General features: G+C 29.8%; 4 protein-coding genes, 1 long non-coding RNA gene and 1 other non-coding gene across 10 annotated transcripts; 3 read left to right on the top strand and 3 right to left on the bottom strand.

Moving 5' to 3' along the window:
• Positions 1–13,307: 13,307 nt before the first annotated feature.
• On the top strand, positions 13,308–16,108 carry LOC130980074 (gamma-interferon-responsive lysosomal thiol protein). The gene is made up of 5 exons (XM_057903736.1): positions 13,308–13,595; positions 13,679–13,744; positions 14,107–14,247; positions 15,194–15,286; positions 15,696–16,108. The coding sequence occupies exons 1-5, from the start codon at positions 13,344–13,346 to the stop codon at positions 15,858–15,860; spliced, it is 717 nt and encodes a 238-aa protein (XP_057759719.1). The 5' UTR covers positions 13,308–13,343; the 3' UTR covers positions 15,861–16,108.
• A 447-nt stretch (positions 16,109–16,555) lies between these two features.
• TRNAS-CGA (transfer RNA serine (anticodon CGA)) lies at positions 16,556–16,637 on the top strand. The gene has a single exon. It is a non-coding gene; the product is annotated as a tRNA-Ser (tRNA).
• A 4,490-nt stretch (positions 16,638–21,127) lies between these two features.
• LOC130939331 (nuclear intron maturase 1, mitochondrial) lies at positions 21,128–27,620 on the bottom strand. 5 transcript variants are annotated; one of them, XM_057867450.1, is made up of 5 exons: positions 27,230–27,620; positions 25,993–26,933; positions 24,904–25,006; positions 24,773–24,809; positions 21,128–24,602 (listed from the first exon to the last, which is right to left on the bottom strand). In XM_057867450.1, exon 5 carries the CDS (start codon positions 24,567–24,569, stop codon positions 22,512–22,514), a length of 2,058 nt encoding a protein of 685 aa, XP_057723433.1. In that variant the 5' UTR covers positions 24,570–24,602; positions 24,773–24,809; positions 24,904–25,006; positions 25,993–26,933; positions 27,230–27,620; the 3' UTR covers positions 21,128–22,511. The 5 variants fall into 5 exon arrangements, with proteins under 5 accessions (XP_057723433.1, XP_057723440.1, XP_057723426.1 ...); XM_057867457.1 differs by lacking the exon at positions 25,993–26,933; XM_057867443.1 differs by lacking the exons at positions 24,904–25,006; positions 25,993–26,933.
• Positions 27,621–39,763: 12,143 nt separating this feature from the next.
• LOC130981014 (protein LIGHT-DEPENDENT SHORT HYPOCOTYLS 6-like) lies at positions 39,764–42,075 on the bottom strand. Its single transcript, XM_057904677.1, has one exon. It carries the CDS (start codon positions 41,648–41,650, stop codon positions 40,898–40,900), a length of 753 nt encoding a protein of 250 aa, XP_057760660.1. The 5' UTR covers positions 41,651–42,075; the 3' UTR covers positions 39,764–40,897.
• Positions 42,076–52,092: 10,017 nt separating this feature from the next.
• On the top strand, positions 52,093–52,767 carry LOC130960438 (DExH-box ATP-dependent RNA helicase DExH11-like). Its single transcript, XM_057885837.1, has 2 exons — positions 52,093–52,263; positions 52,487–52,767. Exons 1-2 carry the CDS (start codon positions 52,114–52,116, stop codon positions 52,679–52,681), a joined length of 345 nt encoding a protein of 114 aa, XP_057741820.1. The 5' UTR covers positions 52,093–52,113; the 3' UTR covers positions 52,682–52,767.
• An 11,779-nt stretch (positions 52,768–64,546) lies between these two features.
• Positions 64,547–66,489, bottom strand: LOC130939437 (uncharacterized). Its single transcript, XR_009070200.1, has 4 exons — positions 66,141–66,489; positions 65,965–66,030; positions 65,551–65,590; positions 64,547–64,955 (listed from the first exon to the last, which is right to left on the bottom strand). It is a non-coding gene; the product is annotated as an uncharacterized LOC130939437 (long non-coding RNA).
• Between the last annotated feature and the right edge of the window lie 5,600 nt (positions 66,490–72,089).

Genomic DNA, 72,089 nt, shown 5'->3' with positions numbered 1-72,089 from the left:
ATCCAAAGACTCTGAGTTTCTCGTAATCTGTATGTTCCCCTGACCACACCTTATAAGGTGATGTGTTTCCATCTAGAGAAGAGTGTGGGGATCGATTCACTATGTAGCAAGCTGTAGTAACCAATTCTGCCCACCATTCTCTACCTAACCCAGAATTAGAGTGCATACACCTTACCTTCTCAAGTAGCGTATGATTCAGTCGTTCGGTGACTCCATTCTGTTGTGGTATTTCTCTAACTATCTAGTGTCTTGCAATGCTTTCTCGGTCACAAAACTCCTTGAAAGCCCCATCCGTGTACTCTGTGCCATTATTAGATCGTAGAGTTTTCAGCTTCCTACCTGTTCAGTTTTCAACCATTGCTCTCCACTGCTTAAAAGTATCGAATACCTCATTCTTATGTTTGAAGAAGTAAATCCAAACATACCTGGAATAATCATCAACAAAAGTAACAAAATACCTGGAACCACCCTTGGAAGTAACTTTCGCCGGGCCCCAAACATCAGTATGCACGTAGTCTAACAACCCTTTGCTTTTATACTTGCTTGTAGAAAATTTCACCCTATGTGCCTTTCCATACACACAATACTCACGAAATTCTATTTTTGGTTTCTTCATATTCTTCAGCAAACCTTGTCCACAAAGCAATGATAGACCTTTCTCTGACATATGTCCAAGCCGCATGTGCCATATTCTTGTGCAATTTGTTTGATCTCTACTTCCACCGATTCCAACTGCTAACTCACCTGTGACCGTTGTCCCTAAAAGAGAATAAAGATTACCGTGACAAACTCCCTTCATCACTACCAAAGAACTACGAACAACTTTTAGTACCCCATTTTTCGCAACTATTTTGCAGCCATTTTTCTCCAACAAACCTATGGAGATAAGATTTTTCTGCAAGTCTGGAATATGCCTCACATCCTTTAATGTTCTTATTCCTCCATCATGCATCTTGATTGTTATAGTCCCCAACCCCACAATTTTACAAGCATGATCATTGCCCATTAAAACTGTGCCATCATTTATGCTTTCATAGGTAGTAAATCACTTTCTATTTGGACACATATGGTGAGAGGCTCCTGAATCAAGAATCCACTTACCGGAGATTTCATAAGATTGTTCTGTTACAGAGTAACAATCCTCCTCATCATTTGAGACGTAGCTTGCTTCTTGTTTTTCTTTTGGGTTGTCGTTGTTTTGTTTCTTGAAAGTTATCTTCTTATTTGGATAATTTGCTTTGAAATGTCAAGCCTCACCATATTTAAAGTATGTTCTCTCCGCGTGAGGTCTAGATTTTGGCCTAGACTTTCCACGATTATTACCTTTTTCTCTTTCATTAGTCCTTCCTCTAGCCGTGAACAATTCTTGTGCTTGATCATTATACTCTCTTCCATTTGAAGATGACATTACACTTGTAGCAACCTTACGTATATCATTCGCTAAAAGTGACGCCCTCGTCTCATCCATTGTCAGAGTGTCACCCACCAGCATCAATGTCTGCACTTGATTTTCATAGGACTTCGGTAATGAAAATAGCAATATGAGTGTCTGGCCTTCATCATCAACCTTCACATCTATATCCTTTAAGTTTAATATGATCCTATCAAACTTATTGATATATTCTCGGATTGAGGTGCCTTCCTCCATCTTGCATGTATACAATTTGGATTTTAAGTAGATCCTGTTAGTGTCATGAAGTTACTCTCTAACTTTGTCCAGACGCCTGCTGCAGTTGTTTCTTCATTCACCAAGAAAGTAGCATCCCTCTCAAGGCATAAGATTATTGCAGCCCGTGCCTCAAGATCTAATTCTTCCCAATTCTCATCTTTCATTCCTTCTGGCTTTTTCTCTTTTTCTACTAGTGCCTTGTGTAACTTTTGTGATATAAGTAAATTTTTCATCTGCATCCTTCAATAGGAAAAATCATTTTTTCCATTGAACTTCTCGATTTCATATTTGCCTACTTTGACATTACTACTAGTAGAAGCCATTATATTCAAAATTGAATAATATAACGTTGGCTCTTGATACCAATTGTTGAGACAGCAGCAGAATTTTGACTTCTAATAAATAGAAAGTAATATAAAATTGAACATTGCTCATAATAATACACTCGCTATATAATTATTAAAGAGAAAAAAATAAAAAATTACTATGGATGTGAATTCCTTTTGTTTTAATTGAATTGAATACATTTTGATTTCACTCATTTATATAGTTTTCTAACTTCTATAAATAACAAGAGAGCATACTATAAAATAGTTTCCTATAAAAGTTCCTTAACTATCCACCATTTTCTCTCTTCCATCTTTTGTCTGCCTCTCTTTGTTTTCTCTCTGCCTTTCTTTTATTCTCACGGTATCTAATATTAATAACACCAGATTTTTAACCAAATTAATTACAATTAGAAAGTCACTTAGATAAAGACGTTTAAAACGTCTTTTTTAAAAATGTTTTTAAGTAATTAAAATTCAATATATATAATTGATTAAACTATGTTATTTTTATCAAAATTAGATCAGATAAATTGATATGGCTAAAAAATTGGTAAATTATACCTTGAACTGGTCTAAATTATTATTTTTTATAAAAAATAATTATAATATTTCTATTATAAAAAATGACTAAAATATTCTTTTATATATATATATATATATATATATATATATATATATATATATATATATATATATATATATATATATATATATATATAAGGGGAAGAAGGAGGGAAAGGGGAAGAAGGACTAAAAGAAAACGTCAGTATGGATGCAAAATGATAAATGCAAGAGCAAGAAAGTAAATATGAAGTTAGATGCGGCGGTAGTCCGCACGCATATGCAGGTTAGTTATGAAGTTAAATGTGGCGGTAGTCCGCACACATATGCAGTTGCAGAAATGTAAATATGGAAACACGAAAATGAAGAACTGAATATGAAAGTTTTATTAAATGATTGAAAAAGAAAGAAGAGGGAAGAAGAGCTGGAGAGCTTACAAGGGAACTCTCAGAGCTTCTCTCACTAACTTCTCTTTATGTGTTTGTAAATTAAAAGGGTGCCTTACAATGAGAATGAGGCCTCCTTTTATAGTTGAGAAATTTACTGTTTCTACAGTACAGGTTATGTTAACCGGAACTATTGGTACAGTACAAGTTGGTACAACTTTGGATTTTTACAAATTTTGAGCTTAAGATCTACTCTTATCCTAGATTGATTCCAAAGCAATCGTCTTCATTTTGGTTGTAATCACTTGATGATTCTCCTGACGAAGTAGGATCTTCTTTGTGTTTTTTGTCTCCTTCAATCATGTGCATGATTTGTTGAAGGTGTCTTGCTAAGGTCTCTTTTGATTGGGCTCCTGCAAGGGCTGCTGCAATTTGTGCTTTCTGGTTGAGGAATACTGATTCTTCATGGTCGAATGGTTTGGTGAACTTGGGGTGCTCTTTGAACCAATTTCGAACTTTATCTGGATGGGCCATGGCGGCATCGAACTGACACCACCATTTTACATAGGCATTCCTTTGAAGCATAGGTGGTGCCTTTGGATGTTCTTGTTTGCCATACCTGTACTGCCATGAGAATATCCAGGTCAGGGAGAATACAGAGAAAAATTGAAGGTCTGCAGGAATGCTTGTTTCCTGTTGGTCAAATTTCTTGGTGAAAATTTTGAACCCTTCATCGGCAGGTGGGGGCAAGATCTCTGGTAGAGGTCCAAAGTAGTCCCACCATTGGGAGAACCAATTTGGAAACATATAATTGGTATTTTTCTTGAAATAAATGAGCCAAGAATGTCTGTTCTGATTATTTTGTAACCAAAATACTCTTGTCTAGGCATCCATATAATCCCAATAAGAATATCCTATCGGGTCAAAAAGATGAGAAAATTTTTTAGTATTGTTTGGATTTTTACCAAATTGATTAGGGGTGAGTACTTTTAGGATTTGAATGGTTGAATGAGTTATGTTGGTGGCATCTTTAGGGTCTTTGTAGTGTTTTATTGAGACTGAATCTGAATCCACTAGTATGAATTCATAAAACTGTCTGGTTTTGTTCAAGGCTGTTGGTCTAAAATGGAATCCTCGCGGAAAGACTTTAGGGATAACTTTAAAAGGTGATTTTTCCCAAAACTCAGGTTCCATTAGGAGGACAGATGAGAACTTGTTTTTTGAAATGTATGTGGATGGTTGTTTTGATTGAGTGTTGATGGGCTGGGTTTGGATTGGTTACGGTGGTGTTGCTTGGGCAATTATTTTTCCTTTTGGATCATTGCAAATGGTTTTTTGAGTTGCCATTTGTGAGATAAGTTTGGTAAGATCTATTTCATCTTCATCTGAGCTGTCACATATGTCAGCCCAGAATTTTTTATGGAGCTTTGAAAGGCCTGCATCTTGTAAGGCCAACAAGGTTTGGATAGGGAAGGCATAATCTGCCTTTGTTTGTTTGGCTGTTTGACTACTTGGGGGTTGAGTAGATGACTCAACTACATTTTTTGTGATCTGAGTAGATGATTCAGTCGGCTCTTGGGTTATGGGGGAAGGTTGTTGGGTAGATGACCCAGTTGGGCTACTTAACCCAGATCTCTTAGTTGGCCCAGGTAGGGCTAGTCGAATACCTCTGCCTCTTACCGAGGCTAATGTTGCCTTTTTAGGTATCTTTCTCTTGATTATCTCCCTGCAAATATTCACATGTGAGAAAGTCAGGGAGAGAGTTTGAGTTACCCTTGATATGCTCAATGTCGAAATCAAAGACACTTAAAATTGCTTGCCATCTGGCAAAAATTTGTTTTGATACAAGATTTTTGACATCATTTTATAACACATCTTTAGCCGATTAGCAATCAACTCGGACTAAAAATTTTTGATTGAGTAAGTCAGATTGAAATTTTGTGATGCATAAAACAATGGCTAAAATTTCTTTTTTGATTGTGGAATATTTTTGTTGAGTACTATTCCAGTGTTTGGATGTAAATGCAATGATACATTCTTTATGATGCAATTTTTGTTTTAGAATACCACCATATCCTAAATCTGATGCATCAGTTTCTATTATTTTGAATGCATGAAGAATAGGTAGGTATAGACAAGGAAGATTGCGGACTTTGGTTTTAAGAAATCTGATAATATCAGAATGTTTGTCCATCCAAGGTGGAGGATTCTTCCTAAGCCTATCATGGAGGGGCTTAATGAGATTGTTAAGATTTAGGATGAAATCTGAGACATAATTGAGACATCCTAGGAACCTCTGGAGTTGAGGTTTATCAAGGATATAATCTGGAAACTTTTCTGCAAATAAAATTGATCTTTCAATAGGAGTTATTGTTTCTTGGAAAATTATGTGACCAAGAAAGTAGATTTTTGTCTGAAATAGAACAATTTTTGGTTTAGAAACAGCAAGTCCATTTTTCTGGATGATGTACATAAAAGTTTTAACATGTTTGAAATGTTCATCCAGAGTCTGGGAAAAATTAAGACAACATCAATATAAACGATTGCAAAGCTTGAGTATGGGTTGAAAATATCGTTCATGATTTTCTGAAATTCAGAAGGGGCCTTTTTCAGACCAAAAGGCATTACATTCCATTCATACTGCCCAAATGGAACTGTAAATGCTGTCTTATATCGGTCTGATTCAGTGATTTGAATCTGCAAAAAACCGGACTTCATATCAAATTTTGAAAAAATGTTTGCTGAATTTAACTTATTAAGCAAATCCTTTTTGTTTGGGATGGGGTATCAAATCCACTGTAAAGCTTGATTCAAAGGTTTGTAATTGATGACAAGTCTGGGAGTTCCTCTTTCTATCTCAGCTTGTTTATTAACATAAAAAGCAGAGCAAGACCAAGGACTCTTGCTAGGACGGATTAACCCTTTATCCAAAAGATCTTTAATTTCTTTTTGATAATGCTGCAAAAGCTGCTCATTCATTTGAATGGGGCGGGATTTTGTAGGAATTTTCGATTCTTTGAAATCATTTTCATAGGGAAGATCAACAATGTGTTCTTTCTTATCTCATAAGGCATGAGGCAAATCAGCACAAATAGACTTTTCAATTTGATTTGAAAGATTTTTTATTTTTTCTTGAATTTTTGGTTGAGTAAATTGTGATTCAAGGGTTTTGAAAGAGATTTCTTCTTTTAAAAAATAAATTTGTTTGGTTTTGGATTCAATTAGGTTTAGAGACCTTTGTTTTGGCGAGTCTAAGAACTCAAAGAAAGTTACCTGTCCTCCCACAAAAGAGGTAAGTCCAGGAAAATCTGCTAGATACGGAAACAAAAGATTTATGAAAGGTGTCCCCAAAACTACATTATTTTTTATATTTTTTGCTATAATGAAATCGGTGGGAATTCTGAGGTTTCCCTTTTCAATAAAGACATTGGTTATTTTTAAATTGATACTTAGCCTTTCGCCCATTATTGAGCTAAGACGTTCAGTGGTTTTTTCGAAATATTTTGTGGGGATCAGACCTTCCTTAATACAGTTTGAATCTGCACCTGAGTCAAAGAGTGCTATGGTGTCGAAAACAAAATCTTTAACGACAATTCGGACATTAACGCGATGCTTCATGAAAGAGAACACATTTATTATTCTCAAAATTTCTTTTACCTCATTGTCGTTAGAGGTCTTATTTTCTTGTTCCTTAGAGCACTCAGTCTGGTTTAAAAGAGAACCAAGTTCTTCATCATCAGATTCTTCCTCTTATATTAATTGCGAGAGAATGAGATGATGATTGTCTTGATTTCTTTTGATTTCCTGGATTTCTCTTTTAAGATTGTTAACCTCAGCTTGGAGGTTCTGAATGGTTATGGGACCAATAACTTATTTTTCTAATTTTTTGAAAATAGGTTTGACATCATATTTGTTGCTAAGGACCAAATTTTTGGGTTTGTTCCCCTTTTGCAAAGATCTTTTCAATTTCAAAAGGAAGTCTTTCTTTTGTTCTGGATTCTCAATAGCCTCAATAGCATCAAATAGAAGATATTGATCTTTGGATAAAATGTTAATTTGTTTGACATCTGGATCTGAGGACGACTCAATATCATCAACTTGGATGTTGTTGATATTATCATCCGAGGATTTTGGTCCAGAGTTATCATCTGAACTATCGATCATAAGATTATTAATCTGTTCCTCAATCTGAGGATCAAGGTTCAGATTATTAATCTTTCCTTTTAACCGACAATATTTGCTAACATGTCCTGGTTTTTTACATGTATAACAAATAATGGGGTTTTTTTGGGGATACTTTTGGAAATTCTTTTGGAAACCTGTTTCATTTTTAGGTTTTTGAAAACCTTTTTTGAATCTTCTGAAATTTTTTTCAGGATTAGGTTTAAAAACTTTTCGATTGGATGGTCTTCTAGATTTCCTTGGATGACAAGCAGGAAGACCAAATTATTCACAGAAAGTTCCCAGATCGATACGATTTTGGGTTTTCTCACGAGCAAGTTGCCTTTGGATTTTATCATCTTGACAAATCTTTAGGGCAACTTTTTGGACGAAAGAAATGAGTTGGCCATAACTTAACTCATCATAGGGTATTATCCCGTCTGGGGTTAAGCTACGAATTTTGTCCCTTACTTTATCTCCGAGGGATTTGGGGAGTCCAGCAAGAAATTTTTCTTTCCAAAAAGGTTGTTGACTGTCTTCTCTAGTATAAACCCTAGTAAGAAAGGTATCCTTATACCATAGAAAATCAGACAAAGTTTTGCATCTAAGATTGGAAAGTAGTTTAGCAGATCGGTCTTTCCAAAGAGATGGATCACCAATGAAGTGGCTTGCTATGGTAAATATTAAGGTATTGACAGCATCGGGGATAGGTTCTCCGTCGTCACCAATGATGGGTTCGTTCTGTTCATTGACTTTTATGGCAGAAAAGATCGAGTGTTTTTGGTTATCAGAGAGGTAGTTATCCCACCATCCCTTCAGTTGGCCACTAAACCCGGAAACAATAACATTGGCTATAGCTTCTTCAGAGGTTTCATGGGCTGCTTGATAGGCTGTGCCTACCATTGTCATATGCTGGAGCATACTCATAATATTATATTCTGTTTTGCCATCTATATTCCATTCATAGACATTATTGCCATTGAAACTGACAAAACCTAGTTCTCTTTCTTCGAGAGCTAGATCTGGAGCGGATACTCGATTATAACCATACACAGAGGGTTTGGTTAAACCCTTCCACTTGGTTAGGGAGTTGGTCATAATAGGGCTGACCTTAAGGGATGATTTGCCAGAATCATCACTTTGCTCGGAGCAAGATTCATTGGACTCATGGCCGAGGGCATTAATTGCTTTAGACGAGCGTGTTTGAATATGGGAAGTAGACTCACCAGAGTTTGTAGGAATTTCTGGGACAGTGGTAAAATGATTTAAAAGTTGGTCAATCTTTTGAATAACTTCTGAATCACCAGATTGTTGTTTTAAAATGGAGGTTTTAAGACTTTGCTTTGCCTTGCTACTTATTTTAAAAGGTTTAAAAAGGGGTTTCTCAATACTTTTAGAAGTAGATGCTTCAGAAACATTTTTCAAAGAGAAAGTAGTTCTTGAAGATGAAAGGTTGTCACCCAAGCATTGTAAAAATCTGTTGGTATAATTTGATTGCTCAATGAGATTTTTAATATCTTTAGGGCGACAGCTTCATCCACATTCTTTGTTTTAAAGGAAGAGGCCATAACAGGATTATGTCCTTCCGTATTTGAAATAATAAAAGCTCCTTTTGGAGGAAACTCAGATCTGACTAAGTTCCCATCTTTGACTTTCCAAGTTGAAATAACATTTGCTGAAAATGAAGTTTGTTTGGTTTTAAAAGGATAATCAATGTTGTTTTTAATGGAATAAGCATGAAACCATTCAAAAAAAGGAATATGCATTCTAACTTTATTTAAAAAATTGTAGTACTTTTCTTTGAATGATGAGATTTGAGTAGCTGTATAAGTACGTAAATACCATTCTCTTTGGAGGTCATACTCTTCAGAGTTAAAGTTTTTACGTAAGACTTCTCTGTTTATAACAAATTCTGTGTTATTCATTTATCATTCAAGGAAGAGTATGTTGGAGATTGATGAGAAGATTCAACTTCAACTTTCACATCATCATCATCTTTTTGGTAAACTGCTTGAGAAATGTTTGAATTATTTTGTAAACCAGAAATATGTATTTTAGAATTGATTGGTCTTGAAATTTTTGAAAACTGAGATTGAGAAGTCACTGAAAAAGATCTTCTTGTTGAAGCAAAATCATTAGATGTTCCTGCTTCAGATCTAGAGGAAAAAGAGTTCCGTCTGTCAAAGAAAATCTCTACTTTTTCTGATTCATCCTGTTTTACTTCTCGTAAAAGAGGTGCTTGTCTAGGTTGCGTTAGAATGGCTCGGTCAATTAACCATGACTGGGGGAGGTCAATTTCATCCCACCTTATGAGCCTTGGGATCATGACGTTGGCCTTTGTCATGTCTGTGACAAATAAAGTGGTTTCACGATCTTGGAACTTAAGAAGGACTCTAGAGTTACAAGTGTTCATGACCTTGTATTGAATCCTATAGATTAAAGCGGCTGGAATGGAACCTTCTTTCATGTTGAGACCATGAATTCGGATGTTTAGGAAAAGAGAGTCAAGAATGTTAAGGTCTAACAAACTGACCGTTTTGTTCGAAAAATAATTGAAGTAAACCGGACCGTGTCCTAGACTTGTTTCAACTGTTCCGATTAAGGAGTGTTGGAAGTCATTGTGTCTAATATCTCTAAGACACATGAGGATGGAGGCATTCAAACCTTCTCGGATGAGAGGTTTGACGGCAACTTGGACACATCCTATGTGAAGATATCTGTAGTGACGGGCATGTTCTCTAACAGATTGTCTGGTCAGAAGATGGAATTTCTCACTGGAATCTGGTCCTAGAGGAATATTGTTTTCAGCGGTTTTGATGATATAGTCTGATTTTCTTTTGTTATAATCAATGACATATAACTCATCTTGTGGGATTTTAGGTATTTCCCAATTGTCAATAGCTTGATTGATATCTTCGAAGCAAACTTCTTTTTCAAAGATGTTGTGTTTGGGAGAAAGTTCCTTAGGACGAGCAACTTTTTCGGTAAGGGGATTGGAAGAAGAATGTATAGGAGAGGAGGATGAAGATGGTGAAGAAAAGGAAAGGCGTCTAGAGAGCGAGCGGAAGAGTTTAGACATAATAACATACATAAAATCTGATATCATAGCCCTCATTTGGTTCAGAGAGAACATATATATTATCACTAAACTATCACTCAAATTTTTGAATCTGAGTTTTTAACTTTTTTTATTATTATTATCCTTTAAATCCATAGCCACCAGGAGTTCTTACGTTTGGATCTTATTACTTTCAAGGACATCGACAAATTAGCCTTATTGCCCAAACTCCAAGGTTTTACTGCTACAGTCCTTTTGAGTAATAAGATTAAACAGCTTGTACTTCCAGATTTAAAGTATTGTTTCTTATGTACAAAAATTAAGAACATGAACAATAAATAAGAACAGTACATTTCCAGATCCAGGAGTAAATTTAAATATATATATATATATATATAACTCTAAAGTATAACATTTTTTTGTATCGTTATAGGGTTAGAATTTAGAATTTTTAAAATAAAAAAATATATATAATAAAAATATTTTAGTTATTTTCTATAATAAGATTAGTGTAGTCATTTTTATAAAAAAAGAATATTAATTTAAATCGGTTTAAAATTTAATTTACTGTTTTTTTATCAAATCAATTTGTATGATCTAATTTTAATAAAAATAATATAATTTAATCAATTATATGTATTAAATTTTAGTTAATAATAAATATTTTTAAAAAAATATTTCAAGTATCTTTATCGAAATGTCTCCCTTAGAATTAATTTGTAAATACATATCTAACTTGTTACTAATAGGACATAACATGTGATCCGGTGTCACTGTATTTAAATTCCGGTGTCATTTTAAACAACTGTCGATACTATTTTTATTTTTGACAAGAATTAAATTCAATAAGTGTGAACCTATACTTATTCAACTAAATAAGATTGTAATACAGTACAGACATGTTCATTCAACTCTAATGTAAAAAGCAATGCTTCTAAAAGAGGAAGTAAGAACAACAAAAAAAGGATAGAAATAAAGAAGAAGAATAATAAGAAGAAAAAATACAGTATTAAAGAAGATATTTCTGTATTTTTTGTAGCAAATTTTTTTTATGTCAAAATTAAGAAATTTTAGTGTTATTTTTCTGCACAGTTCAAAATTTTTTATTTCACATTCTCATAATTCTTGTTTTACCCTTTTAATAAAAACTTATGTCACAGTTAAGAAATTTTGGTGTCAAAATTGAGAAACTTCTATGTCACGATTAAAAAGTTGCAATGCTATTTTCTGATATATTCTGCATAACTCAAAACTCTTCTTCTTCTTTATTATCATCATCTTCTTTTTCTTCTTCATCTTCTTCTTTCTTGTTTTACCTTCTCATAATTCTTTTAATTTTACCATTTTAACAAAAATAAAAATAAAAAATCAAACAAAGAAGTAGAAAAAACACATAATGCTGCAAAATTACTAGAAAGAGAAAAAAAAGAAAAAATATAGCAACAATAACACCAATAAAAGAACGACAATGAAAAAAAAACATATCAAGTAGAAGAGTGAACGTGCAATACAAATATTTATATTAATAGGAATAGTTAGAACGTGTATTTACGCTCTCACTGATAAAACTTATTTTCATTGGGTTTGAACCAAATTAATTGAATTTGTTTGTCAAAAATATTAGATGTATAAAAAAACTGATAATATAAATTAATAAATATTCCCAAATTACGTATGGAAGTAAATAAAATATTTAATTTGTTTATTTGAAAAAATCCGTTTTCATAATTGAATTACATCTATTTAATTATAATAATATCAAATTATAAAGTTAATATTAGTTCAAATATAAAATAATAATTTGTCTACACTTTCGATAGTCAACCTACTAATATTAGATTTTAGTAATTTTACTATATATCTTTCTTATATATTGTTTTATGAAAAAAAAACCAAAAAAAATAAAGGTTCGATTACAAATATCTAACTTTTGTGGCGAGTGATAGTGTGTTTATTAGCACATCTAAGAATCAAGTGGCATTATTTAACAAGGTACAATGAGAGATAATAAACCAATATTTAATGTAAACATAAGCAACTTCAGCCTTTATTGGTTTGGAATATAGCCTATGGCTTCAAGTCTTCAACTTCATATGATTTGATCAGTATTGCCGTCGGGGGTCCCACAGTGTTGAATCCCACTTCATTGTTGCTAACAGACACATATATATGAACAGAAAAAATTGTGTCACAATAATATCATACATCATATTGTAATTATAATTATTTTAAGTCCATGCTGTGTTGATACTTTATTAAGAGAAAAAGGATCACATGTATTCTTTTAAGCAAATGTCTCTTCCAAAAGTAAAAGCAAAAAATCTACATCCGTTCTTGCTTAACAATTTATAAGTCCCTAACGTTTCAAAATCGTCTCAATTTTGTCCCGCCGTCAATTTTATTAACATATTCTTAACGGCAGGACAACATTGAGTCAGTCTTGAAATGTTAGAGACTTAAATAAGACGATTAAAACGTTAGAAACAACTTTAAGACTTACCCCAAATATTAAAAATAAAAACAATACTTTACTCTAATTAATAACAAACATCTTTAAAAAATATATATTTTAAACATCTTTATAAAAATGTCTCCTTACAATTAATGTGTAAATACATATCAACTTGTTACTAATAGGACATAACATGTGATACAACCGGAACAAAAAATCCCCGTCTCTTTCTTAGTAATTTTATTTACGTGTTATGATATACGTAGCAAAAATAAAGCACGTAACTCACATTTTAGGTCTTTAAAAGATTCCAAATTTCAGATTTTTTCAATATTAAAAAAAAAACATTCGAGATAAAACTACAAGAATAATGAATATGATTAAAAGTTAGACTAGTTAGTATATCACAATTAAGTTCTTTTTTAGTAATCAAATCTATGAATTCCTACTCAAATTAGTCTCTCAAATTTTAATTTATTTAATTTGATCCTAAAATTTCTATTTAGTCAATAAAATAAAATAAAGCACCCCCGTGGAACTAAGTTTGCACCAAGACAGATTGTGAATGTTCATTCATGAACCATGAAGATGCCAAATATCTGCTACGAACCACACTTTCGTGTTCGCCCCACGTTCCCTCCACGTGGCACCCCCTCGTGCCAATTGTATGAAAAAAACAAAAATGTTAAAATATTAACTCCCACTTCTGATTCTTGGAGATTCACCTATGGCTTCTCCCACGAGCACCTTCTTCTCCTTCTTCTTCTTCGCCGTGTTCTTATTCTCTCCTTCTTTATCAGATGATAATAAGGTCTCTTTGGAACTCTACTACGAGAGCTTGTGCCCTTACAGCGCCAATTTCATCGTTAACTACCTCCCTCGGATCTTCCAAGACGATGAACTTGCCTCCATCGTTGACCTAAAGCTCGTTCCTTGGGGTAATGCCAAACTCAGGTCTAACGGTACCTTTACATGCCAGGTATATACTTCAACTCACTCTTGCCTCTCAACATTTTCAATTTAGGTTTTTATTTTTCAATTCACGTGCTTTTTCTTGTGCAGCATGGAAAATACGAGTGCTTGCTCAACACCGTGGAAGCATGTGCCATTGATGCCTGGCCTCAGTTGGTAAGAACTTACGAGATTAGGAATTCACCACTTGCCACTTAATACTCATTATTAATTAACTAATTAATTAATTGGATGTTAATGTGTAGTTACAAATTTCCTTGGTTATTGTCTGCATAATGAGTTCACAGTTCAAGGGCACAATTAATGCAATTACATGCATAGATGTAAATGTTCTTAGAGATTGGTAATGATTACTCAGTCAATTACATGGATTTTTTATTTGTTTCAATTTTATTCCATGTGATTTTGGTTCCTTCTTGATTTGATCTTACTGTTGGTTTTATATTTTCAGTATGACAGTAAATTTGCATGTATTGTACATTAGTTTAAGTATTTGTACATTCCTTACCTTGTTGCAGAGCAAGCATTTTCCTTACATCTATTGTGTTGAGGATCTAGTTTACCAAGGTGAGTACAAGGAGTGGGAATCTTGTTTTGAGAAGCTTCATCTGGATTCAAAACCTATTGATCAGTGTTATCATGGTGATCGTGGGAAAGAGGTTAGTGCTAATTTTCTCTGGTTTCTTTCTTATAATCTTGAAAGATCCTTCTGTTACAGAGAATGACCTGTGTTAATGTTACCTACTAATCAAAAGACTCTCTTAAATGACAAAATACCCTCAAATTATTTAAAATACAACAAAAATAACAAAACATACCACTTAATAAGTCGAAAACTACTTTTGTACTTGGTAAACTGTTTGTGCATTTGATCTGAAAATTTGTGGGAATATTTGAAAAATCGGACCAAACTATTGCAAAAGAAATCCACTTAATGTAAAATCACAAAATTTTAAGGATAAAAATGTCTCATTTTTCTAATCATGTTTCAAAAATGGCATCAAAATTTGATCTTTAAAGCCTTTTTGAGGATATAGATTTAACGGGAATGGATATTGTTATTTCAATTTTGATAATACTACCTTTTTTCTTCTATAAATTTATGCAAATATACAATGCATAGCATTATCAAAAATGGAAGTGACATTAGCATTTTCTATATTTAATGGTTGGATACTTTTGTTGCGTTTAAAAAAAATTTGAAGATATTTTTGTAGTTGATGAAATTGGAGGTACTTTTGTCCGCAATTTTATAATTTGAGAGTATTTTTTGTAGTTTACTCTAATTTTTTTAATGAAATTTTGAAGTTCTACTGACGATGCTACATGAAGTAAGCTTATGAGAAGAGAATTAGAAAGATTAACAGAAAGAAACGTTGCTCTTGCTTTTGATTCTTCATAGAACTCTGGAGCAATGTAATACTTGGCAATCTTCGCATTACCTTATCTTCATAGATGATTTACTGCTTCTTTCTTGCAACGAATGTTAATATTATCTTCTTACATTAATGAAGAGATGATCAATGTGCCTTACCTTGATTCTATAGATAAATTGTTTGGCTTTGGTTTTTCTCACAATTTTAGCATTTACCTATCTGTATGCAGCTCGAGCTACAGTATGCAGCTGAAACCAATAAGCTGCAGCCACCTCATGAGTATGTCCCATGGGTAGTTGTGGATGGCGAACCACTCTATGAGGTTAGTTTATAATTTTAAAACTCCCTTCTTCACTATTTGAAAAAGGAGTTGACAAATTAGTCCTCCTATTCAAAATTTGTACATGTATAATGTGTCTAGTAAGGAGGGTATGGTGAGGGACAAATCCGTCCAGTTAGTGATAAATTCCTTATTGTCCCTTATGCCTTAAACAATCTCATTATAGACATAATATATGATAGAGTTCAATTACATTGTTTGGTACATGTAACTGACCCTACCTAGTGGAATAAGGCTTTGTTGTTGTTGTTGTAGTTGTTTGAACAGAGAAGAGATTTGGGGTTCACTCTAACAATAAAATTTGTGCTTTACAGGGTTCACTCTAACAATAAAATTTGTGCTTTACATTATACTTGAAATTTCAAGATTGATCGAATTTATTTTGCTGCAGGACTATGAAAACTTCTTAAGCTATATATGCAAAGCTTATAAAGGCAAGAATGCACCCGGAACCTGCACACAAGCATATCTTAACACAATTCGAAAGGTGGAACCAAAGAATAAGCATGGTGCTTGCTATAAGGAAAGAGTGATTCCAACATTAGCATATATGTAATTTATATGTGACAATGAATAAATGTATCATATATGTAATGTAATAATATCGAAAGTGGTTTGTTCATGTACTCATGTAACTTCTCAGCAAAACAATGCCGCAAAAGTAGCTATTCCCATCTGAAACTTGAATGTGTTTGCATTTTCTTTTTTTTGGGTTGATAGACGCTTAAAGGTTGAAAGAACAAGGAAAAGGAAACGAAGAAATACACAGCTTAGACATGGCAGGATCATGTCAGCAGTTAGCCACCATGTTTGCATTTTTCAAATATCAGTGTTGCTGATCCATTTAGTTAAAAGTAATTTCAATTTGGTGAAGTATGCAGAACTAATTGGGTTGCATTTGCATACACAAAAAGAAATCACTTGTTTCAATAATTAGTTGTTGAAAATTGATCACACTTGTTTGAATTAGATATTATAGTTTGTTTTAGAACTTATTTGTTCTAGTCAAAATGATTGGTTTTGGTAACATTCAAACGTAACCTGAGTGTTAATATCTCTGGCTATATCCCTGACCCTGAGTAAGATCATGAGGGTCTCCACTTTGAATAACATTCCGAAAAATTTTAGAACCAGCCTCTAACTCCAAAAGTCCCAAACCATGTCTAATGCTATAATTTTTTTTTTATTTTTTGGACGTGAATGCTATAATATTTTTAATATAAAAATTTAGTGTATTATTCTTAATAAGTTGTCGATATGTCCGAGTGGTTAAGGAGACAGACTCGAAATCTGTTGGGCTATGCCTGCGCAGGTTTGAATCCTGCTGTCGACGTTTTTCTTATTTTTTATCATATTCTTTTTTTTTTTGTTAGCCTTTTTCCCATTATTCTTTTGCCACTATCTTTTTCCTATATTTTGGCATACATAGCACGTCATTTCGAACCAATGTTTACAGGCCCAATAATCAGAATCAAATAAGCTCCTCTACATCAATAAACAAAAATTTTGAACTCCACATGACTATCTACTAAAATCAGGGCACGTTCCAAGCTAAATGAGTTCTTAGTTCTTACTTCTCAAGTCTTAGAGACCTAAAACTATCACCAAGATAGGTTGGTCTAATGTTAGCTCGTAAATTTATCTAAGGAAGTATTAGGAATTTGAATCTCATCTTGTACATATAATAATTTATTGGTCAACATTAAATCCTTAAATGAACTTCAATTCATAAGAAATCTTTGACCTACTAAGTTGTAGGATATTGTAAAAAATAAATAAATAGAAAAAATTATATATTTTGTACTTTTTAAAAACAAGATAAAAAATATTCTTACAATATTATCTCTATTTTCCTATTTCAAGGATAGAGAATTCAAATGCCATTTTATAAAAACCTTTACTTTTTTACCAAATACCAACTAAAAACATTCTCACAAATAATATGTATCTTTGTAAACGTTCTTTCCACACTCACTTAAGTAGTCGCAGATTCGAGTATCTTTATATTTGGTATGGGTGTGTATGGGTTGGGTAAAACTGGGTTTGATGTGACCTAGATCCGACCCAAAATATATACCGGGCCTATTTATTAGACCCGAACCCGACCCTAGACCCGATGAAACCTATACACTTTCGGACCACGATTATACCGAGTAAAAAACGGGACGTTAACATTACATTACCTTGATACCTTCTTATAAGCTATCATGTGAAAATATCCAAATTTTCAAGACTCCAACCATTATTTGACATGATAAAATTTACTTATAAAAATATAACAAGAACAAACTCTTCTCTAAAATTAAAGCATAATCATAATCAATACTAATATTGTCTAATAACACCAAATATTTAAATCAATACAAATAACACAATATTATGCATTAATTAGTCTAAAATCTTATGCATTTTAAACATAAAATATTAACTTATAGTCTTATAATAACTAATAACACAAAATATTAAGGTTTATAATACTTAAATTCCACATAAGAATAGCCATCATCCATCACTAATAACACAAAATATTAATTGTGTATGATGACCGGGTCACTGGGCCGATTTCAGGTGATTCGAGCTATGACCCGGACTCGATCCGAAATAATGACTGAGTCTATTTTTGAGACTCTTACCCAACCCTAAACCCGGTGAAATCACACCAAATTAACCTCTAAAGTATTCGGGAGCAGACCGAATCTTCGGATCGGATCAGACCATGCACACCCCTAATATTTGGTAAAGAAAAGAAAAATTAAGCAATAAATTCAAGTTTCCCCTTGAGTAGACAATAACTGAATCAATGAAAGTAGCTGAATTCTACATGTGATCTTTTAAATGTTGCAGTAGTAGTTTCACTTAACTGACACATTTCATTTAGAAGGGTCAAGAAAGCTGTGATAATTTTGATTAGACACGTGTCTGTTCCATGTTAATGGTACTACATGTATTTAGATAATTTAAAGTAAAAAAATTAATCAAATTTATAATTTTTGTTATACATGAGTTCTATTATCTTAATTAAAATTATTAATTCATCACTTTATTATTTTATTAACTTTTTATTTTAGAATATTTTGATCCAATTAATGTAAAGACAAAACGAGAAGAAAATAAAAGTGTTATATCTAAGTCTTCATGAATATGTTACCTAATTGGACAAGTAACATGTTATGTATTGAATCTGGGAGCATGAGGTTGATACTTCGGTGTTGATACATTATTACTATTGATGACTACATTCTTGATATATCACAATCTAACATTAAATAAGAGGAGGGGAAAAAGAAATTAATGGTCATACCCACTTAGGGACGATGATATATAATGACGTCTTAAAATTTAGATAAGATTCAACGTTAGTTATTTTATCAAGATTAGGACATAACTTTTAGATTTTTGGGGTTTGAGCGTTTATAATTTCATGAGTTGTTCATATATAATTATCCACTCATAGAAACCTTCCTCAGTTAGGCTCAAAAAATCTTCTTATAATCCTACTGACATCAGAAAATTAAACAAAAGGAGTTATGATGATGGAAAAGAAAAACACCTAAAGTTGAATTGCCAAGAAGACTAGCCGGATCTAATTAAGGTATCAAGATTTTTGTTAAGATAAACGGTCAGAGTTTTCAATTTGGATTCATGGAATTTCTAGTTATATGGTTTGTATATTCTGCTAGCCATTTCATGTGTTTGGTTATCAGAAAAGTTTGGCAAAAAAAATATAGTAGCAAAAAATGGTCAAAATTGATTACTTTTGATTTTATTTAATGCATACTGTAATAAATAAATACTAAATAAAATAAATTTGGATTGATTATTTTTTGTTCTTCTAATATTATCGATTTTGTTATTTACTTTTTTTTCTTTTTATTATTAAAGGAGCTTACGCCAACAAAAAAAAAAACTAATGTTATGGGGAAAATTACACCTCTAAAATCAGCATAAAATTGAGCAGAAATAGCATGTGTTTTAATTAATTTGGATTGATCAAGTGGTTAGCTCACTCGTACGTTTAAGTAAGTATCAAAAGTTTGAATTCTACCTTGTATATACAATAGTCTATTGACTCGCGATAGACCTTTAAATAAATCTCAGAGTGGACAACTAAAAAAAATAGCATGTGATTTGTTATTTACTCTACACATTACAATTTTATATCAAATAATTAATGCCAAAAATATCGATATAACTAATATATAGACTAAGTTAATAATAAATCTCTATGCTTGGTTGGTCATGTTGAAGACCTATCATATATAGTCACAACTCGCAAGCAGCAATCTAGCTAGGTACCTTTGAAAAAGAAAAATTACTCTCGTGTTTTCCTTTTTGTCGGAACTCTCATCTGTGTTAAAGTGTTAGAAGATAAGCATGTAGTTGTAAAATATGACCTATAGCATGGTGCGTCATTTGAATAGGGTTTACATTAGTGGGATTAAATTTTAAATACTAAATTACTAATAAATTTATATTTATAAAATATTTAATTATTTATGTATCTTTATTTGTCAACAACTTAAATGATATAGTATTAAAATTTTTATAATGAAAAAATCTAAAGTTCTATATTTATTATTATAGAAAAAATAAGTTTCGTATAAGACAAACTAAAAAAAAACACATACAAAAATTCACATAAATAAATAAAAAAAAACTCTTGATGCGAGGGATATATAAAATAAATAATCATTTATGAAGTTGCTTAAGCCTTTTTTAGATAAATAATTTTACGGCAATAATATCCTTAAATGGGTATTTACATAAGAAATGAGGCTTTTTAATTTAAGAGTTTATCAAATAATAAATGAGTAGTGCTAGGGAGCCAATGACCTAAACGTACAATGTGTACAATGGGCTAAATCTTTGGTTTATGAATAAAATGAACCATCTAGATATCAGGATAAAAAGTTAATTTTGAGTTCACCAAGGTTCGAATTCTTGACCTTCCGGATCTTGAACTCTAATACCATGTCCTGAAACCACTCATCCCAAAAGCATAACCTGATAGAACAATGTAACACTAATAATCATATCTCTAATACTTTCTAAACCTTCATTATACACATTGTACGCTTAGGTCATTAGCTCCCTATACTTTCTCATAATAAATACTTTAAAAACAATTGTTAAACATTAAATATATTTAAAAAATTATAAAAAATATAGCGGTCCACGTTTCCTCAGAAAATTGTCTCCATCTCATACCACTGACTATGAAGTCTTTGTAACTTTGTTAATGAATTTGATCACACAGTAGATGGACCAATATAACAATTATTGAGCATATGTTGTCTTTTAGGGTTTACAACAACCTACTTTGAAACGTCATTGATTGCAACAATTTAAGATTTGGGAATATTTTTATTTATTTATTTATTTATTGCTTTCATTTGTAGTGTTAATTTGCTGTGGAATTTCAAGCATAAGATCAATCTAACTGAACAAATGAGACACGTCCTACTGATCGAAAAGTGAATTCGGACAAAGTTAGGAATTAGTCATTACTGTTTCAGCTAGTAATATACTCGAGAATTTTCGCCCAAAAAAAAAAATGTTAAGCTTAGCTTGGAGCCTTGGACAGGCTTCATTTCTGTATAGTGATTTTTTTTAAAAAAAAATAATAGGCAGTATTATGACCAATTTTGTATAACTTTAAATAATGTGACATTAATCACTCTAACGGACATATACAATACTAATAACTTGTTTCTGAGAGAGACTTGAAAAATATTATTGTAGTCCGGATAGTTAAAAGGAAATTGCAGTATAGTTTTACTAAATTAAATCTTCACCAAATTATAAAAGATATCAACATAATTTATCCTATATTCTTAAACATATTTCCACTGATCAGGATGTTCCTTCTTAAAGGTTGATTGATCAATGCAGTTTTTGGCTAGACCTCGCATTAAACGGAACCTCCTACAAAATAATTACATTAAATATGATCATTTGTTTACATTAACATTACATCCAAAATTGTCCCAATAGGAAAAAGTACATCCAATTACTTAAAGACAAACATCTTCAGCTCTTTTGTTGTAGCGACAAGAATCTAATACCACATCTTCAAATATAACATACTCCTATTTTCTTTTCTAATTTATCTAGCAACAAGGAGGACAGAACTGAAGGTTGTTTTAAAGTGTAGCTCAAAGACCAAATAACACATTGGAATCCATACACCTACAGACCAACTATACAATACAATATGTAAAATATTCTTGTACTCATTTTCAACCAAAAATGAAAAACCCATTTAATTATTATTTTCAACTATTTGTCAGACATTATTGGTAGATGTACAATAATGCATAATGATATAAGAAACGTTTTTCCCATGCTGTAAGGACTAAGTAGATAACATTATTGCTCTTCATCTAAGTTTTCTAATTTGACCACAGTCCTCCAAAATAAATTCCAATCCACAACAGTATGCATAAATTCGGCACCTACATTTCATCTACCTTCCACTGATGGAAACTTTAAGATAATTGTCTCATCAATGGAAAACAAACTGTATCACACATTCTAATGTCAGAGACAAGCAAAGTAGACCAGATGGCTTGTTAATTTCAAACACATTAATTTCGAAATTATTAATATCATAGTTGATCAATCAACATTCATCAATCTCCAACAAATATTCCATCCTGCAGTAGTTAAAAATTACCAGTAGTAGATGGAATTCCCTATGCTTGGTGGTCATAGGAAGGTACCTTCCACAGGAGAAAAGAATTATTCCTCTTGAACACTTCCTTTTGAATAATGGAACATGGTGAAATTAGATACAAGTATTATGTTAAAGTGCTTCCCTGGTAAAATAACCAGCAAACAACCTTCTTTGGCATCCTAAATATTATCCTCAAGAATTCACAATTTCACACCAAGGAAGCTCCAAATTCCAAATCCAACGAAGAAAGTCATCGACTACATGTGGTTTTTCTGTTGCAGTAATTTTTTTCTGTACCTATTACCAATGCGATGTTCTACATTGTTGATAGTGAATCACAATGCCCTCATCTGGATTCTATAATTTCAGCATGGGAAAAACGTTTCGTGTAAGTGTAGGGTATGAAGGACTTGCCCACTCGATGTAGAAAACGACCCAACAGTGTAGATAACCATTTTTCTGTTGTCACCAGCTCAGAAACAGAATCTCGGTGTCGACAAGACTCCATTAATCTGTATATCATTGCTAAACTTACTCAGTTATCTTCTTTGGATCAGTTTTGATTTCTTGATCTTGATTGGAATGGAAATAACGAACCCCAAGAGTTTTGTAGTCCCATACCATTTGAGATATTTCTTCTTGAGGAAGAATTAAACCTTTTTGCTTGACAGTTCTGAGCAATTCACAGAAAAACTTGGGATTTTCAAGTTTTATGTACTCATGCAACACCCGCTCATGACCTGGGATCCAGTTCCTTGGGAATGGAGTGTAATCACAGGATGGAATTAACGACATGTGTGAAAACTGAACACCCTCAATTACATCAACCAGCCCCATCCTCAAAAGATCTGAATATTCAGGCGCAGAATTGTTTGTGCTCTCCCTCAGCGGACGGCTAAGATTTCGCGATGCTATACCATACACTTTGGCACGTGACTTCAGCCTGTACCTAGCAGCATACAATTTGGCCAAAGAACTACGAACTACATAAGCGCAAAAGCCAACAACTTTTTTGCGATTGTCAGCATACCTATACCAATCAGCCATGGTCTCGAGAAATTTATTCATTTGGGAGTTCGTATGAGCTTGACCCGAATACAACATAGGAGTACAAGGAAGTGGCTTCGGGTCCTTGTCACCCTTCACCAGTTCTAGATGCCTAAATTGACGAATGCATTGTGGCAAGCTAGCAGTAACCGAAAGCAAGGTTCCAACACCCTTTTCACTCACAATGTTACCTCCAGAACCAGTGTAACGCAATGTCGGGTATATCACCCTCCGGCATATTATATGATCCAAGAACTGGATCCCCCTTGAAATATGCTCAATCTCTAGCTTCGAATTATCCAACCTTAATCCGAAAGTACTCTCACAAAACTCAATAATTTTCTTCCTAACTTCCACTGCATCCTCCCTAGGCCCTCTGATTCCAATTAAGAAATGACCCCCATATCTTATGTAATCCATCTTCCTGGTCTTCTCCTTTCCACTGGCTGGAACAAACTCCGGCCATGCAGGGTTATGACAACCATCATCAATTGAATACCGCCATATTGAATCAAACTTACAAGGCCTAAAAAACTCAACAATCATCCCTTCCATCATGTGATCTAATTCATTAAGGCAGACATTAGCAATCAATGGACTTAAAATCCCACAATAACCATAATCAGGTACCTTAGCAGCCTCCTCTGGCGCGAAACCGAAGAAAGTCCTCAACCAATATGGGTCCGGCTTCGGCTCATTCTCATTGAGAATCCTCTTCTTAGTAGCCCTCCTCTTCTTAACCTTCCTTAACTCTTCCTTCTCCGCATCATTCTTGGACACACACTTCAAAGGATGCTCTTTAAGTGCAGATTTTATCAAACCCAAGATTTTCCTATCCTTTGTACCTTTTTCAAGACACACCATGACCACATTCTGATCCACAGTATCAAGAATCTCACTCAAATCGCCCTTCAAAAACCACAAGTATCCAGCAAAATTACTCCTAATTGTTCGAATCACGGTGTGCGCGCTTCTTCCCGGTCGAAAGGCATGTGATTTCTGTGAAAACCTAGACTCGAAAACAGGCTCAAGGATCATCAAGAGAACCTCCTGAACCACCCGGTCCTGGAAACAGGGCTCAGATGAGTTCATAAACTTTTCAAGCTTGCGTTTTGAGAGGGGTTTTAAGGAGTTGGGAGCGAGGAGGAGCTGGTGGGCCTTGTCATTCCATCTAAAACGACCACAAACAACAGCATTTCGGAGAGAGAGAAGGTTTTGGAGGTGGTGGGAGTGGATGGCGTTGCGGGGAGGGAAGGTGCCGGTGGAGTGGGCGCAAGAGCGCTGGTAGGCAAGGACCCAAAGATCAAATTTGGAGAGAAAACCGGTGAGGTTGGAGAAGGTGTAGTGGTTTGGGGAGGAGAAGGATTTGACCCACAAAGATGTGCATATTTCGATTGGGTCCTCTTTCAACAAAGAGTGAGGGTCTTCGACACGGTGGTGGTGGCTTTTTGGAGTTTGGGTGGAAAGAGTGGAGAAGGAGTGTGTGTTGGGCAGGGATTGGTGGCATGACCGAAGGTGTTTGATGAATTTCCGCATTGACATTATTGCACCTATTGTTGAATTTACATCTGCTACCTAAAAATGAAAATGAAGGATATAAATTACTTATACAAGCTATCACATATCTTGTAAATATATAGTCAAAACCACCAAAAAAAAAAATACCATCACAAAGAAAATAAAAATTTACAACACAATAAAGCCATTGCAGAAGTTTCCATGATTATAAGCTCAAAAACAAGTACCTATGCACTTCATTTGCCTTGCCAAGAAATCTGAAACCTGATAGCCATGAGGTATAAATTACTTCAAGTTTCCAATAAAAGAAGGGAAAGAAAGTAAGACACTAATTACAATTCATGATAACACTACTCACAAAAGTAATGGGGAAATAACCAAAAAACCCTATAGTTTGAAATAACTTAGAAAGTCATTGCATGTGAGGTGCCTTAGCAGATATATCTCCAGACATAAGATATCTGCAACAATATTAACAGTAATAAACCACTTGATGCACCCAAAGTAAGATTGTAAGAATATAAGAATTTATATCATACTCTACGCAATTTTATTAGATAAGACTAGCATAAAATACTTAAAATAAGTTGCCCATGTGAATTCCATATTATTACAACCGCTACTGATTCTTGAAAACGTTTGCGAAGATGTAAGCCTGGAGTTTATCACAGGATTGCCAAATTCACATGGTTTCACAGTGGTGCTAGTAGTAGTTGATCAACTCTCCAAATATGCACACCTTTGGCCATGTCATCAGCTTACCATCCACAATAAGATGGTCAAACCGAAGGAGTGAACATGATTTTAGAGATGTTTTGCGGTGCTATTCATTTGAAAATCATAAAGAATGGGCCAAGGAATTAACATGGGAAGAAATGTGGTATAATACAGAATTCTAAAACCAATGCAGGCATGACCCCATTTGAGATTGTATATGGCCAACCTACACCCTCAATGACAAAATACGCCGTCACCACAACAGCCCCCCCGCGGAAGCCCGCCGGCCCATGGGTTCAAGAAATGCTTAGGAACAGACATAGCATATTACAACAGCTTAAAGTGAACTTACAAAAATCACAAGTTAGAATAAAGAATCAAGGTGACAAGCTTCGGATCGATAAAGAATCCATGGAAGAAGCCAATCAGCAACATTTGATCTAACTCAGCAGAAATCAAAAGCTGAGCCTTAGACTTCACTATGAGTTATTTTATGGTTAAACCAGGTTCCATTAACACAGCTTTAAGTATTATATTTGAATAATTTACATGCAACATAAGATATATGCAAAAATGGGACTATACTAGTTAGGACAAATGCACTGAACATCAATTGTGGGGTGGGTTGCTAATTAGAATAGGAATGAAAAGAAAGTGGTTCAAATATGAAGAAACCACACTTCAATTAACTGTAGCAAAATAAGAAATAAATAAAGAGGAAGAAGCAAACCCGAAGAGAGGCAAACAACAAGAGGGAGAGGCAGCAGCAGCAGCAGCTTGACAGCGAGGAAAATCAGGATTGGCGGTGGCGTACGTGGTGGAGCGAATGTGAAGGGAGAGAGGGACAAAGCACGAGGAAGGAGGTTGAGGGATTGAGGCAAAGAGCACTAGCTTAAGGGTTCTCAACATAGTTATCAAAACGAACCGATAATTAAACTGATACTGGGTCATTAGTTACTGGTTCAACCAACGAATCACTGGTTGAACCGATTGACTTGGTCTCAAATAAAAGAAAAAGAGTAGCAATAACTATTATCATGCAAATTATGTAGTCAGAATTGATAAAAACACAGTAAAAGCATCCATGAGATAAAATCCATGCATTCATAGTTATCAAAATCAAATCGGTACCGGGTCACTAGTTCAACCAGTGGGTCACTAATTCACCCAGTTAACCGGGTCATAATTAAATAAAAATATAAAATTATAAAAATAAAATTAAAAACAAAAGTTAAAATGCATGTTTTCACAAACATATTAATAATAATCAAGTATCAATTTTTAGACATAACTAATTATGCAAAAAGAGATAATAAACTAGTCACTAGTACAAAATATTTTCTCAATTTAAATGAACAAGAGTGAGCGAAAGATAAACGCAATTGATAAATCATATCCAAGAAGTGATCTCATAGTTGGCATCTGTATCTTCTTAAGACAAATTTAAAACTTGACATACATTTTCCTTATTTAGAGTTACATCTATATTTCCATAGCATTGTTACTTGGTCCATCATTATCTTAAATCAATTAATCCCACCTCCCCTAACAGATTTGTCACAATATATGTACATCACAGTGATTTCCCCTGATTTTTCAAGTTGATGAGCTTGTTCTTGAGATGGTGCCTTTTCTGATAATGGTATTTGTGACTAAGACATCTTTTAAATTCTAACAAAAGAAAAACAAAAGAATTACAGCAATAAAAGATTTAGCTAAGTAATATTCAGCAACAATTCAACTTACAGTAACATTTTAAAAGAAATAAAATGCTTCAACTCTGCCACAATAAAATGCTTCATTAATTCAATGTTTTCCAGCAACAAAATGCAATGTTCAGCGATATATTGATTATATTCAGCAACAAATTCAACTTACAGAAATAAATTCAGCTCATTGATAATTTTCAACAACAAATTCAACTATGATAAAATTGAAAACAAAGAACAGGGCCGAAGGAAGCTAACCTGTCCAGGGATCAATTGACGGTGAAGGAAGCTGACCAACTAAACTGACGGCCGAACAAAAAGACGACGACCACCACCACCCGAGGGACCAAATGCTGGTTCGGTCTGCTTCTACCGCCGGCGAAGCGAGCGCACCGAAGGCGGCGACCGAGTGCGAGACGGTGATGACGCAGGCCGCGACGACGAGCTTGATCCGCCGAGTCCGAGACGGTGAAGACACAGGCCGCGACGGAGGGCTTGAGTCCGCCGAGTCCGAGACAGTGACGACACAGGCCACGACGACGGGTGAAACTGAGAGAGCTTGCAGGTGAGGAAGACAGTGACGAGAACGATAGCAAGTCTGAGAGAGAAGAACGATGAGCAAGGCTGGTGAGGGGGACGCCGAGGGTTCTGGGATAGAAAATTGGGGTTTTTTCAATTTTTTTTTCACCATTTAAAAAAGAGAAAGTATAGGGAGCCAATGGAGGTTTAAGAAGTATTAGAGATATGACCATTAGTGTTACATTGTCCTGTTAGATTATGCTTTTGGGATGAGTGGTTTCAGATATGGTATTAGAGTTCTAGATTCGAAAGGTCAAGAGTTCGATCCTTAGTGAACCCCAAAATTAGTTTAATTTTTTATTGAGATGTTTATTATCCTTGGTATCCGGATGGTTATCCTTGGTATCGGATGGTTATTCTAGATAGTATGGTGATGTTCATTTTATTCATGGACCAAAAATTTAGCCCATTGTACACATTGTACACTTAAGCCATTGGCTCCCTAGCACTACCCTTTAAAAAAACATATATTGATCCTCGCTGGTTTTTGAAAACCGACTGGGCCACCAATTTTTCTATAAAATTCATATGGGTCAAATTGGTTTTGCCTGTTTGTGTAAACAATTTAATTAACTTTTTTTTTTAAAAAATTAAAATATAAAAATTTATATTAAAAACAGTTTATAAATAAATTATTTATCATAAAATATTTATTTTAAAGTTATTTTAATAAATAAAAATAATAAAATAGTTTTTAAGAAAAAAAAAGTCAATTTTTTTATTTTTTCAAAAATTCTTAAATAATTTTTTAAAAAATTAAAAATATATTTAAAAAGTTATACTAAACAACATTAATATAATTTTTCATAATTTAAAAGTTTAAAAAAAATAGCTTTTGAAATTTTTCGAATAGACTCTCAGTAAAATAACTTTTATAGCCTAACTTTTATATTCAATTTCATAGCGTATTGGTGGCTAATTTTATTATAATTCTCGATTTAACAACACAAAATCTTTATAGGCATTTTTTATTTAAATCGATCATTAATTTTATCACTAACTACTAATTTATAGACCAATTCACTAAAGATCAATCAATAGTTTTCATTGCCTAATTTCTTGTTGGCTACTAAAATGGTCAACATCTTCATATGTACCAATAAAAAATTTAAAAAATCTAATTTAGTTTTAATTGCTGCTAATGTCGAATTAGCAATTAAAAGTTACACAAAATATAACTTTAGTTATAGCTGTTAACTTCATATATAGTGGTCGATTTAGCTGTCAAATAATATGATTCTAGTGTTAATCATTAAATCAATTGCTAAAAATATTTAGTGACTAATTTAGTCATTAATTTTTAGATCATGCAATTACTACATTTTGAGTTATATTTTTTTTTTTTTTGGAGTTAATAAACTCTTTTTTTCGTAATATTTTTTAATTTAGTAGGTCAATAATTGATTCGCTGTGAATTTAAATTTTATTTAAAAATTTATATTGACCAATAAATTATTATAGTATAAAAAAATTAAATTCTTAATATTTAATTAAATAGATTAATAAAATAATTATTAAATTAACTCAAGATAGTTAAGAGTTGAGAAACTCCTAATATAGGAGTTGTTTTCTTTTTTTCTATTGGGCCAAAAGACAAACAAGGTTGGTTGGACTCAGAAATTGAACCCTGCTACCAGAGACAACCACCATTTCATCCAAGCAGCAGTTGCAGTAGGTAGTTGGGCATAACTCAACCAATTAGTTCTAATTATGGGTTGATAGCTAAATTCGATCGTGAAAGATCATTGATTTTTTAAATTAGTTTTTAAATAATTTTTTTAGTCATATAAGTCTTTAAAAAATAAAATATAAATTAAATTAATCATTTTTTTAGTTAGATGATGACATATGACGTTAAATGCCACATGTTATCAGATGATTGGTTGACGTGTCAGATCAGTGACACCTAACACGCTATGTATCACTTGACATGTAAAAAAAGATATTTATAATAATATAAATTATAATTTTAAAAGATTTTAAAATTTTAAATTTTAAAATAATTACTATATTATTTAGTAAAATTTAAAATATTAAATTTTTAAATATATAATCAACAAAATTTGATAAATTTATTTAAATAAAAAAATTTATCTAAAAAAATTTACAATTTAAAAATATAAAACTTAAAATACAAATAACAAAATAAGTTTATAATAATTTAATTATTTTTATTATTTTGTGTAAAGAGAATTTTGTTTATTAAGGTCTAAAAATAATATTAAAATTAGTACTATAAAAAAATATTTTAAATTTAATATTATGAAAAAATAAAAAAAATTATATAAGGACTAATTTGATTAATTTTTAAAATTTTAGGGATGAAAATTACTTACGTTTGGACTTTCAAAGTCTATTTTAATTATAAATATCGTTTTTACATGTCAAGTGACACGTGACATGCTAGGTGTCACTGACCTGACACGTCAACTAATCATCCGGTGACACGTAGCACTTAACGTGACACATCATCATCTAACTAATGGAAAAACTAATTTGGTTTACATTTTATCTTTTAAGGACTAATATGACTAAAAAAATCATTTGTAGACTAATTTAAAAAATTGGTAATCTTTCAGAGATAAATTTAACTATTAACCCTTCTAATTATTTTGCCCACACAAACTATAGAATTTTTTTCATAGAATAATTTAAAAAAATGCCTTCCAAAAATTTAGTTGATACCAAACTTATCTCCAAACAATAAAAGCAAAAATATACCTTCAAAAAATTTAAAAACATCATGAAAGTGTTAATATTATGACTCAAGTAGTGATCGAAGAATAATATTTTATCTATGTGAAGGCCAGGTTTTGGTACTCAAAAACATGTGTTGTCTAATCTCCTAAAAGATAACATATAATAAATTCGCTAAACATCATCAAAATTAGATAGATGCGTGAATCTTTTTCTTATAGCAATGTATATACAGTGATTAGATCTTAATCATTATTAAAAACTAATATTAAAATTAATAACGAGATTTAACGAGGTTTAAACCGTCCTATACTATTATTTTATCTTATTATATACATTAATAACGAGATTTAAAAACCTAATAATACAAAGTAACATTCAAAACTCACGGAATCATTTCATATACTTTTAAAAATATCAGGTTTAAATATTTAACTCGTCTTCACAACAACAAAAATCAACCATCAATAAAAGCCACCACAAAAAAAATTATAACAAAAAGAGCTCCAATATAAAGTAAAATAAATATAAAATCCAACTTACTTTGTGTCAAAATACTTTTATTATATTTTTAATTGTCCTAAAAGTATTTTTTGTGATGAATAAAATATCAAAATAGTAGTCAAAAATTCAAATCGCTCATAAAAATAACTCCAAAAGATATTAACAAAAAAATTTTGTTTGAAAAATTTAAAAATATGACAAAAAGAGTTAGATATTAAATATATATTCTAAAAAAAGACTTTAGAAATAAAATTTTGATACAATTTTTTTAAATATTACTAAAAAAATAAAATATATTTATCGTTAAATTTTGATAATTTTATGTCAAGTGATTTTTTTAAAAAAAATTATTTGTGAATAACCACATTATTTTGAAAAGTAAAAAAAAATAGAGATTAAATTTTGTTTCAAATTTTTTTGTGTATTTTTTAAATATATATTAAAATATTACCACAAAAAATTAAATCAAATGAATAAATTATTTGTTAAATATAAAAATTTGATAATTTATAAAATATATTACTTATTAATTTTTTATCATATTTTAAAATTATTTTAAAATTATTTTATTAATATTATTTTATTTTTTATCAAAAACATCTTAATTTTTTTAGTACTAAATTAATAATGAACTCTTTCTGGCACTAAATAAAAAAATTGCAATGCAAGAGGAAGAGGCAAGAAAGAAGGGTAAAGGGTTACCGTTACTAGTCCCATATACATTGCTTTTTGTAGGGGCCCCTTTTTCTGTGAAGTTGAAATATTGCTCCTCATTAAGAAGTCACCATCCATTGTGGTACAACTATTAATTATTTAATATTTTTCAACAATATACGACCCATCCGTTAGTAACAATGTGCACGTAAATAATATGTATGGTTCTAAATGCTGCATGCTTTGGACACTATGCCCCACGTGTTATTGTACCCTCCCTTTTATTTATGTGACTACAAACAATGCCATGTGGTACGTCTCACCCTCCTTATTACTATTATTATTATTATATTATTATTAGACCATGACTAGGGCCAAGCCTATAAAGCTATATATATGCTAACCAAAATTTCAATGTTTCATTATTCTCTTTTTCCTTAACCATTTTGTGTATTCAAATCGAATTTGACTCAGATAAGAGACCAATAAAAATGATTGATGTAGGTGGCTAAAGGAAAAGGAAAAATACTAAACTTTAGAATATATGGCGTATATATATTATACATACATAAACTAAGTATCCCGATGTGATGAATGTATATATGCTTTGTAATTACGAAAGTTGTATTTGTATTTTGATTAAAATATTTATTAGGGTAGACGGCATAATCTTATAAGTTATTATAAAATTAAATGGCAATGTAAATATTGTTGGGTAACAGTAGAGAGTTCTCGACCATTAAAAAATTTTTGGAGAAGAATCAAATAAGAGAACATAAGATGAGAAAACATTACATCCAACTCAAAATCTTAAGGTAGTAAGTTAATGAGTCTCTCATCTTATAAATTCCTCACTTTTTTTTACTTTTTTTGATGTGAGACTAATTTCATACACTCTTCACACTCACAATGTTAACAAATATTAGTATAGACACTTTAATTATACTTTACAGAAGATATACTCTTAATTATGAAGTTAATTAATAATAGTCTTGTTAATTGGTTTTGAAAAACAAAGTTAAGTGGAAAATTGGTGTATGTAAGTATGTAGTTCTCCGATCCATGTGTGATTTAGATTGGTCGATAACCATGTACAAATTTACCTTACCATGTTTATCATTCTTATATATTATGTATGTCTCAGGTAAATTAATAATAAAGGTTCAATTTGATTTCTAAAATTGCAAATATATTTCATTTTGTTTATCGACAAATAAGAATGTCATGTTTTATCGGCTAATAGCATTATATATTATAATTATCACTTCACAGGGAATTTTTTATCCATCAATTCACATTTTTTAGTTATTTTTTATAAACAAGCAAATATAGTTTAGTAATTAAAAAAATCATGAGAACTCAATTTCAAGGGATCGATTTTGATTTGTTATAATAATTATTTTAAATTATCTTTATGAAATTATACCAAAAACAAATATAAAAGAGATTAAAATTCACACTACACTATATCTGGCAAATAGCAGCGGTTATTTATAGGATTAGCAGCGGTTTTTAATCGTTGCCATACAGATAGCAGCAGTTGATAGACCCGCTAAAATATAGCGTGCTGCTAAATCGTTTGCAGCGGTTAAGAGCAACCGCTGGAACAACTGCTGTTAAATGGTATTTTGCAGCAGTATAATTTTGCAGCGGTTCTTTCCGCTACAAAATCGCAAGAATATCATTGCTTGAGGATGGCAGCGGTTGTCAACCGCTGCAAAATGATGTCCGCTGAAATATTCTGTTAGGATTTAGCAGCGAATTTAAAACTGCTGCCAAATATAGAGTTACACTTTTTTTTAATAAAAAAAAATCCGAATTTACACTAGAATATGCCAATTCTATTATTCTTTATACATTATTTCACTCAATTGTGTTACCTAATTAAAATAAATAATAGTCAATCAAACTACAATACCCGAAATAAAACAAAAATATATGCAATAGTGAATCATTTTAATAATTATTTGAATTTAATGCATCGATGACTATAAACTACAGATAAAGTTACCAAAATGAACAACTAAAAATAAATATCTCAAAAATCATTATGACAGTGAAAAATTAAAAGAGTATTTAGATTCTAACATTCATAATTCAAATAATTAGCTACCCGCACATTATATTGCATGAGATGAGGTTGGTGCACTTCTCAAAAAATCCAAATCTACCGGTTTTCTTGTAAATGAATTAAACTATTTTTTTCTTGTAGGATCAAATTAAACTATTTTTTTCTTATAAATGCATAGATATTATGTGATTATGTAACATTAGGTAACATATTGCAATAACTATAAATAGCAATAGATAGGATTTAAATTTTATTTTAGTCTTATTTATGCATTTAAATTTTTCAACCAGAATCTTATCCACATCATAAATCTCTCAACTTGATCCTATTGGATCCAACCTGCAAAAAGTAAATTTATTTTTACTAATAAACGCAATATTTAATCCTTTCACATCTCATAATATCAAATATTATTTATATATGATTAGCAAATTAAATTACTTGCTTGATTACACTAAGTTTTGATGCAAAAAAAATGAGTTTAAATCTTAGTTTTACTTGCTCGTTCATCGTATAAATCTGATCTAAAATTTAAATCTAATTCTATTCACAACAGATTAAATTATTAACGGACTTATTTTAAGTTTTTAACTGAATTAGAGCGAATTAAATATCTGTAAATACAACAAATTATATTGTTAGACCTAATTACAATAGTAATTAATTAATAATTGATCAATTATATATTAAAACAATCATATTACAGTCATCAATTCAATTAATTATACAAAATATATATTAAAAAAATTAAATACTATATATATTTATACATAAATATATAATAGCTAAATTTTTATGCGAATATAATATTTTTATATTAAAATTTAAAAAAATGTAACTTCAAATATTAAATTAATACATCATAATTTAAAAAATGAAATAAATCATGGTTGCACTTTAAGGATCAAATAAAATCTTGTTCACATCCAATAATAATGATAAGAAATAAAAGTATATAGTATTTATTTTATCCTGGAGGAGAAAAGCAAAGATATACCCCACTGAAAAGAATCCAAAGAGCAATGAAGAGAGAGCAGAAAACCCCCTACTCCCCACCACCGTCTCCACTCATCACAGTCATAAATGAAGTTATAGAAGGAGGGAGTACCACAAAGACATCAATGTATTTCTAATAATCTCTATTACTATTCTATGTGGCGACAAAAAGAGCCAAAATATTTCCCAAGCTAAGTGGGATTCTCTTCTCTCTTTTCCCTCATCAATCTTGTGACATTGCTCCCTTACCACTTAATTCTCTTCACTGCTCTATGACCCCACTTCTCTACTCTATCATACGCTGCTTAGTATTTTTAAGATACATAGATACATATATAAAAATACACAAATATAAAGATATAAAAATTTTATAGTATATTTAATAATAATGTATAAGATACACATATATATAAACTAAATATTAATTTTATTTTTTTAAAAAATAGAAAGTGAAAAAAAATATGTGGATAAAATTAATAATTTTAAAAATAATTAAAAATAAAAATGTTAAATTTTGTATTTTATGCATTATGTTTCTGTATCTTAATTTTAAAAAATATTAAATATATATATTTTGTATATATTTATATATTATTATGTCTATCTAAATCTGCATCTCAACAAACAAATAATAAATATATATCACTATCTAATAATTAGTATACATATCTCAACAAACAAACACAATCTAATATCATCAATATTATTTCTTTTAAGAGTTGGATTCAGCCCAAAGGGCGGCATTGCATGTACTTTTTATTTTTATTTATTTTTTCTTCATTTTTAACGTATTTATGCTGTTGATAAAAAAAACTATTACAGAATAACCAAAATTTTCCCCCCTAAAATGCTCATAAATATTTTATTCGTTTCACAAATTTTTATTATCGACAAAGAGAGGTAATTTTTCCAAGATAATTTTTTTAGGTGATTTTTCTCAAAATTTGCATATTTTGTATTTTCATTGGAATTTTGTCAGCAATATGACATGTACACAACCGTGAATCCGTGATGTATGTATATCACTACATTGCCGGGTTTTATATATATTCATTTCACTATTAATTTTTCAATAATTACTTCATCCAAAATTTAAGGGATATAGAAAATCGAAAATTGCTCTTTCATTATTTTTTATTATTCACGATTCTTTAAAACTTTAATTTTTTTTTCTCTACCCATTTAGATAGTGTATATTTTGTAATTTAAAAAATACTAAGACTAATTTTTTTATTAACGAATAAAAATATAACTTAAAAACACCAATCTACTCAATAAAAAAAACTCTTATATTATATTAAGAAAAAGTATATGGAACCAACTAATAATCAGTCAAGAATGGAACAACATAATTAATTATAATTAATTTTATTAATTTATAATTTAATTTGTTTGTTAAATTATTGTTGACCACGTTCAAAACATGAGAGAAGATACGCTAGTGTTAGGAGAGAATCACGGAACAGATGGTTTGATCATTCATTAGTTGGTTCCATATAATTAATTATGTTTTATTAATGCGTAACACATGAAACATAGAAATCATATCCAAAACAATCCAATTTACAAGAAAAAGAAACATCCGTGTGCCTATCAGTAGCAACATCCGGTTAAAGTCATCGGTGTCTCTGGTTTACCAGTTGGCTGATTCTTGACTTATATAGAGTTGGTTTCCTAGCATTGTTGTTATATTAATTAGTTAGTTGGTATTTTTTTATGGGAAAGTATGAGGAGCCAATGAAATATTTATACAATGTGTACAATGGAGATTTATGGAGTATTAGAGATATAATTATTAGTGTTACATTTTCCCATCAGTTGAAACTTTTGGGATGAGTGGTATCATGACATGATATTAAAGCGCTAGATCCGAAAGGTCAAGAGTTAGATCTTTGGTGAACCCAAAAATTAAACTAATTTTTCGAGAAGATGTTTATTATCCCTTGTACTCGGATGGTTATTCTAAATAGTATAGGAAATGTTCATTTCATAACTCAATAGTCATTGTACAAATAATCCATTATCTCCCTAGTAAGATTTTTTTTTTATTTATCAAATTAGTTCAAGTGATATTCGAATCCGAAACTTCTCAACAAAAACAAGGAACTCATTGACAGTTAGTTGGTATTCATTCTCCTCGCCCCAACAAGTTTGAAATCTAGAACTTTTATGACCTTAATTAGTTTAATTAAAGTGACAGCTTTAATTAGTTAATATTAGTAATTTTTTTAAAAAATATTTTAAATTATAGATTTTAAATCTTAAATTTAAAATTTTTTAAAAGAAACTAAGAATTAAACAATAATTTTATAATAAAAAATTAATTAAATAATATTAATTATATTTATTATTGTTATTGTATTCCATGATGAACACATCTTTTCTAATAAGAGCTATTGAGAAATGATACATATATTAATAAGGGTTTGTTTATAACCTATCCAACAAAAGCGCATTTCAATGACAAACGTTTATTAAATTTTGGTAATAGATGGTTTGGTGTGGACGCACAAGTAAACATTTTTTTCCACCCAAAAGAAATAAAAAAAAAAATTAAAGCATGAAGAAATTACCAGTTATAGGAGAAGAGAATATTTGAAGAGTGACTGAGTGACCAAACAATCACGGATGTTAAGTTTTTGTTGTTAGACACAAAGAAGAGGATATATCCAATTTTTCCTTTTTGACTTTTTAGAAATCGAAATGGGTTAAAGTGGCCACCAAGCATAATAAAGAAAAAAACAAAAGAAAGTAAGGAAAATAAAGTGCCCTATACGAAATTATTTGCTTCTACAAAAGGCCAGAAAGCGAAAGTTCCTCTTAAATCCAAAAGATATGAATTATTCTTCATCGAGAAATTAGGAAGAAAATAAACCACAACAATAATAATAATAGTTTATTTATTTTGTGTTTTAAGTATATATATTAAAATTATAAATTGAAATTTTTATTAAAAATATAAAAAATTGTTTTAATATATTTATTTTGTATTTATTAAAAAAGATTTAAAATTTTTTATTGATGATAAATTCATCATATATCTTAAGAATACACGTTAACTAAACTAATAATAATAATAATAATAATAATAATAATAATAATAATAATAATAATAATAATAATGTCAGATATCAAAGAACCAAACAAAAGAGTAATACAAAGAACAAAATAATTTTGCGGGTGCATTATGATAATGAGGATTGAGGAGATGAATCATGATTTTTTTAATTAGTGGATACATTATACATATATGGGTCCAAAATCCCAAATTAAAATTTCAGAAATGTGATTTTGTTTGGGAGTGGCTGGTGGGTCTATGCTATAATAACATATAGAATTTAATAAATTCTAGCTGGGGTTGTGATGACTCAAAAAATGAATAAAAAAATTTAAACAAAATAAAAAAAATATAGAATGTAATAAGGAACAATACGGTTGGCTAATAGTCCTTTTCACACTTAGGTGGAGGTTACTAAAATAAAATATGATCAACAATCACAAGGTATCAAAAAAATTAATTTTTTTTTCTTTCTTTCTTCTATTCATCCATTATATTGATGCTTGCTTCCTATATCTTGTAGTAAGGTGTTATTATCACGGAAAGAAATTAAACGTCTATTATAAGTATCATAATAGAGAGAGAAAATTAAAGAAGCAAAGCATGTGAATAATTAATGTAATTAATGGAGTAACAAGAATACCAAAACTTATATATATATAATAATATCAATAAGCCAGACACGATTCTAAAAATTGAAAAACAAATTCTTATATATAACAAGTTGCAACGAAAGAAAAGCATGCACCTGATGAATCATATAAGTGCCAAAGATATTTTGTAAAATGATGGAGTGCACGTGTGCATCATTGCCGATAGATTGAGGAACATATATATATATAAGATCAAGAAGAGCTTATGAGTTCCCCGGGGACCAATTGAACAGTGGTGATTACTGCTTGAAGTTGTGTATAGTCCTAATAAGATTAAGAAAGAGTATTAGACCTTGTTATAATATATGGCTGCGTGTGGAGAGGAAGATGGAAACTGAGATATTGAAATTAAATTAAATTTTTATATTGGATTTAATCTAAAATATATTAGATTAAGTTTTGTTTTAGTATTATATTTAATTTAAGATAAATATAAAAATTAGGAATTAAATTTAAAATTTAAAAAATTAAATAAAATATTTTTTAGATAAAATGTTATTAATAAATTTTAGTTTCCGCCCTAAAATCTTTAATTTCCTGTGTTTTTATTTTTTAAAAATACTGTAATAATTAAAATAAACTAAAATTTTAATTTTAATTTTTAGTCCCAAAATATAATATTAAATCTTATAATTCTCCCATTTTAGTATCTAAAAACAAACGCTATTATATATGTTGTTTCACTTAGTAACAGCACTTTATTTTGATTTGAGTAATTTCTCTAGCATACATATACCAATTCCAATTTAATTTTGCGGTTAGAATCACAAGTATCATTTGCTAGAGAATTTTTGTTTCAAAGTTGGAAATATTTAAATTATACTCGGTTATTTAGTTTCTAAAGCAACATTTTTATACACCAAAATAAATCTAAAAGATTAATTATAAATGAATAAATATGCACCACTTGGACCAACTCTGATCTTTTAATATATAACATTATCTCCACCATTTGAAAATATTCTTCATTTCACAAAATTAATAGATTCTTAACCCAAGTAATATTAATTTAAAGATGATGATATTTTTATTAGAAACAATCTTATTATAATTAATTGAATAGTTTTATATAAGAAAGAGAAAAAGAAAGTTAAGATCTCTCTCCATTGAAATTCAAATATATGTATAATTATTTTCTCATGGAGCCAATTTCTTCTTTGTTATTATTAGTTGAAGCACCAAAACAAGACAAGAATGAGAGAATAATAATTAAAGAAAATGTGTCATATTCCAAATCACTTGATAAAAAACTCTTTGTTAGCCAGTTTAGTTTCTAATAAATTTTAGTTATTAAATTAGTCTCTAACTATTATTTCATTAGACAAATAATTTTTTATATAATATTTTTACTTGAACTGGCCTAAGATTTTTTTAAAATTAAAAGGAACTTTCATTTTTTATATAATAATAAATATTAATTTGCTAAACTTGAAATCTGATTTCAAAATTCATTTGTTTAACAAAACAAAAGTTGAGAAAAGATTTATAATAAAATTTATTGTCTAATAATATTTGAAAATAAAAAAATCTTAAAGCTAAGAAAGATATTACTTAAAAAATAATATTATATTTATCCACTACTTACTAAAAGTAATTATTGTGATCATAATGGAAGGGTCAATGTCTTTGATTGCCTTAGATCTAGCGAGTTACCTAGCTACCTATATACACTGTTCTACAGAATGACATCCAAGGATAAATTAAAAGATATCATTGTGATTTAATTATTTTCTTTTGAGATCGTATCTTTCTAATTTTCACCAAATTGTTATCCAAATGCACTACTTTGATTTGAGCTTCACATATAGGTCAAGACAAAAATGGAATGTCATTATGAAAGTAAATGAATGATGTGTGCTATTTAATTTGCATTGCAAGTATATAGCTATTAGTTTCCTTAATGGAATCATGCATAATCACTATACACTATAGTGATTTGAATACAATGTGCAACACAGTGTTTTAAGCTTTCTCCTTCACTCTCCAACAGTAGTAGCATTTCCCTATAAAAGAAACTAGAAATTAAGAAAATGAACGACATCATTGATGATGAGTTCCTAATGATGAAAATGAAATAACGGACTTTGAGAATTTTGAGTTTAATTTCCATCCTCCTAAAGGTACTAAGAAATATATAGGGACCCAAAAATTTCTTAACTACAAGAACATACAATTGATAATTGATAATTTTTTAAGAGAAATTTATATGGTACATACTGTTTTTATTTATTTAATATTTTTTATTATGAAAAAAATGTTCTTCAGCATAGTATTATTTTTAATAATTTTTAAAAAATTTAAAACTAAAGTATATATATAATTTAATCTAATAATTTAAAATATTCTTAAGAAGTTATATCAAGCTAGCTAGTGCATGGAGTTGTTTTTATTAATTAGATGAACACCCCCTCCCCCAAAGCAACGCAAAAAACTGAATCTAACATATGAATTATCAAATGAGAAATAAACCTAGCTAGTAGGTATGAAAGTGCCATATCAACTAATTAAATAAAAAAAACAGTATATATATAATTGAAAGGGGGTGTCAATTAATTAATTTGATCATCAGAAAATAAATTTGCCACAACAATCATGTAACTTGTACTCCTTATAATCACAATTAATTTCCTACACAATAATCAAAGATAATTAAGATTTAAGAGTAATAATAATTTTTTTAAGAAAAAAAAATTAAATTAATGAAATTCAAATTACTATACGGTGGTAGAAGTAGTAGAAACATTAGCTGTAGAAGTTAGAGTACTAGCACTAGAACCACCGGCTCCACCACCACAGGCAGGAGTTTCACCACCGCAGTTGTTGCCGTTGCCGTCGCCGCCGCCGCCGCTACCACTTCCACTAGCAATAGAAATTGCACCACTTCCACTACTACTACTCACCGCCGACACCGTCACCGTCGACCTCTTTCGCTTTTTCTTCTCATAAGGGATCCCTCTCGCTTTGGCTTGTCCTTCCCTAACTTCCCTCAGGTAAATCCTAACGGCCTTGGCGCCGAACGGGTTAGACTCAGGACGGCCTCCGTTTTCTTCGTAGGCCGCCCTGAGTCTTCCTATAAGGGCGTCAAGGCTGCCCCACGCCTGTTTGAGAGGGCAGGCACAGGGTGCAGGAGGGTTGGGATGTCCAAAATACGGACATCCCGGCACGTGCACCTTGGTCTTTCCGAACTGATCTAAGTATTTCAAGAATTCGATCACGTGCGCGCCGCTGCACCTCGCTAGCGTTAATGGCGGCTTGTGGTTCCGAAGGTACTGCAAGAACGTGTTCCAGTCTCTTCGCTTCTGAGACTCGTACCTGCTCGGTGGCGCCGGCGGAGACGATGTCTCCGCCGGCGTGGCTGTGGTAGTGGTAATTGTTGGTGCTGCAGCAACAGGCACCGGTGATGGAGGTTCAGGCTCTCCTCTTTCTTCTCCTCTTCCTCCACCTTCACTACCTGAAGCTGTGTCCATTAATGAAGAAGCACCACAACCTAGTAATATAGGTTATGGTTTTTCTCTCTGTGTTTGGTTATTGTGTGATGGATGTGATATGGGGGTAGTTTTGATTTAAGAAGGGTTGGGTTGGGTTTCGAAGGTTTTAAGGTTTGGTTGCTGTTGTTAGTTCAGTGTTTTAAGGTTTTGAAGGTTTTAAGGAGTGTGTGTGTGTGTTTGTTTGAGTTTGCGGTGAATGTTTTCACGGGAAAGGGTTTCTGGTTTCAGAGAGAGAGAGAAAGGAGCGTTTAGTTTTGGTTTGGTTTGGGGGAGAAAGAGAAAGAGAGAGAAAGAGAAAGAAAAATGGGAATTTTTTTAGGGAAGAGAAGAGAGAGAGATTGGTGATGGGACGTGAAAAAGCATAGGATGAATGAATGGGGCAATTTTTTTTTTGGTATCGAATTTAGACACATTATTACTATAAAAATAAAAATTAGTAGATAGTCTAAGTTGAATGAAATGGTTTTTGCAAACAGAAGAAGATACAAGAAGAAGAGAATTTAGACACTATTTTCAACAGTATTCCCATTTTCACATGCTGGTGGCCCCTCTTGAAAGAGAATATATCAGTATTAACATTTTTATTAAAATTTAGTTAATATTAAAAATAATATAATTTTATATTATTAAGATTTAATTTAAATAAATAATTTAATTAAGTTTTTTTAAATTAATTAAAATAATAAATATTTATATTAACATTAGTTTATAAATAAATTATTTTATATTTAATTTTTTAATTTTAAAAGTATTTATTTTAAAAAATATATAATAGAAAATTTTTTATTACAAAAATTTTTTTTTTAACTTTTCTATAATAAGCACTTAAATAATTTACTTTTTAAAAGATTATAATTTGATTTTGAAAATTACATCAAACATTAATATTATTACTTTTCTTAAGTCAAAAACTCAAAAAAAATAATTTTTAAAACTTCTCAAACAGACTCTAAATATAATATCACATCATAAAAAATACTAATAATAATCAATTGATAACACTACTACCTCTTGAATTTATTACACGTTATAATTCTTTTTATTTTTTCTCTTTTCTATTTCTCCTAAAGTTGTGGACTAGTAGTACGAATAATTTTTTGTTAAAAAATCTCTCCAATTTTTTGTTGACCATTTTTATTAATCTCTTCCAGATGAGTTCATTTATAACATTGGTTAAAAGGTCTTTCACATAAACATATTGTTGTCAAAGACAAAGATTAAACTATACCCTTTACATTTAAAGATTGGTAAACATTAACTTAATCTTTAAACTTTCACTCTTAGATAATTAAATTGGTTTTTTATATTTTAATCTCTTATGTGTGAATCTCGTAAAGACAACCTTGTTTATTTTTCTCATCTCAATTAAATATATGTGACTATACTTATCACTTTTTCTTTTTGTTTTTTTCACAAGAAAAACAACAAAACTCTTCTGATCTATTCATTCTTGTTTTTATGGTTCTGAGAATCGAACTTAATTAATTTAACTGAGAATAAATTATTATATCAATTCAGTTCGGATAAAAAATCAATTTATAATGAACCAATAAAAAAAATCAGTTTACTAGTCGATTTTTTAGTGATTAATTAATTTAAAATAATCAAATAAAAGATTACTTTTTTAATTATATATTTTATATATAAATATATTATTTTATTATATTCAATTTAACTCTAATTAAATTTTGATTAAACCTATAAATTTGTAAATTTTTAATTCTATTAGTTCAATAAATGATTCAATTTTCAGAATCTTATTTCTTTCTCAAAACTCATCTCCCAAATTTTCTTTTAAATCACATGATTTGATCACATAATTATTCATTTTGACACTCTGTTAACACAGTAAAACAAAAATAATCGTAGAGACTAATGTAACAGAAAAAATTCAGTATCACTTTGATGCAAAAATATTTTGAGAACTAATTTGATTCAAATATAAAATTTTAGAGACTAAAATAAATATATATTCTTGAAAAATAAATATTTAATGAAGATTTTAAATTATTTAATTAACATTTTTTTTAAATAAAATAGTTTAACACATTAAAGTGGAGCATACAGATCGAACAACACAAATCAATAGACAACTCCAAAAAATACCATAAACCAAAAGGAAAAAAGTTCGCCTGTACAATCATCAACAACACTATAAATGTATACCTCTCCACTTGTCGCAATTAAGTATGGTCATGTTGATGATATCTTCTACGTCTTTATTTTTATTCTAAAATATCTTCCTATTCTTCTCCATCAAAATATGTCAAATGATCACACAGAAATACCTCAAACACTGCTTTCGATCCTCTTTTTTACACGGCTGATCTGTCCAACTTAGGAAATGTCCTTCATCAACCTCGGAAAAAGATCAGAGTCGGCCAAACACAGATATCCATATATACTCCACATCTGCCAAGCAAATTCACAGTCAAAAAACAAGTGATGGACCTGCTCAACATCCTTATTACATAAAACACAACTCTTATCATCTTGGCTAATAATCTCGAACCGACTTAGCCGTACCTTGGTATATATTCACCATGTCTACCAGGACAAACATTTTCAAATGATTTTCGTGAAGCTGTAACTGGTTACATTCTCTAATAGCATTCTTTTTTGTAGTACCTGCACAAAGGAGTTAGTCGAAAAAATATCAAGTCTATCATATTTTCACATAATTCTATCATCTCTATTATTCACTAGCCTTACAGGTCTCAAAACTTTATGTAACTAATTCAAAAGATCTAATTTTCACTGAAAAATTAAGCTCTCGCCTTTATTATTGAAAGTTCTAAACTTATTTTAACTCATCCTAAAATCTAGGATTACCAATAACCGAATCACATTAATTTAAAATAGAAAAGAGCTTGAGAAACCGATCTTTTAAGAATTCACAATATAACTAAATATTCTTGCAAAATCGAAAAATTCGTGGATCATCACTAATCTCCATAGTCATACATGTAATTAACTACCAATAACCATGTTAGACGCCACTAGTATATTATATAAAAGTTAGAAATTTAATTAATCAACCTTAACAGAAAATATCATTAGAAATTTCAATGAATTCAACCGAATTTGACTGAAAAATCTTTTCATTTGCATGGCTTTAACTGGATACTTCTAATTAATTATTATTCAAAATACTTATTATGTTAACTAATTGAGTTGCGTAATTAGAAGTTTTATTTAAATTAGTAATTATTCATTTTTTAAAAGAATTTTATTTTTTCAGAGCCGGTATTATTCTGGTTTTCTTTTTTAATTTTTTAAGATATATATTCTCCGATTTGGTAGACAAAAATTAATCCATCATAAATCATAATTCTATTTAAGAATTTGTTTTGACCAATAAATTATTATATATATAAAATAGTATTTGAATTTTTCAATTTATTTAAGAGCAAAATAAGTCAATCACTTTAATAATTCGAATTGATTAATATTTTTGTGAGTAAAATATTTTATCATTAAATTTTATTAAAATTTTAAAAAATATTTAAGTTTTATTTTGTTTGAATTTTATTCTAAAATTTTTGTTATTTACATCAAATAATAATTAATTTTTTCATAAATTTAAGATTAATTCATCAATAATTTTACAAAAATAACTTTTATTAACATAAATAAAATGATTCTTAACTAGACTCCTAGTTATAAGTATTATTGATGTATAAGTTCTAAATTTCTTAAAAATTTAGCTATAAAAATACATTTCATACAAATTAAAAAATTTTAGAATAAAATTAAAATAAAATAAACCTAAAAATACTAAATTTTGTTCACAAATTTTAGATAAACAAATATTTTACCAATTCAACATGAGAGGTTTGATATTTACCAGAGGCTGTGTTTTTGAGCTGTTGTTCAAGCTCAGTGATTTACACGCATTCTTCTTATTGAGTGGGAGCTCTCTAGAGAAAGGGTGAGAGAGCGCGTGTTAATGTAGAAAGACCAGAGCGCGTGGATACTTTTTTTATTTGTGTTTTACGTTGACCGTTGATCTGCTGCAGTACATGAAAATAGAGGGTCTTAAAAGGGTCAAATTTTCAAACAAAGTTAAGATTTAACAGTAGATACTCTTCATATGGATAAGCTATTTTTTAAAAGTAAAATAAAAAGCTAATATTTTTTTAAATTAAGAGAATGATATTTATGTACGATAAAAGCAATATATTTAATATTAATTAATATTTTATTTTATTAATTTCTACACTTAAAAGTTTTTTATTTTTATATTCTTTATCACTTGCTTTTTGTTTTGTTGAAAAATATAAATATATGTATCTAATCTATATAGTGGTGAATATAAAAAAACACTCAAATTAATTTTTGAAGAATTTTAAATTAAAAATTTTAATATTTAACAATTTTTTTATTATTTTAAAATTACTCAATATTGAATTAACTAATTTGTCTTATAATAAAATTTATTAAAAATTTATTTATTCAATATACGTATATTAAAAGTTTTATTAAATGTAACAAAAGAATTAATTTGTCTAACAAAAATAATTATCAATAATTTTTAAAATAATTAAAATTTTTTGAGATTTAAGTATTCAATCTAAAATTTGTTTGAAATCAATTCAATTGTTTAATTCTAATATATATATATATATATATATATATATATATATATATATATATGTTCTCAAGGAAAAATAAGTTTAAGATAAGAATAAAATGAAGGATTGATATTATCTTTAGATTATAAAATATATTATATATACATATTCTAAAATGACTCAAACGAAAATAGGTTCTTAAATGTTTTTGTTAAAAGGCAAATTCTATAATATTTATAACAAATATTTACTTAAAAAGAGTCTTAACTTTTAGAGTTTATTTATTTGAGTATTGTTATGAAATTATTTATTCTAAAAATTTAAGTTGATAGAAAAAGATAATATTAATAGTTATATGATTATATCTTTAACATTTTCTTTTAAACAAGAACCTTTTTTTTGGGTTTATTTGATTTTGTATATAGACCTTTTTTTATTTATTTACTTTATGCTATTTTTTTATTTTTGAGGTTCACTAAAGATCAAATTCTTGACTTTTTGAACATAAAATTCTAATACCATGTTATAAAATCATTCATCCTAAAAATATAAATTAATAGATGAAGATAACATTAATGATTATATATCTTTAACAACTACATTAAAATGTTAAAACAAATTTACATTGACCGCATCAATTATATATTACTATAAAAAAATATATTTAGTTTAGCTACTTACTGTCTGATAATAGGCAAAGGAATCATGTAATTGACAAATTAAAAGTCTTGAGGATGCTCTTTAAATATTCAAAAAGTTTTTTTTTTTTCCTGAAGATTTGATATATTCAATGATTTTTTCTTTTGTAGGCTGATATGTTGAATGAATTTTGAACTTAAATATTTTATTTTTATAAAAAACTCCATTTGCAAATTCTAACATATTATCAACACTTCAAATTAAATGGGGGCATATATGCTCCCACAGTGTTGAACGTAAATCTATTGCTGACAGTATAGTATTTATATATGAACTTTTTTTTTGTAATTATTATTGATAAGTCTTTGATGTAAATAAAAACTGATTTTATTGTATTTATATTATTACTTAAAAGAATTCTTGAACATATATTAAATCATTTTACTATTAAACGTTTGTTTGAAAAACTTATAAAATAACTTGGACTTATATAAAAGATGATCAAATACAATATAAGATAGATAATTATAATTTTTAACGACGTATTTATGATAAAATATTTAATTTTTTGGAGAGCTGTATGTTGTCCATAGAGATTAATCACTGGTGACGATTTGTGTAACATATTATACTAACAAGAATTTAATACATATGTATTGTAAAATTAATAATTATTTGTTGAATTTTAGAAAAGTGACAACATAAAAATCTTTTGAACATAGTGTACTTTTTTCAAGAATAATGGTATCTGAAAAATTAAATAAATGGCTCTATTTGCATATATTAAAAAATATATATTTGAGTCTTGTGGTTTTTGGTCCGTGACTTTTCCACGTTAAAAAGAAGCAAAATTAACTAGATTTTTTATTTTTTATTTTTTTTTCCAAAATCCTCCCCTCTTACTGTTGGCTGAGCCTCACACTGTTTTGTTTTCTTTATTTTATTTTTATTTTTTAATTGGGAGAGAATATTTAGTGCCTCCAATCATGCCCTTTGGTTGTTGTGTTCCCTCTTTTTTATGAATTTTTTCCCCATTTCCCATTCATTATTGACCCCTTAAAGCACAAGAGGAAGATATATTAATAGATTAGATTAATAAAAAAGAAAGAGAGATATATGTTTTGACCATTTTCATAAAAGAATTTTCAAAGCAATAATAAATCAACAAAGGAGAAGATTATGGAAAATTAATCACTCGTGTATCTTCAAATCCACTAATATTGCGTTTGGATATTTCTTTATTATTAATATTGGTAGGAATTGAAAGTACTAGATCCATTATTACACAAGTCTAATGATACTTTTAATTTATATGATATATATGATAATGATACACAATTTTAAGTTTAATATTAGTTTATATGTTTATATGGCACTTGACAATTTCTATTATTGTACATTACTACTATGGCACTTCTTGTTGAAGGAAATAAACATTAGTAATTGTCATAATTAATAATAATCTACACTTTAAAAAAAAATATATATATATATATATAATTATATAAGATAAATCATCACTTATTATTTTTTTGAAAAAAGAAAAGCTCAAATAATAGACAATTAAGGGGTTTACATTGATTGAACTTATGTCAATCTATGCATGGCTTTAATTCAACAGTGAATAAATGAATTTAAATCATTTCAAGAAAATATTCGTCCAAAATTTTCCTTTTTTTTTTTTTTTGTAACACCCTGCATGATTTGTGTTGGTCCTATTTATAGAACCCTCACTAACCCTATTTATGTACCTTTATAGATATATAAAACATGCATGCACTAAATTAAGAAGGGTTGTTTGGGATTAATATTAGTGATTGATAGATTGGACAACTGGAATAATGACCCTGTAATATATACATAACATTTGAAGCGTGTATTGGCTAAAATAAAAATCAACAAAAAATTAAAAGCTACAACACTTACATTGTAGGAGAAAAATAGAAGAAAAGAAATGGTAAAAAATTATAGTAGCTTCAATTTGAGGCTGAAAAGGAGTTCCTGAAAGGTTAAGATTTATTGTTACTGTTTTGAGGTTTATTCGGTGGCAAGAATCGTTAAAATGGAACTGAAATTGGAAATGGGTATTACTAATATTTAATTCAACTATTATAATTAAAGAACGTTGACAAAAAAATCGACTTCCTTTTATGATAATTTACTCAAATTTATTTAATTAAAGCAAGATAATTATTTTATAATTAAGTTTTTATATTAGAAAAAAATTTTGAGTTAAATTTTTACGGACAATTACCACTAGAAATGAAAACAGATAATGTTAGGACAAACTTTACAATTAAAAATGTTGAGTTTGGAAAACAATTTAATTTATTGATGATGATATTGACAAATATGAGTTTGATTGGGTTAAAAATTCAATCTGGGGTTAGATACTTATATTGTTGTATTAGTTGTGCAGGCCCAAAAGTCATTGGTGCATCCCAAACAATAGAACCACAAGGCTAAAAAATTAGGAAGCCCAATACGTAGAACAATATGTACATACAGTTGCTAAAGAGGACCAAGCCCACAAGCCTCAAACAAAAACTCCATCAGCTGCAATGTTAAACACTTCGAGCCATGACCAAAAAAAAAAAAAAAACACTTCGAGTAAAAGTTCAGAAAGGAAAATGGAGTTCACTTCTCAATCTATCATCCAAGAAGAGAAAAAAAATAAAAATGTCAAATCACATTGGAGCCATGAATTAAATCTAGGACAGATCAAGCGAAGAAAAAGGTAAAAGCTTTCCATAAACATGCAAATCAATTACTTGCTTAATCGTCCTTCCTCCTGCACATACACTTTAATCTGCTGTGAAACAATAGCTGATATTGGAATTTGGGGGGGTAAAACACAAAATCAAGGGTTTGAATTTGGCAAATATTTTAGGGAACTCATTTCAATAAGCATGTTGTTGCTCATCTATGCTGCGCTGCTTAGCTCTGCTCTAAATACCTAATTTCTAGTCTTATTTATTTAAAGAAAGAAAAGACTTAAGCTGGTTCAAGATTTATGCAGTTGACTTAGTTCAAAAAACCCTAACCTTGGCAATCTTATTCCATACAAAAAGAAAATCTGAATCTCAGTTTGAGAGAGAGGAGAGAGCCCAAAGTTCAGAGTTTCAAAAGCACCAAACACATAGCAAAGAGTTTCTATGCATTTGCAGTAGCAAAATTAAAATTGACCAAGTTGGACTTCTTAAATATGTTAGTAATAAATAAAGATATATGATTAATAATATTTGCGTTTATAAGAGAGTGTAAATTACTCTCCTAATTTAATTGATATAATTAATTTCTGTCTATAATTAATTATCTTTCCTCATTTAATTATACTAAAAGTTAATTCTAAATTTAATGTGAATCAAATTCCAAAAATTTCTCTCTTATTATTATTATATGCATTTATAATCCTATAATTTTTTTCTTCCAAATAAAAATCTCAAATTCTTATATTTTTAATTTTTAAAAAATCTCAAATCACCTCAACACATTTTAAAAAAATAAAACTTCTTAAATTTGATCAGTTTTTATTTATTCAAAATTATAAACATCCAAAATTATTAGTTTATGACCTGCAAAATGAAATAATAAATAATAATAAATTAGCACCAATTTATTGATTATAGATATCATGTATATAAAATATAAATATTATACGTATAAAAATATGGATATTAAATTATAGAATTTAACAACTTCTGTTACACAACTCATATTTTACATATAGATTATTATAAAATAAAAAACAAAAAATAAAATATAAACAAAAATTAAGAAATAAAATTTTAAAAATAATTATTAACTCGTCATATTAAAATCAATAAATAAGAATACGTATAAATAGTAAATAAAAAATATTAAAATTATGACTCTTTGGTGTATATATAAGATAATTTGAAATATATAACAAAACACAGTTTAAAATTTAGTAATATTAATTATAAAAATTTATTAATTATGGATGTTATGAGTATGAAATTATGGATGTTATTAATATAAAATTTTGGATGTTATGTGTACCTTACCTAACTATAAATGTTATGTATATGAACTTATGAATGTTATGACTTATGAATAAATTTACTAATTGAATAAATTAATTTAAGTATTTGATATTTTTTCAAATCTAATTATAATATATGTAAATCAAAATAAATAATTTCACTTTGAAAAATATGAAACAAATTTTTAAATTATCAATGATTTAAAAAATTATACTTAATTTAAATGTATAATATCTTTAAAAAAAATTAAAACATGCATCATAATTTATTAGTGCATATATGAAATAATTTGAAATATATAATAAAATATAGTTTAAAATTGCATAATATTAATTATAAAATATATTAATTATAAAAATATATTAATTATAAAATATATTAATTATAAAAATTAAGTGTATAAATATATAGATGTTACATAGTAAATAAAAAATATACTTTTGTTATTATAATATAAATTATAAATTAAATAACCATATATATATATTTAATAAGAATATAAATTGATAAGGTATGTATTTATAATATGCTATTTAATATACATAATTAATGTTTACAATAAATATTGCTAGGCGCGTGAAAGAATACTAATTAAATTTAGTTCATCTAATTAAATAAAGTTAAAAATAGAAAGTTTTGGTTGATTTTGGTTCCCTAAGTTTGGTTACCAAACTTTTTCTTTCAAAAGACAGTTCAACTTTTCCTAGAACTGAAATAATTATCCTTCAGCTTTGGATCCTGTGAAAGGTATTATCATTTACTATTTTAGGTTTTAAAAAACTATTTGAATTTGATCATTTTTCCACTTGTATAACAAATAAATCATGTATAGTTGAAAATTGGAAGAAAAAAAAAAATAATGAAAAGGAAGAAAAAATCATATAAATTTCTCTTCAATACCATCAATTTGACTTGGCTTTTGGGCATCTTAAGTTGAGAAAGCATGAAAGATGGCTGAATTATAGAAGCCATTTGTTTGCCAATTGATTTTTAAAACAGTTGTGACCTGCAAGCTGTAATGCTGATAGTTTTAGACTTGAGGCTGTTTTTCATACTCATTTGGGTGTAGAAACATGAACATTTTGATCTTGTAACATTTGGACTGTTCTGGTTATAAAACATAGACTTAATCGAGTATCACTTTAAATTTGTTTCAGATCTTAAGCTGAGAGATGTGGTACTTGTAGCAACATACCACAAATGGACTAAGTTGTTAGAAAAGATGTCTCAGAATCAATGTCATGGGTGTATAAAATTGGAAGAGCACCTAAAGTCAGCTAAAGAGATGAAGAAGCACAAAAAAGAAGTACATGCTCTTCAGTTTCAAATTTCTGATGATGCACTTCAACAGATGCCTGATTTTCAGGGCCAGGTAATTAAATAATTTCTTTAGAATTCATTGAAGTTAGTATACTGTAAAGTGAGAAATTAAGGTTTATTCACTGTTGGATTATTTGGTGAGACCTACATAGAATAAAAGTTATTGATATAAGGATTAATAATCCTTCACTTGCTATTTACAAAGTGGATGATAATCCTTGTTTTTTGTGCTCAATCTTATGGTTACCTTGATCTGTACTGTACTCTTTGTCCAGATAGATGTGCCGAAGGAAATTGGACATATTGATAAAGACCTTGTTGTTCAAATGAAATGGCGTGTTGCCTGTGAGATGAATTCTGGGAAGGAGTTGATTTGTACTGATTGCTTGTTTGAGAACCAACTGGATGATGATCTTGAACTAGAAGAAACGATGGCATTAATAGGTAAGCAGGACTATCCTAAGCTGTAAGAGGTAAGCAGCTTCTTCATCATTAATCTTATCTTAGGACAAGACACATGCATACATAATTAAGAAGAAGAATGTTGGTAGAGTTTTGTGACAAGGCATTGCGGTTAAAAATGATGAAGCAGCTTCAATTCCACTTTGGCTCTATAGGGTATTTATAGGTGCTAAGTATAGTTGTCAGAATCAAGTCGATCATCGAACCAATAAGGTTACTAAGTCATTGAATTAACTGGTTAAACTGATAGAACCGATTTTATGTAAATAAAAAATATAAAATAATCAAAAATCTAAAATTAAAATTAAAAATATATATCTTTACTAATATTTTAAAAATATTCAAATTTCAACAAATTATATTATAATCAACAAATTATAATTCGGTTATTATTAAATAAGTATATAAAATATTAATATTTTTCATAAAAAATAATTTTTAATTTTATTTAAAAAACAATTGTATTTATTGATGATGACAAATATGTGATTGGGTTATGTTTGATTGTTGTATTAGTTGTGCAGGCCCAAAAGTCATTGGTGCATCCCAAACAATAGATTTCGTTGAATTTTATGGTAATAATATTACAATAGAGTCCACACACTTTACTTTTTCAGATCATAGTAATAAAATAATACATTCAGGGTTACATAAATTAAATTATCATAAAAAATATTTTATATATTTTAAAAATTAATTATTATATATTATATATATTTATAAATTAGTTAATAATTTTTTATATTTAAGATAATTAAATACTAATTCTATGACTTTTAATTTTAATTAACATATATAATATATAAAATATTTTTTCAATATTTTTGTGCCATGCCCGTGCATCGCACGGGTTGATGCACTAGTTTCATTGAATTTTGTGGTAACAATATTACAATAAAATTCGCACACCTTACTTTTCCAGATCATAGTAATGAAATAATACATCCGAGATTACGTAAATTAAATTATCATAAAAATTATTTTTATATATTTTAAAAATTAATTATTATATATTACATATATTTATAAATTAGTTAATAATTTTTTCTAATTTAAGTTAATTAAATACTAATTCTATGACTTTTAATTTTAATTAATATATATTATATATAAAATATTTTTTCAATATTTTTGTGCCATGCTCGAGCATTGCACGGGTCGATGCATTAGTTTCATTGAATTTTGTGGTAACAATATTACAATAGAGTCCGCACACCTTACTTTTTCAGATCATAGTAATAAAATAATACATCTGGGGTTACGTAAATTAAATTATCATAAAAATTATTTTATATATTTTAAAAATTAATTATTATATATTATATATATTTATAAATTAGTTAATAATTTTTTATTATTTAAGCTAATTAAATACTAATTCTATGACTTTTAATTTTAATTAACATATATAATATATAAAATATTTTTTCAATATTTTTGTGCCATGCCCGTGCATCGCATGGGTCGATGCACTAGTTTTATTGAATTTTGTGGTAACAATATTACAATAGAGTCCGTACACCTTACTTTTTCAGATCATAGTAATGAAATAATGTATCACCCTAATACTTTTAAACTTTTATTTGGATTATATTTAGTAGCTGATATTTAAATACTTGTGAAATTTTTCAAGTAATATGAAATCTTTTTATAAAACAATTTACATGTGTAAAAATATTAAATAATTAGTTTTTATTAAAATAGTTACTAGTTGAAAAATATAAGTGGATCTGAAAATACTAACATGAAAAACGAGCATGCTAAACTATGAAGGCACAACAATGACAAACTTTACTTATACCAAATAATTATAACAAGAAACATCATAGTTACAATTACAATCACTCAATAAGGATAAAACAAGACACGTAGAAAATCCTAATTCTCTTAATTTGTTAACTATGGCTAAAACAATCGCATGTTCTTCCTTCTTAAGGTAAACGCTTAATGTTTTGTATCTACGTCCTCGATAGCTTGCTCCCACTAGTGCACTTGTCTTTTCACCTCAATTGAGCAATGCATTACTTTGTACTGCATCATTCCTGAAGATGGTACGGAGAGAGGGGTGAGAAACAAAAGTTTCTCAGTAGTTTATCTATATGGTGTCATCGTATCCATCGCCAGTCACTCCGAATTTTAAAATAAAAATAGTGATAATGCAATGTTATTCAATTATTATGTTCAAAAGTCCTTGTTAATCGGAGTGGTGTGACTTTTAGATGCTTCTCATTTACTTATGCTATGACATGTGTGATGCATACAAAATGCCTCTAGCGTTAAAACATTTAAATGTATCTAAACTCATAAATTTTGGTATGATGTTCTCATAGGACATAAAGCAAGGCAAAATAAATAATAAATGAGAAAAGAATAGTAACATTGCCATAGATAAGTCAAACAGGATAGATCTGAATAAAATAGAGATCTTAAACAATATCATACATCATACAAAAAGGAACTTTGGATAAAGGAAGGATCTTTAAATGCAATCATAAATATAATCATAAATTAAAAAAAGGATAAAAGAAGGACAATCATTATCACACTTTTCATTGTACTTTTCATTACTTTTTCTCGTAGCTTTTATGGAAGGTATTGAGCTTAAACCGGTATAAAAAGTGGGAGTCCTCTTCCCTTACCGAAGGTTTTTATCCCAAACATTTTAGCGATCACCTTCCCTTACCGAAGGATCATCTCGATCGATCACCTTCCCTTACCGAAGGATCATATCGATATCTTGTCTTTAGGGGTCACCTTTCTTTACCGAAGGATCATTCCCTCAGTTCTTTAATGCACATAAAATTGTTATTATAATGTATAATGCGTATGAAGGAAATAAACATTATATCATGACATGCAGTGCTAACATCTATATTAAAAAACATTTAAGATATGACATATAGGAATTAGTATAAAACCCCCTACCTCGAGTAAAGTTCCGATAGGTACTCTGATGCAAATAGACGCAGTTTGTTAGTGAAGAGAGACGTGTTCTCTAGCTAGACTTTGTGTATACTAGAATGTTTTGTATAGAAAAAAGGAATAGAATGAGAAAGGAAGGATCAAATAGCTCTCAGGTATGTGCAGATTATGTTAGGAGGTATTTAGGCGAACTCTTCAATCTGAAACGTCACTTTGTGAGCCATATAACCTTTTCTACGTTTGGAATTTGGAAATAGCTATTAGCGACAAATTTATAGAGAATTGAATTAGCTTTAAAACGAATCTCAAACAAAATCAATCGTATAACCACAGTTTGAGATATTCTCGAAATACTGTTAGTATATCAGGCTGGCTGATAAGAGCACGATTTTCTATTATGAACTTGTAACCGATCTATCTACCTAATTTAATTTGAATTTGATTTTATACTGAACTTAAGGAATAAAGCTAGTATTCTTATCTTTTTATATAACTAAATATCATTCAAATATAATAAATGTAGAATTAATTATGACTATATTTTAAAGGGTTGTTTATTGTCGGTTAGAGATTTACTACCACTAGTGTTTTCATATGTTTAAATTTTAAATTCAAATCTTAAATCATTACCATTTTAATTAATTATTAAAAAATGACTTGATTCAAAAAGTTGGGATGTTACAAATAATACATTCGGGGTTACGTAAATTAAATTATCAAAAAAAATATTTTATATATTTTAAAAATTTATTATTATATATTATATATATATATTAATAAATTAGCTAATAATTTTTATTATTTATGTTAATTAAATACTAATTCTATAATTTTTAATTTTAATTAATATATAGAATATATAAAATATTTTTTAATATTTTTGTGCCATGCCCGTGCATCACACGGGTCGATGGACTAGTTTTATTGAATTTTGTGATAACAATATTACAATAGAGTCCGCACACCTTACTTTTTCAGATCATATTAATGAAATAATGCATCCGGAGTTACGTAAATTAAATTATCATAAAAAATAATTTATATATTTTAAAAATTTATTATTATATATTATATATATTTATAAATTAGCTAATAATTTTTTATTATTTAAGTTAATTAAATACTAATTCTACGACTTTTAATTTTAATTAACATATATAATATATAAAATATTTTTTCAAAATTTTTGTGCTATGCCCGTGCATCGCACGGGTCGATGCACTAGTTTCATTGTATTTTGTAGTAACAATATTACAATAGAGTTCGCACACCTTACTTTTTCAGATCATCGTAATGAAATAATGCATTCGGAATTACATAAATTAAATTATCATAAAAAATATTTTATATATTTTAAAAATTAATTATTATATATTATATATATTTATAAATTAGTTCATAATTTTTTATTATTTAGGTTAGTTAAATATTAATTCTATGATTTTTCATTTTAATTAACATATATAATATATAAAATATTTTTTTAATATTTTTATACTATGCCCGTGCATCACACGGGGTCGATGCACTAATTTCATTTAATTTTATGATAAAAAGATGAAAAAGCACAAAAAAAAGTACATGTTCTTCGGTTTCAAATTTCTGATGATGCACTTCAAAAGATGCCTGACTTTTAGGGCCAAGTAAATTAAATAATTTCTTTAGTATTCATTGAAGTTAGTATACTGTAAAGTCAGAAATTAAGGTTTATTCGGTTTTGGATTATTTGGTGAGACCTACATAGAATAGAAGTTATTGATATAAGGATTAATAATCCTTCACTTGCTACTTACAAACTGGACGATAATCCTTATTTTTTGTGCTCAATCTTATGGTTACCTTGGTCTGTATTGTACTCTTTGTCCAGAAAGATGTGCCGAAGAAAATTGGATATATTGATAAAGACCTTGTTATTCAAATAAAAGGACGTGTTGTCTATGGGATGAATTCTGGGGAGGAGTTGATTTGCACTGATTGCTTGTTTGAGAACCAACTGGATGATGATCTTGAACCAGAAGAAACAATGGCATTAATAGGTAAGCAAGACTTTCCTAAGCTGTAAGAGGTAAGCAGCTTCTTCTTCATTAATCTTATCTTAGGACAAGACACATGCATACATAAATAAGAAGAAGAATGTTGGTAGAGTTTTGTGACGAGGCATTGCGATTAAAAATAATGAAGCAGCTTCAATTTCACTTTGGCTCTATAGGGTATTTATAGGTGCTAAGTATAGTTGTCAGAATTAAATCGATCATCGAACCGATAAGGTTACTAAGTCATTGAATTAACTGGTTAAACCGATAGAACCGATTTTATATAAATAAAAAATATAAAATAGTCAAAAATTTAAAATTAAAATTTAAAATATATATCTTTACTAATATTTAAAAAATATTCAAATTTCAATAAATTATAATTAACACATTATATTATATTCAACAAATTATAATTCAATTATTTTTAAATAAGTATATAAAATATTAATATTTTTCATAAAAAATAATTTTTAATTTTATTTGGAAAACAATTGTATTTATTGATGATGACAAATACGTGATTGAGTTATGTTTGATTGTTGTATTAGTTGTGCAGGCCCAAAAGTCATTGATGCATCCCAAACAATAGAACGACAATAGTTACATTGAATTTTGTGGTAATAATATTACAATAAATTTTACATACCTTACTTTTTTGTATCACAGTAATAAAATAATGTATTTGAGATTACATAAATTAAATTATCATAAAAAATATTTTATATATTTTAAAAATTGATTATTATATATTATATATATTTACAAATTAGTTGATAATTTTTATTATTTAAGTTAATTAAATACTAATTCTATGACTTTTAATTTTAATTAACATATATAATATATAAAATATTTTTTAATATTTTGTGCCATGCCTGTGGATCGCACGGGTCCATACACTAGTTTCTTTGAATTTTGTGGTAACAATATTATAATAGAGTCCGCACACTTTACTTTTTCAGATCATAGTAATGAAATAATGCATCTGGGATTAAGTAAATTAAATTATCGTAAAAAATATTTTATATATTTTAAAAATTAATTATTATATATTATATATATTTATAAATTAGTTAATAATTTTTTCTTATTTAAGTTAATTAAATTCTAATTATTTGACTTTTAATTTTAATTAACATAAATAATATATAAAATATTTTTTTAATATTTTTGTGCCATGTCCATGCATCGCACGGGTCGATGCAATAGTTTCATTGAATTTTGTGGTAACAATATTACAATAGAGTCCGCACACCTTACTTTTTCAGATAATAGTAATGAAATAATGTATCCGAGGTTACATAAATTAAATTATTATAAAAAATATTTTATATATTTTAAAAATTAATTATTATATATTATATATATTTATAAATTAGTTAATAATTTTTTATTATTTAAGTTAATTAAATACTAATTCTGTGACTTTTAATTTAAATTAATATATATAATATATAAAATATTTTTTAAATATTTTTGTGCCATGTCCGTGCATCACACGGGTCGATGCACTAGTTTTATTGAATTTTGTGGTAACAATATTACAATAGAGTCCGCACACCTTACTTTTTCAGATCATAGTAATAAAATAATGCATCCGGGGTTACGTAAATTAAATTATCATAAAAAATATTTTATATATTTTAAAAATTTATTATTATAAATTATATATATTTATAAATTAGCTAATAATTTTTTATTATTTAAGTGAATTAAATACTATCTCTTAATTTTAATTAACATATTTAATATATAAAATATTTTTTCAATATTTTTGTGCCATTCCCGTACATCGCACGGGTCGATGCACTAATTTCATTGAAGTTTGTGGTAACAATATTACAATAGAGCCTGTTCACCTTACTTTTTCAAATCATAATAATGAAATAATGCATCCGAGATTACGTAAATTAAATTATCATAAAAAATATTTTATATATTTAAAAATTTATTATTATATATTATATATATTTGTAAATTAGCTAATAATTTTTTATTATTTAATTTAATTAAATACTAATTCTATGATTTTTAATTTTAATTAACATATATAATATATAAAATATATTTTCAATATTTTTGTGCCATGCTCGTGCATCGCACGGGTCGATGCACTAATTTCATTTAAGTTTGTGGTAATAATATTATAATAGAGTCCGCACACCTTACTTTTTTAAATCATAGTAATAAAATAAAGCATCTGAGGTTACGTAAATTAAATTATCATAAAAAATATTTTATATATTTTAAAAATTAATTATTATATATTATACATATTTATAAATTAGTTAATAAATTTTTTATTATTTAAGTTAATTAAATACTAATTCTATGACTTTTAATTTTAATTAACATATATAATATGTAAAATGTTTTTCAATATTTTTGTGCCATGTCCGTTCATCGCACGGGTAGATGTACTAATTTCATTGAATTTTGTAGTAACAATATTACAATATAGAGTATGCACACCTTACTTTTTCAGATTATAATAATGAAATAATGCATTCGGGGCAGTGCAACATTTGTTTTGAAAAATTAAAACATATTATGTGTGTGTTTGAATTACAGTTTGTAAATAGAAATTTGTATAAAATTGATTTTATAAATTTGATTTTGATGAAAAGTAGGTTTGTATAGAAGTGGTTTATATTTGGTCATCTTTATATCAAAATGAATTATAATAAAATAAATATTATTTGAATTACACTATTTAAAATTACTTTTAAATAAAAAATTATTAAAACAACATCAACTTAACTAATTTTTTTTATATTATCCTATCATTTTAATTTAGATATTTAAATAATCTTATTAATTAATTTTACAATAAAATTAATATTTATTTATTAAAATAAAAATAACATATAAAAATTAGCAACATATATTTTATATTAAAAATAAAAAATATAAATTATATATATAAGAGTATTTAATCAAATATGTTACGTTTTTTTTAATTTTAAGTATTAACGTAAAAATATTAATTTAGTATTTTTTTACATCATATTTTTGTTTTAATATTCTCAATAATCTTATTCTTAATATTATTTTGGAATCCAATGTTTATAATTTTATTAATACTTATGATTAATTTTTTATTTAATTTGTCTTCTTTTAATGAGATCATAATTTATATTATAAAAAAATTATAATAAAAAATTGTATATACCAAAATTATAATTATAAAAAAATACTAAAAATAATAAAATTAAATATTTACCTTAAGAGTGATGGAAATAAATCTAAAAATTCTTAATGATGTGTTTTATATAATATATTTTTAGTTCTCTTAATACTCTTTTTTGATACCCTATAGTTTTTACTATTATGATTATTTATAGTTAATTTTTTGTTTAATTTACTTTACCTAATGTGATCAATAAATCATATTATAAAAATATAATAATAAATATAATATACAAAAATTACAATTATAAGAGTATATAATGTCAAATAAAAATTTAACAAAAAAAAATACAATAAATAATAAAAAAAAGAGCTCATATAAAAAAAATAATAAGAATTTCATAAATTAATAAAATAATTAAATTTTTATTAAAGGTATAATAATTTTTGAGAATTTATTATTTTTCTATATCTCTCTCTTTATATAAATGAATAATTTAATGTAAAATTAATTATTTGTTTAATGAAATAAAAGTTTTGAGACTAATTTGTTGACTAAAATTTATTAAAACTTAATTGTTGGACCAAAAATTTTTTAGAGATTGATTTAGAGTATATATATCTTAACATATTTATAAAATGAGAAATATTTTTTCAGACAAAGGTAGTATATGTTATAAATTATATTATAAAAATATAATTAAGTTGGATTCATAATTTTGTCTTGTACCCCTAGGCCCAAGCCCTGCAGAAAGCAATGCCTTGTGGGACTTTGTATTTGTGATTGCCCCGGATCAAAGAAACGAAGCTGATAAGAAAAATTTTATAGTGCTTACACTTGAAATCATTATGTAATGCTGATAATAGGTGGTATGTGTAAAAAATATACTGTTTTTGGTACTGTCTCTTTTTCGTTATTTTGATGGCAATTAATTAGATATAATTAAATTGTTGTTTAATGGAAGTGGATTGAATTGCACAAAAGGCTGTGGAAGTTAGAACTTTTTTTGTGGTAGCATATTAGGTAATCTGCATATTATTGTAACTTGGACTTTTTGTCATTTTAATAAGAATATGAGAGACAAATTTAGCTTAATAAAATTGCAAAATATAAAATATAGACATTTAACTCAGACTGTATTAATTTTGACTTATAAATTATTAATTAAGTAAAAAGTGTAAAATATAAAATATAGATTTTTAATTAGATTATATTAATTTTGACTTAAAAAGATTGAATTTCATTCGGTGTGAAAAAAAGAAAAAAATATTTTGACTTTTAAATTATTAATTAGGTAAAAAATATAAAATATAAAATATAAATTTTTAATTAGACTATACTAATTTTGACTTACAAAGATTGAATTTTGATGTAAAAAAAGAAAAATAAAAAATTCATAACGAATTAAGGAATCACCTAATACAAATAAATATCCTCGGTGGATACAGCTAAAAAAAATGATGGACTGTACACAAAATAGAGATTTATTAAACTTACGAACATTAAGGGTAATATGTTGTGGTGTGTGAACCCAATCACATTGACTTCTTTTTCAAGCTGTTGCAATAATAAAGTGTTCAACTATTTCATTCACTGCAAAGAAAAGTTTTTATAAGCATATCCACGCATTAAGAGTGTTAAATTTTTTAGAAAGTTTTCAGATATACCAAATCATTTTATTTTATTATTTATAGGCGTTCAGATCTATATTAAAATATTGTAATGGACATAATTGATTGCCAGAAATTTGCAATATACTCCATAAAAAGGGAGTGCAAAGAAAACCTTCAACCTGTGATATTTTTATCCAAAAGCACCATGTTGTCAATTCCCCTTGTGTTTTCCTAAACACATCAAGCCATTGTCCATAGTGGGAAGTCGGTTGCCTAATTGCCTCAGCAGTCGATTGGAAAATATTGGGTTAAGGATTTTTTTTTAAAGACAATTTACTAATATAAATAGAATGCAAATCAAATTTATCAGAATTTACAAAATAAAAAATGAATATCAAAATACATTTTTTGCATAATTTATGTAAACCGCGACAGGGATCTCGCGATTTACATAATATACGTAATCTGTTATAGGGGTGTCATGGATTACGTGCAAGAAGAACAGGTCATAAATAGCGATAGAAATGTCGTAGTTTACGTGTTAGCGTGAGTTATGCATAAACTTCGATAGGGGTGTAGCGGTTTATGCATTACTATAAATATTTAATAGAAATAAACGTAGTGTGAGGTTAACAAAAAGTACATGGTAAATAAAGTGTGAGGTTAACGAAAAACATACATTACATACACCTAATCCAATAGAAATAATCTAAGTACAAACACATATAATACAAAAGTAGATGGTAAATCCGACATACATGGGTATCATCAATGGAAACATAAAATAGTAAGCTACGGCCCCTGCCTATCCTCATCTTCGTCGGCAAAAAATATTTCTTACTTCTTAATTAGCCTACAGGTATTAAGAAGAAGTATTTTATTTTCTAATTTCAATACTTTAGTTAATTTAGTGAATATTATGTGTGTTAAAATCTTTATCCACAGGTAGATTTAAATGACACTATGATTCATATTTATTTTGATATGACTTGCATTGGCATGTGTTATCATATATTATGGATTTTTGATGTGCCTATTTAAAGTTGAGTAATGTTAGCATGATTTATTATTTGCAACAGTAATGATATCTGAAACTGTATCTGAAGTTCATTTGTTAAGTGGTGACAACTATAAAGAATGGAAAGATAAGATTCTCTTTCACTTAGGGTGTGCAGATCTTGACTATGCTCTTCGTAGGGAAGAACCTCCGACACCTACTGATGTTAGTTCTCAAGCCGAGTTAGCATTATACGAACGGTGGAAAAAATCCAACCGTTTAAGTATGATGTTCATTAAGTCTCGTATCTCAACTAGTATTCAAGGTTCAATTCCTGATTGCAGGAATGTCAAGGATTACATGAAGGCTATTGATGAACAGTTTGAGTCTTCTAGTAAGGCACTTGCAAGCACCCTAATGGCACAATTGTCATCCATGAGACTTACCGGTGTAAGAGGCGTGAACACATCATGAGGTTGAGAGACATTGCAGCACAACTGAAAGCTTTAGAGGTTGAGATCTCTGACTCATTTTTGGTGCATCTTATTCTGAATTCTCTTCCTTCCTAGTACGGACCATTTAAGATTTCTTATAACACACATAAGAAAAAATGGTCCATTAACGAATTACTGGTGATGTGTGTGCAAGAGGAACGAAGGCTAATTCAGGAATTTGGTGAAAGTGCACTATTAATGACAAATGATGGTAGTAAAAAGCAAGCTCATAAGAAGAAAGGAAAGGGTATTGTATCCCATCTTATGAAGAAAGAAGGTGCACGATGTTTCTTTTGTAAAAAGAAAGGACACATGAAGAAGGAGTACCCAAAATTTAAAGTTTGACTTGAAAAGAAAGGTACTAACCTTTGTGATCTTATTCCTTCATTGTGTTTTGAATCTAATTTTGTTGAAATATGTCATGACACTTGGTGGATTGATTCTGGTACTGAAATTCATATTTCAAATACCATGCAGGGTAGGGGTGTTCGCGGTGCGGTTTGGTTCGGTTTTTGAGAGAAATGTCATCCGATCCGATCGTCTAATTAAACTGCGGTTCGGTTTGGTTCGGTTTTTTTATCGAGACCATCCGAACCAAACCAAACCAATTAAAATCGGTTTGGTTTGGTTCGGTTTGTTCGGTTTTTTCAATCAATTAAAAAAAATACTACAATACTATTTCACAAAGTCTTATACATTTGAGATCGACAAACACAAATACACAATTGAAATCAACAATACATCAAACCTACTAAACAAATACATTAAACAACAAAATCAATTTACAAGCAATAATTCAGTAATTCAAAACCTCAAACACTTGATCCAAAACCTCTGACACTTGATAAATCATACTAAATCACTTCAAAACTCAAAAGTAATTCAGTCATTCAACAGAACAGCAAAACAAAACAAAACAAAAGCAGTTTCAGTAATTCAACAGAACAACTAGCAAGGCATCAACAATGAAATAAACAAGTCAACAACCAACAGCAATCCATCAAATATACATTATTAGCTCCTATTTTATGCTTTATTGTCATCAAAATGCAGTGAAGAGGATTTGCATATCTCTGGATGCATCCTATACCTGTCATGATAAAAAAAAATCAAGAAAAGGATTCAGCTTTTATCATAAAACAGGACAATGTAAAATTATAGTAATCTTTGCCTAACAAAAAATAAGCCATAAATTAGAATAACACTAAAATTAAAATAACATAAATTAGAACACCAAACCACAAACTCAAATTAAACAATTAAAACAGAGAACACTATAAACTTAGATAATAAAAATAAGAACACAGAACAAATTTTCAAAGAGAAATTATCAAACAGAACCACAAATTACCAAAGCTGCAAGAACAAATTAGAAAGATATTATATTAGAAATTACACTTGACATCTAGTATAATTGAATACTTGAAGATCAGAGAGTGACTTGTTCCAACAATATTCCAGCATCATGGTCATTATCATATCAGAATTCATCATAAATCACATAATACTTCACATTAGAATAATATATCAACTCTCAAGTCTCAACAGATTTAAGAATTATAACACATAAAAGTACTCAGATACAGGTTACTTGTATAAAAGCATATAACCACAATCCAAAAGTTAAATGAATACATTAAAAAACAAATCACATAACAAAACATCATAACTAAAATCAATCTTACCTTGATACAGACCACATAGGATTTCAACTTTCAGGATGAACTGCAGGAGCAGCAAAACACAGAAATATAAAATCAAAATCAGTATCTCAAAATATTAACTGACTTTTGCTATACCAGAAAAGAACTTACAATCACTGAACCAGCAATAAACATGACTTCAGCTAAACATGACAGTGAAATATGATACTTAAAGGAAGCTAAACAAAACTCAAACTAGGAAAACATCATCATTATTAATTATATATGTAAATATACAATTTACCAACTTTGGCAAAAAAAAGAAAAGGCTCCTGCCTTTTGTTATCTACAAGGAACTAAATCATGAAAAAAGGGGTCAAGACTCAAGAATATTGCTTTCTGAGTATTTGTACATCTACACTTTGACCTAATATTTGTGAGTTTTAGATTAGTTACCTTGTCAGATTTCGAGAGAAGGCCTTGCAATTTCTTGATTCTTTCGCTAATTCGTGCTCTTCGTACCTGAAATTGAACATTTGTTTAACGATTCAATGGCTGTTTCACTAATATGGTAGAATCTAGAATGAATACTAATGAATTATAGTTGTAAAACCAATTGCCATGAATTTTACCCTCTCTGCAATGCTTCTAGGGTGAGTGGCAAAGCCTCTCTTCGACGCTACTGGGAAGAACGCTGCTGGGTCCGTGCTCGCTGTCACTAGGAAGAAGGCTTCGGCGCTGCTGGGTCGGTACTCGCTGGGAAGAGCGTTGCTGGGTCGGCGCTGCTGGGAAGAGCGCGGCTGGGTCGGTGCTCGCTGGGAATAAGGCTTCGGCGGCGCTGCCAGGTGGTGGAAGGAAGGGCTTCGAGCTCGAGACTCCAGTGCAGAGAGCAAGAGTGCGAGACGGAGAGAAGAGAGCAGCTAGAGGCCTAGATCTAGGTTTATGTTTGGGGGTGGGGGTTAGGTCACGAGTGAGTCAGGAGAGGAGTCACGTTTGGGGGTTGGGTGGGGTTGTTTTTTAAGGTTTTTAATATACCGGTTCGGTTCGGTTCGGTTGGGGTTTTCATTGTCAGAACCAAAAACCGAACCGAACCGCAATAAAAACAGCAAAACATATTTTTTTCGGTTTTTTTGGTTTTCGGTTTTTTCGGTTCGGTTGATCGGTTTAGATTGGTCCGGATCGGTTTTGAACACCCCTAATGCAGGGTTTCATAAGGAAAAAGAAACCGATAGGAATTGAACTAAGCATCTATATGGGCAATCAGATGCGTTCACATGTGGAAGCTATTGGAACATTTAGACTTGTATTAAGTACTGGTTGTATTTTAGATTTAGAAAAAACTTTTTATATTCCAAATTTTTCTAAAAATTTGATTTCTTTATCTAAGCTTGTAAAACAAGGATTATGTATAAATTTTATGATGATTCTGTTGACATTATTAAAAATTCTGGTATTATTAGACGTGGTACTTTAATTGGTGATTTATTTAAAGTCCATTCAGCTAATAATATTCTATCTAGTCTTACGGTTATGCATGGTAATGGTATGAATGAAAAATCCTCCATGTTGTGGCACCGAAGGTTGGGACACATCTCTATTGAAAGAATGAAAAAATTAGTAAGTGATGGAGTTCTTGAACCTCTAGACTTTACTGATTTTGATACTTGTGTGAATTGCATTAAGGGAAAACAAACCAAAAAGTCTCAAAAAGGTGCTAAGAGGAGTTCTGACATATTAGAAATAATTCACACGGACATATGTTGTCCTGATATGTCCTTAAGTGGTCAGAAATACTTCATCTCCTTTATTGATGATTATTCACGATATATGTATCTCTATATGCTTCATAATAAATATGAGGCATTGGATGCTTTTAAAGTTTATAAAGCTGAAGTAGAGAAACAATGCGGAAAGAAAATTAAGATCGTGAGATCAGATAGAGGTGGAGAATTCTATGGGAGATATACTGGAAATGGGCAAGCACCTGGTCCATTTGCAAAGTATCTTCAAGAGCATGGTATTGCGGCACAATACACCATGCCTGGCACACCAGATCAAAATGGTGTAGTTAAAAGAAGAAATAAGACTTTGCTGGATATGGTGAGGAGTATGCTTAGCAACTCCAATCTTCCTTTATCCTTGTGGAGTGAAGCCCTTAAGACAGCTGCGTATATATTAAATAGAGTTCCAACAAAGGCAGTTTGTAAAACGCCATTTGAGCTATGGAAATGTTGGAAACCTAGTTTGAATCATATACGCATTTGGAGTTGTCCTGCTGAAGTTCGGGTTTATAATCCACAAGAAAGGAAGTTGGACCCAAGGACAATAAGTGCCTATTTTATCGGTTATGCAGAAATGTCTAAGGGTTACATATTTTATTGTCCTTCCCATTCAAGTAAAATAGTTGAATCTAGAAATGCAAGGTTTTTAGAGCATGATGTGAAAAGTGGGAGAAATCATCCTCTTAAAGTTGTTGAGAATGATAATGTTTGTCAAACTTCTCCATGTACAAGAGTGATTGTTCAATACAATGCCCATTGATGAGCGGATAATTTGTACGCTTTTTGGCATTATTTTTAGTATGTTTTTAGTATTATCTAGTTAGTTTTTAGTATAATTTTATTAGTTTTTAGTTAAAATTCACTTTTCTGGACTTTACTATGAGTTTGTGTGTTTTTCTGTGATTTCAGGTATTTTCTGGCTGAAATTGAGGGCCCTGAGCAAAAATCTGATTCAGAGACTGAAAAGGACTGCAGATGCTGTTGGATTCTGACCTCCCTGCACTCGAAGTGGATTTTCTGGAGCTACAGAAGCCCAATTGGCGCGCTCTCAACGGCATTGAAAAGTAGACATCCTGGGCTTTCCAGCAATGTATAATAGTCCATACTTTGCCCGAGATTTGATGGCCCAAACCGGCGTGGCAAATCAGCCTTAGAATTTCCAGCGTTTAACGCTGGAACTGGCATAAAACTTGGAGTTAAACGCCCAAACTGGCATGAAAGCTGGCGTTTAACTCCAGAAAAGGTCTCTACATATGAAAGCTTCAATGCTCAGCCCAAGCACACACCAAGAGGGCCCGGAAGTGGATTTTTCTGTCATTTACTCATTTCTGTAAAACCTTAGGTTACTAGTTTGCTATTAATAGGATCTTTTGACATTGTATCTGTACCTCATGACACTTTACATGTTTCTTTGTGTACCTTCTACGGCATGAGTCTCTAAACCCCATGGTTGGGGGTGAGGAGCTCTGCTGTGTCTTGATGGATTAATGCAATTACTACTGTTTCTCATTCAATCATGCTTGCTTCCATTCTAAGATATTACTTGTTCTTAAATCGGATGAATGTGATGATCCGTGACACTCATCATCATTCTCAACTATGAACGTGTGCCTGACAACCACCTCCGTTCTACCTTAGATTGAGTAGATATCTCTTGGATTCTTTAACCGGAATCTTCGTGGTATAAGCTAGAACTGATGGCGGCATTCAAGAGAATCCGGAAGGTCTAAACCTTGTCTGTGATATTCTGAGTAGGATTCAATGATTGAATGACTGTGACGTGCTTTAAACTCCTAGCAGGCGGGGCGTTAGTGACAGACGCAAAAGAATCACTAGATTCTATTCCGGCCTGACCGAGAACCGACAGATGATTAGCCATGCTGTGACAGAGCATAGGAACGTTTTCACTGAGAGGATGGGAGGTAGCCACTGACAACGGTGAAACCCTACATACAGCTTGCCATGGAAGGAGCCTTGCGTGTTTGATGAAGAAGACAGTAGGAAAGCAGAGATTCAGAAGATGGAGCATCTCCAAAACCTCAACCTATTCTCCATTACTGCATAACAAGTACTTATTTCATGTTCTTTTGCTTTTCACAATCAATCCTGATAATTTCTGATATCCTGACTAAGATTTACAAGATAACCATAGCTTGCTTTAAGCCGACAATCTCCATGGGATCGACCCTTACTCACGTAAGGTATTACTTGGACGACCCAGTGCACTTGCTGGTTAGTTGTGCGGGATTGCAAAAGTGTGATTGCAATTTCGTGCACCAAGTTTTTGGCGCCGTTGCCGGGGATTGTTCGAGTTTGGACAACTGACGGCTTATCTTGTTGCTTAGATTAGGACTGTTTTATTTTTGTTGGTTTAGAGTCTTTTAGTTGAGTCCAGTTTCATATTTTAAGTTTGGTGTCAATTGCATGCTTTTGTTTTTCTTTTAAAATTTTCGATTTTGCATGTCCTTAGTCCCTTTTTGATCCGTAAAAATTCTAAGTTTGGTGTCCTCTTTGTGTTTTTCTCCTAAAAATTTTCGAAAAAATTGTGTTTGATTTTCTAAAAATTTTAAGTTTGGTGTTATTTTGTTGTCTTTCTCTTTCCTCTTTTCAAAAATCAAATCTTTATCATAAATTTTTTTTTCAATCATATCTTTTTAATTGCTGTTTTCAAAATCTTTTTAATTAACTAATTGATTCATTCTCAATTTGCTTTGATCTTATTTTCTCTTTGATTTTCGAATTTTTCTATTTTAATTTCCTTTTGTTTTGTTTTATTTTATTTTATTTTTTTTCGGTTAATTCAAAAAAAAAAAAGAACAAAATTTATCTATCTGCAATCCATATCATTTCCCTTTATCCATTATGGACCTAAGTGGGATTGATCAGTCCAGAAGGACTCTGGGGTCATATGCTAACCCCATTACAGCTGCATATGGGAGTAGCATCTGTACACCTCCCATCAAAGCAAGCAGCTTTGAGCTAAATCCTCAACTCATTATCATAGTGCAGCAAAATTGTCAGTATTCCGGTCTTCCACAGGAAGAACCTACTGAGTTTCTGGCACAGTTCTTGCAAATTGCTGACACAGTACATGATAAAGAGGTGGATCAGGATGTCTACAGACTATTACTGTTTCCATTTGCTGTAAAAGATCAAGCTAAAAGGTGGTTGAATAACCAACCTACAGCAAGCATAAAGACATGGAAACAGTTATCAGACAAATTCCTGAATCATTTTTATCCTCCAAAGAGGATGACACAGCTAAGGCTGGACATCCAAGGCTTTAAACAAGAGGATAATGAATCCCTTTATAATGCCTGGGAGAGGTATAGAGGTATGCTTAGAAAATGCCCCTCTGAAATATTTTCAGAGTGGGTACAGTTAGACATCTTCTACTATGGGCTTACAGAAAAAGCTCAGATGTCTTTAGACCACTCAGCTGGTGGATCTATACACATGAGAAAGACAATTGAAGAAGCTCAAGAGCTTATAGACACTGTTGCTAGAAACCAATACTTATATTCTAGCAATGAGTTCTCTCCAAAAGAGGATGTCATGGCAGCAGTCACTGATCCTAATCCTCAAGAATAGATGATTGAGCTTAATCAACAGTTACTCCTGATGACAGAACAGTTAGCAGAATTTAAAGAGATGCTCCATGAAACTAAAGTTGCTAACAAGAACATAGAACTGCAGTTAAATCAAGCAAAACAGCAGATGTCTAAACAGATAACAGGAGAGTGTCAAGCAGTTCAATTAAGGAGTGGAAAGACACTGAACAACATCACTCCAAAGAGTAAAAAATCAAATAAGGAACAATTGACAGAGGATAACCAAACCACTGTTCAAAATTCCTCTGAGGACAGTAAGAGCCCAGAGATGAATGTTATTGGCGTTCAAACGCCAGAAAGGGAAGGAAAGCTGGCGTTAAACGCCCATTCCTTACCCAGTTCTGGCGTTCAGACGCCAGAAAAGGGGGAAAAGTTGGCATTAAACGCCCATTTCCCACCCAATCCTGGCGTTCAGACGCCAAGGGAGGATCAGACACCTGAGAGTGCTAACAATAACCCCTCTAACAAGGCTTCTTCAACCACTTCTGTAAGGAATAAACATGCAGCATCTAAGGTTGAAGAATATAAAGCCAAGATGCCTTATCCTCAAAAACTCCGCCAAGCGGAACAGGATAAGCAATTTGCCCGCTTTGCAGACTATCTAAGGACTCTTGAAATAAAGATTCTGTTTGCAGAGGCACTTGAGCAAATACCTTCTTATGCTAAGTTCATGAAGGAAATCTTAAGTCATAAGAAGGATTGGAGAGAAACTAAAAAAGTGTTTCTCACTGAAGAATGCAGTGCAGTCATTCTGAAAAGCTTACCAGAAAAGCTTCAAGATCCTGGAAGCTTTATGATACCATGCACATTAGAAGGCGCTTGCACCAAGACAGCCCTATGTGATCTTGGAGCAAGCATCAATCTAATACTTGCATCCACTATCAGAAAGCTTGGGTTGACAGGAGAAGTCAAACCAACCAGGATATGCCTCCAACTTGCTGATGGCTCCATTAAACATCCATCAGGCATAATAGAGGACATGATTGTCAAGGTTGGGCCATTTGCCTTTCCAACTGACTTTGTGGTGCTGGAAATGGAGGAGCACAAGAGTGCAACTCTCATTCTAGGAAGACCTTTCCTAGCAACTGGACGAACTCTCATTGATGTACACAAAAGGGAAGTAACCCTGAGAGACAATGAGGATGAGTTCAAGTTGAATGCTGTAAAAGCTATGCAGCATCCAGACACA

This window comes from Arachis stenosperma, chromosome 1, assembly GCF_014773155.1.
Source record: "Arachis stenosperma cultivar V10309 chromosome 1, arast.V10309.gnm1.PFL2, whole genome shotgun sequence".
Taxonomy (NCBI): domain Eukaryota; kingdom Viridiplantae; phylum Streptophyta; class Magnoliopsida; order Fabales; family Fabaceae; genus Arachis; species Arachis stenosperma.
Note: the sequence above shows the minus strand (reverse complement) of the source record. Positions and strands in the feature narration are given on the sequence as shown.

What these genes read in the sequence shown, in the direction of transcription:
- LOC130981014 (XM_057904677.1), bottom strand. Translation starts at nt 41,650, where the DNA reads ATGGACACAGCTTCAGGTAGTGAAGGTGGAGGAAGAGGAGAAGAAAGA.
- LOC130960438 (XM_057885837.1), top strand. Translation starts at nt 52,114, where the DNA reads ATGTCTCAGAATCAATGTCATGGGTGTATAAAATTGGAAGAGCACCTA. An exon ending in TGCCTGATTTTCAGGGCCAG is followed by an intron (nt 52,264 to 52,486) that starts GTAATTAAATAA and finishes CTCTTTGTCCAG; the next exon opens with ATAGATGTGCCGAAGGAAAT.
- LOC130939331 (XM_057867450.1), bottom strand. Translation starts at nt 24,569, where the DNA reads ATGTCAATGCGGAAATTCATCAAACACCTTCGGTCATGCCACCAATCC.
- LOC130980074 (XM_057903736.1), top strand. Translation starts at nt 13,344, where the DNA reads ATGGCTTCTCCCACGAGCACCTTCTTCTCCTTCTTCTTCTTCGCCGTG. An exon ending in TTGATGCCTGGCCTCAGTTG is followed by an intron (nt 13,745 to 14,106) that starts GTAAGAACTTAC and finishes ACCTTGTTGCAG; the next exon opens with AGCAAGCATTTTCCTTACAT. An exon ending in ATGGCGAACCACTCTATGAG is followed by an intron (nt 15,287 to 15,695) that starts GTTAGTTTATAA and finishes ATTTTGCTGCAG; the next exon opens with GACTATGAAAACTTCTTAAG.